Genomic DNA, 72,089 nt, shown 5'->3' on the forward strand with positions numbered 1-72,089 from the left:
TAAAAATAAATTTAAAAAAAGAACTAATGCTCTTATAATGACACCTAAAACTCTACAAAATGTGGTCGTATTTCTAGTCTGGCTTCTTCTCCAAATACTCTCCTGTTTGCTCAGTTTCCTCCATGCTGGACTCTATGAGGCACACTCCCACCTGGAGTCTTTGCACTGGTTCTTTCTCTCACCTGAAGCCTTTCTCCTGACATCAGGGGGGCACCTCCCTCAGCTTTGCAAGACTCTGCTCAAATGCCACCTTTCTAATAAAGCCTACCCGCAGCCCCCTCTAATCCTGCCGCACTCCGCCACTCTGAAGTTTTGAGCCTTTTATCCTGCTCTCCATTTTTCCTTCTTTCTTAGCATTCAATCACTTCTAACAAATATACAATTAAGTAGTTTGTTTTTTGTTTATTTTCTTTCCCCCTCTGCTAGGATGTGAGTTCCCCCAAGATAGGGAACTTTGTCTTTGTTACTCATTGTCATATCCCAAGCAGTCTAAACAGTGCCAGACTTATAATAGGTGCTCAATAAACACTTTATTGGATTAAACTGAATATCTTGAAGCTCTGGAGATAATATGCTTCCTCATGCAGAAAACATGTCATTGATGAAATTCTCCAAACTTTGACTGTACACTCACTAAGTGCTAGGCGTGGATAACCTAGACATGATCCCCATCCTAAAAAAGGTCCCAGGCTACTGTGGACACAGGTACAGTCACAGACAATTACAGGCCAGAGAGATGGCACCCTGACACAAGTATGCGCATTGGCTGTAGGGTTGCAGAGAAGGGGATGTCTGTATATGAGTGGTCAGGAAGATGTTAAGTGAGGAGACAACACTAAAGCTGACTTTTCACATAGAAATGGACCTACCATGATGATTAAGGGAAGGACATTGGACTGGACTTTGTGCACATGAAATCTATCGCATGTGAGTTATAGAAATGAGAGTCAGGTGGATATTGATCTTCAACAGTCCTTTAGGATCAACTCATGGTAAATTATTTTCCTCAGTTTATCTTCTGCCTCCCCTCATTTCCCCCTAAAAGTATAGACTATAAATAAATAGTCAGACTGTAGAACTTCGTGTATCTCTCCCTCAGTAATGAAAAGGGACTTTGGGAATCTGTTTAGGTTTATAATTTTCCCCTTCTCTATTGGGTTTTGTACTTTTGGTCAGGATCATAATTCAATTGCTATATGTATTTCTCATTTAAAATATCCATTGATTATATGTTTACAAAGCTTTTTGTTTCCAATTAAAACAAAACTCTGTCCTTATTCTTTCCACTTGATTCACCCATCTATTCAACAATTTTTAAGTGCCTGCTATGTACAGGCATTGTGCTAGATGTCAGGGAGGAGACCAGAAGCATTTTCCCTTCCCTTAAGAAGACTTTAATAGCAGGATAGGCAAATGTGAAGAAAAGAGAAAGAACACCGAAGCCTCACATGTTGTGTGAGAGAAGGATTTAGGGCAATGATCACAGACTGCAGGTCAGATGTAGCCCACCCAAGTGTTTGTTTGGTTCAACAGTGTTGTGTTTTTTTTTTTCTTTCTTAAAACAAAACAAAACCTGAATTGCTTTTCACAAATTAATCTTGATTTCTGGCTGGTCTTAAAAGAAAAATCAGATCTGGCAATTCCAAGCCAGAGCTTCAAAAGGCAACAGAAGGCCAGAGTTCAGGCAGGGCCAGCTCCTTCAGAGGGAGTGGTGAAATGAAGGAGGGAGGGAGAGAAGCAGATTGCCCTTGAGAATGTGGTTGGGCTGGGAATGGGGGAAGAGATGCAGATTTTTAAAAATGGAGGTCATGTTTTGTCTGTGGTCCAGTGAACTATGTATAAACCTATATGAACTCTAACACTGCCATGACAATGTTTAACAAATGTCTGTGAGATGACTAAGAACATAATCAAAGAATTTTATCCTATAAGAGATTATTTCATAGGTCATTTTACAAATGAAGAAGCAGGAGTCTGGAGAGGCTGAGTCATTTACCTGTAGTGGTTCCCAGATTGTATCAAAGGCTGGAGGAAACAGAGGGGAAGTGCAGCATGGAACGGATGGAGGGCATCTGCTGTTTTACCTATCCAGCATCCACTTCTCCTCTCTCTGGATATGGGACCCTTATTTTGCTTGGGGAGCCACCATTTCTCCTATTCCATGTGATGCTGGTGGAACTGAGTCTACCTGGCTTCTGGAATGGCATGTGACTCAAGCCTGGCCAGCCACACTGGAGTTGCTGAGAAAAAGGTGCAGTTTTTCCACAGGGGACTGTTGAGAAGAAAAGATGCAGTTCTGAATGATGCTATGAGTACCCAACCTGTGATAGCTTCTTTGGTGGCTGAGATGATAAAGAATCTGCCTGCAATGCAGGAGACCTGGGTTCGATCCCTGAGTCAGAAAGATCCCCTGGAGGAGGAAAAGGCAACCCCCTCCAGTATCCTTGCCTGGAGAATCTCATGGATGGAGGAGCCTGATGGACTTCAGTCCATGGGGTCGCAAAGCGTTTGTCACGACTGAGTAACTAACATTTTGAGATAGCATGATACAATGAAAAGATGATAAGCTATATTTCCTGGATAAATTGATTCACTATTCTAAACCTTAGTTACCACATCTGTAAATGGGAATAACCATTTCCTTACCTCAAAGGGCTGCGAAGAAAGAATGCATGTAAAATGTCTGGCACACAGTAGGAGCTCATTAGTGTTGGCATCTTTTCTTTTCCTTCCGAATAATGTCAGATGGATGTAACACTACTGTAATTAAAGTGGAAGAAGTGCATTGGCAGACTTTCCTTACAACATATTGGGAACAGCTTTTTCAGTAGCTACCTTATGTGATTTCAGGGAATTGGGGAGGGAAAATAAAATAAAATGCAGCCTGCTTTCCTGGAATAATTCAAGTCATATCTAATGCTTGCCAAGTGTAGCCTATAATTCTATGTCTGCATTCATCTATTATCTCACCTCTATTTAGATAAAGTGGTTTTCCTTCCCACTAACTGCCCATTTTATTTTTTAAATGGGAGCTCTTTTGAATCCATGGCAATCATTTAGCTGACAGTTTGGATCATAATGTAATAATAACATTAGTGAGCAGTTGTATGACACTTCCCGCTTTTAAAGCACTTTACAAATCTGAGCTAATTAGCATGGATATTAACATGCCAGCTTTTTTTGTGGATTAATATTGCCATTATACTCTGCTTTTTCAATAAAAAATGCAGTGATCTTTTTTCACCAGAAATGAGGGAAAAGGAAATGAATAAGCTGTCTCTCCAATGGACTCAAACACAATGTAGCAGAGATATGAGGCAGACACTTCATTGACTGAAAGTTCAGGAGGATTTACAGGTATGGTACCTCTTGCTAATTCTATTTTAGGATCAACAAAGGGAATAGAGTGTATTAATGGGCAACATAAAATTTGTAAACCCAAGACAGGTTTCCGGCCTTCAGAATACACTTTCTACTCATTTCTAGGCCTAAATACCTAAAAGAAGAACCTGATTGTGATTTATTCTTAAACCAAATGAGGAAAATATCAATTCACATAATATTGAAAAATACCCTATTCTTTCTGTTGTAATAAATGGGAATGTAACAAAGTAAGTGTAGAATGAGAAAGACTTGGCTTGGAATCCCAGCTCTGGTACTCAGCTATGTAACTGTATAGGAATCTTGGTTTCCTCACCTCTAAAATGAAAGTGATCATACTTATTTTGCAGGATTCCTATGAGGTCTAAAAAAGATCCTGCCTTACACACTCTTAGGGGTATAATAGGTTGTCATGTTAGCTTTGGTTCACTCTCTGTCTGTAACTCATCTTCCTCCCTTGCCCCATTTAAAATTACTTTGACATTCATTCAGTTTATAGGAAAGCAGAGAGTCATGATAAATTAAAATGTTCTTTCCTATATTCATGTTACATATTTTTAAACAAGTAATTAAATTTTAAAGGGACCAGGAATAAATATGAGTTCATTTTAATAGGAAAAATCTAAACATGATTATTTGAAAGCTTGTCTTTTAACATACTATGAAAATGTAGAGATATCTCAGTTAAATTTGGTCATTTCATCCTATGCTCTTTTCTCTCTCTTTCTCCCTCTCTCTTTTTTTTTTTTGGCCATGCTGTGAAGCCTCTAGGATGTTAATTCCCTGACCAGGGATCAAACCTAGACCCTCTGCAGTGGAAGAGCAGAGTCCTAACCACTGGACCACCAGGGTATTCCCCCAGAGTATGTTCTTTGTATGAAATTAGTAAAAAGTGATGCAAAGAGGTGTGACAGTGGGAAGGTTGCTTGGGACAGTTTTACCTGTCAAGGCTTCCTTGAGCCAACTTCAATGTCTGACTTATCTTCTCAATGTGCAGAGTGGTCAGACCCGAGAAGCTGACTCACACTACTAGGAAAGGCTTGCAAGATTGATGTGGCTACCAGTCTGGTAATTGTTCCTTCCATTGAGCAATTTATAGACTGCTGCTGCTGCTGCTGCTAAGTCACTTCAGTCGTGTCCAACTCTGTGAGACCCCATAGATGGCAGCCCACCAGGCTCCCTCGTCCCTGGGATTCTCCAGGCAAGAACGCTGGAGTGGGTTGCCATTGCCTTCTCCAATGCATCAAAGTGAAAAGTTAAAGTGAAGCCGCTCAGTCATGTCCAACCCTCAGCGACCCCATGGACTGCAGCCTTCCAGGCTCCGTCCATGGGGTTTTCCAGGCAAAAGTACTGGAGTGGGGTGCCATTGCCTTCTCCTGCACGTCTATAAATCTCACATCAGCATAATCAATCCAATTTCTTGTTTCTGTGTGAAGATCATTCACAAAATCTGATGGTTGCTATCTGAGAGGAGAGTTAAGTATGTTTTCAATGTAATGGTTTTGTACTATTAGTCATGACCTTGTGTGACCATTTACTCAACAGAAAATAAATGCCTGTACACCTTTTCTTATTTTAGGGTTTATGCTATACAACCTTAATATGCAACAATGATGAAATATTCAAGTGATATTATATCACTTTATATAATAACTTCACAATAATATACAGACAGATTTCATTCTATTGCACGTTGCAGGCATTTTGTATTTTTTACAAATTGAGGGTTTGTGTCAAGGCTGTGTCAAGCAAATCTATCTGTACCATTTTTCCAATAACATTTGCTCACTTCATTTCTCTCTGTCACATTTTGATAATTCTCACAATATTTCAAACTTTTCAGTATTATTATATATTTATTATAGTGATCTGTGATCAGTGATTTTTGATGTTACTATTGTAATAGGGTTTTTTTTTGTATTTTTAAAATTATGTATTTTTAGACATAAAGCTATTGCACACTTAATAGGCTACCATATGGTATAAACATAACTTATGTGCACTGGAAAACCAAAATATTTGTGTACTTGCTTCATGTAATATTCTCTTTATTGTGGTGGTCTGGTATAGAACATACAGTATCTTTGAGGTATGCCTGCATTTGTATCCCTCCCTTTTGAGACTTTATATTATTGTTCTCATATATTTCACTCATATATATGCTATTAATCTTGCATAACATTGTAATTACTTTTGTTTAAACAGTCAATTCTCTTTTAAAGAGATATAAATACTGATAGGAAGAGACTGAAGGGACAAAAGGGGCAATTAAATAGTTAATCCCACTAGGGGATTATAAGTAGAAAAATACAGGAGATCCCTGTAAGTTAATAATTACTCAAGAAAGCAGATTTGTCTAACCATAAAACCAAGCAGGCTTGCATAACAACAAAACCTTGCAACAGAAGCACAGGACATGCCCCCAAACTATAAAACAACGGTTGCATGAGACCCACATACTGTCCAGTGAGCTCAGTACATTAATGATCCCTAGAACATGCTCTCCACACACATAAAAAACAGTAATTTGTGGACCTAGCTTGACCACAAAGGGACAAGAAAACTCCCCTTTTCAACCCGGAGGAGGAGCTGATGATGAAAACATTCAGTTCAGCTCAGTCACTCAGTCATGTCCAACTCTTTGTGACCCCATGGACTGCAGCACACCAGGCCTCACTGTTCATCACCAACTCCCGAAGTTTACTCATCTTATCCTCTGTCATCTCCTTCTCCTCCCGCCTTCAATCTTTCCTGCATCAGGGTCTTTTCAAATGAGTCAGTTCTTCACATCAGGTGGCCAAAGTATTGGAGTTTAAGCTTCAACATCAGTCCTTCCAATGAATGTTCTGGGTTGATATCCTTTAGCATGGACTGGTTGAATCTACTTGCAGTCCAAGGGACTCTCAAGAGTCTTCTCCAATACCATAGTTCAAAAGCATCAATTCGATGCTCAGCTTTCTTTATAGTCCAACTCTCACCTCCATACATGACTACTGGAAAAACCATAGCCTTGACTAGATGGACCTTTGTTGACAAAGTAATGTCTCTGCTTTTTAATATGTTGTCTAAGTTGGTCATAACTTTTCTTCCAAGGAGTAAGCATCTTTTAATTTCATGGCTGCAGTCACCATCTGCAATGATTTTGGAGCACCCCAAAAAAGAAAGATAAAGAAAGTCGAGAAAGACAAAGAAGGTCCCCTGCCTCTCTTTACCTTTTCTTTGATGGCAAAACTGTAGCCCAGTAGGTTCTCAGAGTGTGGCATTTCTAGCCACCCGTGTGTAAGGTCACAAGCCTCCTGTTCTAGGAAATCACTTTTTATCTACCACTTTGCTCTCACTGAATTCTTCTCTGTGCTGAGACATGAAGACTATGGTATCAGAGCTCTTCAGAGACCCCTGAAATGACACTTAATGGTTTCATACTAAGAAAAAAATCTTATGCATTTACCATGTCATTACCATTCCCTGTACTCTTCCTTCTTTTACGTGGATTCAGATTTCCATCTATCATTTCTTTCTGCCATAGCATTTCATTTCTTTATATCATTTCTTTCTTTAACATTTTTTGTAGTAGATAGGTTGATGATATGTTCTCTCAGATTTTGTATCTCGAAAAGGCTTAACATTGCCTTCATTTTTGAAAGATATTTATACTAGATATACAGTTCTCTAAGTTGCCTTTCTCCTTTCAGTAATTTTAAAATGTTGGCTTACTGTCTTCCTGCTTCCATTGTTTCTGACAAGAAATTTATTGTCATTCTTATGTTTTTTCCTTTGTAGGGAATGTGCCTTTATTGTCTGAAAAGTTTGCTTTTCTATCACTGGTTTTGAGCAATTTGATTACAGTGGGCCTTAGTATAGTTTCTTTATGTTTTCTAACACCTAGAATTCTTTGATTTTCTTGGATATGTGAGTTTTATAGTTTTCCTGAAATTTGGAAAATTTTTCCTTTTTTTCCTTCAAATACTTTTCCTGATCCCTACCATCCATTTTTCAGAGCTCCCAACTGAGCATGACGTTATCCTATAGCTCATTGACTTTTCTGCTTATTTAAAAGTGTTTCCATTTCTCTGTATGTTTCATTTTGGATAGTTCTTTGATTATATGCTCAAGTTCACTAATCCTTTATTTTGCAATGTCAAATTGTTACCTGTTTGATATCTAGTAGACTGAAATTGAAGAAAATGGTATGACCTAAATCAAATCCCTTATGACTATACAGTGAACGTGAGAAATAGGTTTAAGGTACTAGATCTGATAGAGTACCTGATGAACTATGGATGGAGGTTCGTGACATTGTACAGGAGACAGGGATTAAGACCATCCCCAAGAAAAAGAAATGCAAAAAAGCAAAATGGCTGTCTGAGGAGGCCTTACAAATAGCTGTGGAAAGAAGAAAAGCAAAAAGCAAAGGAGAAAAGGAAAGATATAAGCATCTGAATGCAGAGTTCCAAAGAATAGCAAGGAGAGATAAGAAAGCCTTCCTCAGCGATCAATGCAAAGAAGTAGAGGAAAACAACAGAATGGGAAAGACTAGAGATCGCTTCAAGAAAATTAGAGATACCAAGGGAACATTTCATGCAAAGATGGGCTCAATAAAGGACAGAAATGCTATGGACCTAACAGAAGCAGAAGATATTAAGAAGAGGTGGCAAGAATACACAGAAGAACTGTACAAAAAAGATCTTCACAACCAAGATAATCACGATGGTGTGATCACTGACCTAGAGCCAGACATCCTGGAATATGAAGTCAAGTGGGCCCTAGAAAGCATCACTACGAATAAAGCTAGTGGAGGTGATAGAATTCCAGTTGAGCTATTTCAAATCCTGAAAGATGACGCTGTGAAAGTGCTGCACTCAATATGCCAGCAAATTGAAAAACTCAGCAGTGGCCACAGGACTGGAAAAGGTCAGTTTTCATTCCAATCCCAAAGAAAGGCAATGCCAAAGAATGCTCAAACTACCACACAATTGCACTCATCTCAACACTAGTAAAGTAATGCTCAAAATTCTCCAAGCCAGGCTTCAGCAATACGTGAACCATGAACTTCCAAATGTTTAAGCTGGTTTTAGAAAAGGCAGAGGAACCAGAGATCAAATTGCTAACATCTGCTGAATCATGGAAAAAGCAAGAGAGTTCCAGAAAAACATCTATTTCTGCTTTATTGACTATGCCAAAGCCTTTGACTGTGTGGATCACAATAAACTGTGGAAAGTTCTGAAAGAGATGGGAATACCAGACCACTGGACCTGCCTCTTGAGAAACATATAGGCAGGTCAGGAAGCAACAGTTAGAACTGGACATGGAACAACAGACTGGTTCCAAATTGGGAAAGGAGTACGTCAAGGCTGTATATTGCACCTGCTTATTTAACTTATATGCAGAGTACATTATGAGAAACACTGGGCTGAGGAAGCACACGCTGGAATCAAGATTGCTGGGAGAAATATCAATAACCTCAGATATGCAAATGACACCACCCTTATAGCAGAAAGTGAAGAACTACTAAAGAGCCTCTTGATGAAAGTGAAAGAGGAGAGTGAAAAAGTTGGCTTAAAGCTCAACATTCAGAAAATGAAGATCATGGCATCTGGTCCCATCACTTCATGGGAAATAGATGGGGAAACAGTGGAAACAGCGGCTGACTTTATTTTTCTGGGCTCCATAATCACTGCAGATGGTGATTGCAGCCATGAAATTAAAAGATGCTTACTCCTTGGAAGGAAACTTATGACCAACCTAGACAGCATATTAAAAAGCAGAGACATTAATTTTCCAACAAAGGTCCATCTAGTCAAGGCTATGGTTTTTCCAGTAGTCATGTATGGAGGTGAGAGTTGGACTATAAAGAAAGCTGAGCGTCGAATTGATGCCTTTGAACTGTGGTGTTGGAGAAGACTCTTGAGAATCCCTTGGACTGCAAGTAGATTCAACCAGTCCATGCTAAAGGATAACAACCCAGAATATTCATTGGAAGGACTGATGTTGAAGCTTAAACTCCAATACTTTGGCCACCTGATGCAAAGAGCTGACTCATTTGAAAAGACCCTGATGCTGAGAAAGATTGAGGGCAGGAGGAGAAGGGGACCACAGAGGATGAGATGGTTGGAGGCCATCACCAACTTGATGACATGGGTTTGGGTGAGCTCCGGGAGTTGGTGATGGACAGGGAAGCCTGGCATGCTGCGATTCATGGGGTCACAAAGAGTCGGACACAACTGAGGGACTGAACTGAATTAAACTGAGTGTGTGTATGCCAACCTCCTAATTTATCCCTCCCCCACCACTCTGATTTGGTAACCATAGTTTGTTTTCTGAGTTTGTCTTTTTCTGTTTTTTAAATAGATTCATTTATATCTTTTTTTAAAATTCCACATATAAGTGATATCATATGATATTTGTCTTTGTCTGTCTTATTTAGTTTTGTATTCTTATAAGTACTCTTGAGCTTTTTTGTCGGGGGGAAGGAAGATATAGTTAAATTTACCAGAAACAGTTTCATCCTTTCAGATCCTGTCTTTATGCTCTGTGTGAGTATCAATTTCTTCTAATTTTTTCCCATTGGTTCTTTCTCCACATTAGCACAGTGTCTTCTATTTTGTACTTCCTAGACCCTAGAACAATACTTTCAAATTTTAACTAATCAATATCTTCAAAAATGTGGTATAGGAGAGTATTTATTCTGGGATAAGTGCCTCCCCCTGTGATCCTAGAAGGCTGGAGAATGTATTAATAGAACTTATCACATCATCTTGAAATTGCATGTTTGATAGATTTTATGAGAGCAATGAATGAATCCAACTTGTTCAATGCCATTTCTCTGAGTACAGTAGGAATGTAACTATTTGTGAATTCTGAAGTTTTTATTCTAGTTTCAAATGGGTGAGAAAATGGGTCTTTAAACAAGTTGCAGAGTTTTGTTTTGTTTTGTTTTGTTTGCAGAACTCTAGAACAAAGAATTTTAAATAATAGACTGGGCCTCAGGAATCCACTGAGGTTATATGTGGGGTTATAGCTGTATCTTTGCAGGTGCATGCATGAGTGCTAAGTTGCTTCAATTGTGTCTGACTTTTTGCGACCCTATGGACTGTAGCCTGCCAGGCTCCTCCTCTTTAAATGGGATTCTCCAGGCAAGAATATTGGAGTGGGTTGCCATGCCCTTCTCCAGGGGACCTTCTGGTCACATGGACCAAAGTCATGTCTCCTGCAGCTCCTGACTTGCAGGTGGATTCTTGGGGGTTGGGCTAAAGCTTCACAGAGCCTGTTTCACATAAGTCAGCAAAGCAGGAGCATAGCATGGGTTATGTGCGGGGAGGCTTCAGGCTAGTCCCCCTATTTAGGAGGCCTTTACATCTAGAGGCCTTGGGGCATATTTGAGTTCTGTGCAGGACGTCCTTTCCTTCTTTCCACATATATTTTAATACCTACTGATGGTGGCACTGGGCCAGAAAGCCTTCAGTTCCTTGTTGCAAGAGATGCTGTTCTCATGGTGTTCTGTGTCATGGTCTAGTGTCATTTGATACCACAGGTATCCAAGGTTCCCATCTGGCCTGCTATGTAAAGATCAATAAAAGGCATCTATATTCTTTTGATTATCTGGGTATGACCATCTTTCTATCTTACTGCAAATCACATCCAACAAATACCTCAGAATGCCTACTCTGTTACAAGCATCCCAGCTACCACTAGAACTGGTCATTGGATAAGTCCTTTGGCAACAGGTAAAGCATCCTCACATGCAGATGACACCACCCTTATGGCAGAAAGCGAAGAGGAACTAAAGAACCTCTTGATGAAGGTGGAAGAGGAGAGTGGAAAAAGCTGGCCTAAAACTCAACATTCAAAAAACGAAGATCATGGCATCCGGTTCCATCACTTCATAGCAAATAGAGGGGGACATAATGGAAACAGTGACAGACTTTATTTTCTTGGGCTCCAAAATCACTGCAGATGGTGATGGCAGCCATGAAGTTAAAAGACGCTTGCTCTTTGGAAGAAAAGCCATGACAAATCTAGACAGCACATTAAAAAGCAGAGACATTACTTTTCTGACAAAGGTCCATCTAGTCAAAGGCGTGGTTTTTCCAGTAGTCATGTATGGATGTGAGAGTTGGACATAGAAGGCTGAACACCGAAAAATTCATGCTTTTGAACTGTGGTATTGGAGAAGACTCTTGAGAGTCCCTTGGACTGCAAGGAGATCAATCAATCCTAAAGGAAATCAACCCTGAATATTCATTGGAAGGACTGATGCTGAAGTTGAAGCTCCAATACTTTGGCCACCTGAGGTGAAGAGTCAGCTCATTAGAAAAGACCCTGACGATGGGAAAGATTGAAGGCAGGAGGAGAAGGGGACAACAGAGGACGAGATGGTTGGATGCATCACTGACTCAATGGACATGAGTTTGTGCAAGCTCCAGGATGTGGTGAAGGACAGGGAAGCCTGGCATGCAAAAGTCCATGAGGTCGCAAAGAGTTGGACATGTCTGAGCGACTGAACAACAACCACAAAGCATCTGCAGGTTGACCTAAGGATGGGGCACTATACAGTTTCTGAGCACTGGACACCGGATCTTCCTCTTTGATAAACTTTCCCTCCATCTTCTGCCATCACATTCATCATACAGCTCATCTATGGCTTGAGCATAAACAAAAATGAGATGGAAAAAACTCACAACAGTGTCGGAAGAGGACTCATTCCATGAATTGATTGACTCATTCATCAGTATAATATTTACCGAGCACCTACTGTGTGTCAGACACTTTGTTGAATGATGATAGTAAAAGGGCTAGTGAAAAGACTAGCAGATACAGTGCTTGTCCTTAGTGAATTCATCAACCAACAGTGGAGGCAGACAAGTGAATGAACAGCTACAATAATGGAAGTGATAGACGCCAAGAGAGAATAGTACATAAGGCCAATATCTAATTTCTTGAGAAACCATAAATTCTTTGAAAGAAATGGCATTTGTCTTTCACAGTTCCCAACTACATGATGTGTAGAGGGTAAGCACTCAGTAAAGAGTCAAAAGGCCTAGATTCTGGTCCCAGCTGTCTTTGACCAGCTATCTATCCTGTCCGTTAGTTATTTCAGTTTTTGGAGCCTCAGTTTCCTCATCTGTAGAACTGTGACTGATAATATCAGTCCTGATTAACTCACTGTGTAATTGTGAAGATCAATGGTCATGAGAATGATAATTAATTGTAAAGCTCTCTACAAAATAAAATATGTAACCATGGTATACCCTTAATTTTTTTTGATAAAACAAGTGTTCAGCACTTCAATAAGTACTGAATAATTCCTTTAAAAAGAAAAAAAGCAAAGGAAAGAAAACCAGCAGGTAAGGATCACTGTTGCCACCTTCACAGTTCAAAGTAGGTCTAATTTTATATTTTCAGCACTCTAGATAAAAATTTTAGCTCCTCCCTGGTGGCTCAGACGGTAAAGATCCCGTGGAGGAGGACATGGCAACCCACTCCAGTATTCTTGCCTGTGGCCCACCAGGCTCCTCTGTCCATGGGGTCGCAGAGTCGGACGTAACTGAGGGACTAAGCAGCAGCAGATTATTATTATTATCCCCATTTTACAAATCAGAGAAGTGAGGCGCCAAAGAATTTATGCAAGAGCACAATCTCTTCAAAACCCAAGCCTGGGCTGCTTGCCAAGGCTTTTGCTGAAGCTTAGTCTTTATGTTGTGCCTGAGTATTTCGGGTGACCCCATGGACTGCAGCCTGCCAGTTTCCTCTGTCTACGGGATTTCTCAGCAAGAATTCTGAAGTGGGTTGCCATTTCCTACTCCAGAGGATCCAATGTAGAGATCGAACTGGCCTATCGCAACCGGATTCTTTAGCACTGAGCTGCTCCTCAACAAAAGCCAAAATGATCGAACCCCAGAACTGCTTAACACCTTTTCTCTCAAACTCCGCTTCCCCAGCCTGGAAGGAGCTGGCCGAGGCGTCGACTCCACCCTATGACGTACATGGCCCCGCCTTCAGGCCCTCCACCTCTCGCGGGATCTCTCGGGAGGACGGCTGGGGTCAGGTCCCATCATGGCGGCTGAAGAGGCGGATGTGGATATCGAAGGGGACATAGTGCCAGCGGCGGCACAGTCTGGGTGAGCGATAGAGACTGGGCTTGCAGAGACGAGGAGGGACACGGCCGTGAGGAGTTACCTCTAAAGCCCGCGGTTCCGGCAAGGGCCGGGGGAGTGGAAAACTATCCGCTGGGCCAGGGTCTCCTGCCGGCCTGAGGCGCGCCTCGCCCATCCCGTCTGTTGGCTCCTCCTGAACCCAGAGGGCGGGTACCATAGACTAGCGTGGGACAGCCCTTTTACCGGGATCCTGTGAGGGCGCTGACCGCGCCTAGCACATTGCATACTCTTAAGCAATTAGATTGCTTCTTCCCTTACTGCCACCCCAGAACACGCCTCCTTGCCACCGCCCCAAAAATAATTAGAACAGGGGCGGTCCCTGGACAGAACCGAGCTTAGGAATTCTTGTTCCCTCGCTTGCAGGCCGTGTGACCTTGGGCATGTCGTTTTATCTCTACTAGCCTCTGGTTTCCTCTTCCACGTAGGGATAGTTGTGAAAAACTTCCCGACAGGCAGCGTGATCTAAAAGAAAGGGGTGGGACTTAAGAGTTTGACAGCTGTGTATTGACCCAGCTAGTTACTAGCAGTGTGACTTTGGACCTCAGACAACGCATGTGTAAGCTGACTACCACGTTATGTACCTCATAGGGTTATTGTGAAGATCAAATGAAATGATTTGGGGATGTGCTCTAGTATAAGAGAGGTGCTCTGGAAGTGTTGTGTTCTTTACCTTCCCACCACGGATAGTATTTTGAGGACCCAGAGAGAGGTCACCATTTGGTACCAGTTCCTGCAGAGCAGGCCAGTGTGACTTTTAAAAAGCAGCCTCCAGCTTGAGATATCTAGCTGTTTGACTCCTTGCTTGCAGAGAAAGAAATTGATACATGAGGTTTTAAAGATGTGCTTTCAGAATTGTCTTTTAGTAATAGAAGAGGCTTAGACTGGTCAGGATCAGAAGACCTCAGTTCTCAACTCAGCCAGCTGTGTTGCTTATAACTATGAACAAATTCAGTAGAAATCTCTACACTGAGCCAGGTAAAATTGTGAGGCTTAGACCATTTTTGACCTATAAAATAGCAATTTCACATGATCCAACCTAATAATAGCACCTTTGTAAATTGTGAAGAAGAGTACCAACCCTGCCCATGAGGGACTGAAACAGAGCCGTTTAAAGTTTTCCTGAACTTAAAACACTATAAAAATGAGAAGTAACTAAGTCTCCTTCAAATGTTTAGGCAAAACAGTACAAGTCTATACAAATGAACAGAAAGCCTTTGATAATCTTTCACATTTGTGTAGATCAAGTTAATCTTGACCGAGTGCTTTTGCATGCATGGTTTGATTTACTTTCCACAATAAGTGTATGAAATAAGTGTGAGGGATTCTTATCTGAAGTTCAAGAGAGATGAGCTGCCTTTGGAAACTCTAAAGATTATCTGAGAGCACTGACTCTTCCCCTTTTTCCATGGGTTTTTCTTTATTTTTATGATTGTGTTTTATTTCTCTTTTTCTTTCCTTTCTCTTATTATTCTGTTTGAGCCCAAAGTCTACTGGTGGCACTTATAGTCACATTAGTCTCATGAAACCAGTAACCGGTTGTTGGTTCCTGATGGTCATCGTCATTGTCTCACACAATTCTGTAGAGCATCATGAACATTACAGTCTAGTGACAGTTGTTCCCTAGTGTTGGTACTCTAATCAGGTGGAATTTGGTGTGAGTAAACACTTAGGTCCCCCTCTGAATTGTTCAGTTATAGCTGATCATGACATCTTGAGGATTAATTGAAAACACACTTTTAAGTCCTTGCTAAGTGCTGGTTACCAAGGTTAGAAGATGCATTGAAATGTTTTGTTTTCCTTCTACCATTCTTTCTTATCCTCTGTTTCTTATACTTGTTCTTTAAATCACAGTATTTCCAAGGAATTTTTGTCATAAGACTTCTTACTAACCATACAGTCCATCTCTCAAGGCTTAAATTTCTGTTAAGTTGGGCCATATGAAATTTTCCCAATGTTCCACCAATTTTGACCCACACAAATGACAGTTAATCTTAAATTCCATCTAATAACAGGCTGATATTGCCCAAATCTGTCACCAACTCAAATCTCTCTCATGATCTTCAGATCCATTTATCCATTTTCCTGAATCTATTTGCCCTTGGGTGAGCCACAAGCTCCTCAGTCTCACTTTATAGAAACTTTCCTTACCCAACCTGCCTCTTCAAGTTCCCTAGTTCAATAAGTGGCACCATCCACCCACTCATGCAGGGAAGAGACCTAGATTTTAACCTTTTTCCTTTCCTCTCTCGTATCAGAGAGTCTGTTGATTCTGAGTATTCTCTCAGATGTGTTCACTTCTTCCTATTCACATTGCTTGTGCTTTAGGTCTAAGGTACTGTCACTTCTCTCTAGTATCTGTGTAATCACTCCCTCTTAACTGCTTCCTGTCTCTTTGACCCTCTTCTAGTCTTTTCTGAAGTTAGAGTAGTCTTTTCTTATATCCAGATCTGATGATGGTACTCCCAACTCCCTAGAGACCTGTCTGATCCATACCCCACCTACCTGTTCATTCAATCATTCAACAAATATTGATTATCATTTATATGCCTAGCTCTGGGTTTATAGCACTCATCCAAACTAAGTCCTTGCTCTTATGGAACTCACATTCTTATTGGATGAGACAGAAAATAAACTTTATATTATAGCAGTTTCTAAGAGGTATAGCAGTTTCTAAGAAGTATAGACTGGGAAAAGTCACTAACTAGGAAACTTTTATAACTTCAAAACATATAGAAGCAAATTTTAAATTATATCACAGATTGGGCCTCCTCATATGAAGTGAACAGTGTGACTTTCAGTTCAGTTCAGTCGCTCAGTCGAGTCTGACTCTTTGTGACCCCATGGACTGTAGCACCCCAGGATTCCCTGTCACCAACTCCTGGAGCTTACTCAAACTCATGTCCATCGAGTCAATAACGCCATCCAACCGTCTCATCCTCTGTCATCCCCTTCTCCTCCTGCCTTCAATCTTTCCCAGCAACAGGGTCTTTTCCAATGAGTCACCTCTTCGCATCAGGTGGCCAGAGTATTGGAGTTTTGGCTTCAGCATCCGTCCTTCCAATGAATATTCAGGACTGATTGCTTTAGGATGGACTGGTTGGATCTCCTTGCAGTGCAAGGGACTCTCAAGAGTTTTCTCCAATACCGCAGTTCAAAAGCATCAATTCTTCGGCGCTCCGCTTTCTTCATAGTCCAACTCTCACACCCATACATGACTACTGGAAAAATCATAGCTTTGACTAGATGGACCTTTGTTGGCAAAGTAATGTCTCTGCTTTTTAATATGCTGTCTAGGTTGGTCATAGCTTTTCTTCCAAGGAGCAAGCGTCTTTTAATTTCATGGCTGGAGTCACAATCTGCAGTGATTTTGGAGCCCCCCAAAATTAATCTCTCACTGTTCCCATTGTTTCCCCATTTAACAGTGGAAGTAACTATGACTCTCTTAAGTGTGACTTTAGAGAGTTCTAATTAGTTAAAAGGCTGAGAATTAACAAAGTTGAATCCCTCATGGACATAGAAAAGCCCCCAGATAACTCAAGTTAATTTTTGTTATGTGAGTTAAAACATCAGATTTCTTAGATCTCTTCACTGTACTGTCCTCCTTCAAGTATTTTCTTTTGTTTCTTCTATTTTGTCTTATGTTTTCTTCCATTTTGAGAGTGGTACTATTAATGGATGGCTTTTATGCTTTAGATATAACCAAAAGAGTCATAATGTTGAACTCCTGTATAGATGTGTGTATTCATCAAAAGAAATCTGAAGCGTTGGTTCATAGCCACAGAATATGTTGTGTGTGGTTGCTGTTTGGAGGTAGTTTTTTCCTCATGGAGTTGTTTATTCTTGGGAAACAGAGGAGTAAACAAACTTGATATTTGGCAGTTGAAATAGGATGGAGAAAGGAACTAAATATTTGTTTAACATATGAAACCTGTCAGTCACTGTGCTGTGTAAATTATATTCATTAAGTGGTATAATTTCACTTTCATACCTATTTTCCCAATTATTACAGAAGTGATGAAAATACAGCATCTGTTTTACAAGATCATTATCTTGATTCATCATGGAGAACTGAGAATGGTCTTATTGTAAGTATTTTATGGAAATATCAGGTATATTAAACTATTACTCAGTGCCCAGAGTATCTCTCTTTTTTTTTTTAACTTGGTGCTAGTTCTCAGTGGTCACAGACGTAATATAGTGAAACCTTTTTCTTAACTTAAAAATAGATGGTATTCTTTTTTCTTTTGACTGAAAAAATGGACTTCTGGGAAACAACTTTGTTGCCAGCTAGATTTAGGTACAAATTGGTGCTCTACCACTTATCAGATTTAGGAACTGCAGTTTCTTCATCTAAAATATGGGGATTGTTACGTGGTTCACTTCTTCATTTAACAGTTATTTATCGAGTACTTGGGCTTCCCTGGTGACTCAGTAAAGAACCCCCTGCCATTGTAGAAGATGTGGGTTCGATCCCTCAGCAGGAAGAGGAGGAAATGGTGACCCACTCCAGTATTCTTGCTTGGGAAAGCCTATGGACAGAGGAGCCCGGTGGGCTGCAGTCCATGGGTTCACAAAAGAGTCACATACAACTTAGTGACTGAACAACAGCTATTGAGTACTTACTATGTGCCACACACCAGGCCAGGTTTTGGGGAATACAACCATAATCAAGACAGATATGGTGAGGGAAACTGAGAAGGTGACATTTAAGTTAAAAATAGGAGTAGGAGTGTGAAGAGTAGAGGAAAAATACTATATGCAGAAAGAACAGCAGCACGAAGGCTGTTGTTGAAATCCAGTATCTAGAATATAGTAGGGAAAGGGGAGAGGTGACAGCTGTGACAGGTTGGGGAGGCAAATGATGGCCCTGCCACACCAGCAGGAGGCAGGGAGAAAATGAGAAAGACTAGTTAGGAAACGTTTCTAGGGACCTAAGCACGATTTGGTGATGGCTTGGCCTCAGGTTGTGGCAGAATTTGACAGATTTGAATTATGTTTTGGTGGTAGAAATGCTTGTTACATTGGGTTTGGGGATTGAGGGAAAAGGAAAGAATCCAGGATGATTCCTGGGTTTCAGGTTGGAACAGCTTGGTGACTAGTAATGCTGCTTAGAAAATTGGGAGGGCAGGAGAGAAACTGGTGAAGGTTATGCTTTGGTAAATTTTGTTTTGAATATGTAAAGTTTAAGAAGCCAATTAGGTATCCAAGTGGAAATTTTGAGCGGGTAGTTAGTTATAACAGTCTAAATAGAGCTTGGAAAAGAGACTTGGCTGCAAATGTTTACGTTTTAAGAGTTAAAAAGAAGTATGCAGAGATTGTGGCTTAAAAGGAAAAAAGGAATTGTGGTGAGTTTTGGAAATATTAATAGGTGAGGTATCTAGCAAAATCTTAATAGTATCTTAATAGATGCTCATACAGGATAACCATTATTACTTTATCATGACTAGGAGCCAGAGCCTAGGAATCTAAGGCTCAAGTCTCTTCTTTCCCGCTTGAAGCGTTAGTGAGTGCTGCTATGAATGCATCTGTGAAGTAGTGATGCCTGTCTCAGCATTATCATGGGAGTCCAGAGATATGTCTGTGTGCTCAGTAAATGGTAGCTTTATTATTTGTAATCATATTATTGTGTATTTTCATTTAACAAAACAGTAGTTGGTTTCAAAAAGCAGTAAATAAAAAAAATTATTCTTCCTTTTTTTTTAATAGCCTTGGACTCTGGATAGCACCATCAGTGAAGAGAACAGAGCTGTCATTGAGAAAATGTTGTTGGAAGAAGAGTATCCTTTATTGACTATGAGGAAAGTAAAGATTTCAGGGTTAAAAATCCATTAATGCAAAACTTACAAAAGAGACCACCGTTAGTTGCTGGATATAATGCTAGTATATAATGTTACCTACCTATTCTGTTTTACCACTAAGTCTGAGATCTGACCCAATACTTCTGAGTTTCTGTTGTCAACCAACTCTTTTAATTACCTTAATATGGAACAGAAATTATAGAGTTTTTGTTGTTGTTGTTGTTGTTTTGTTTTTATTTTGTTATCTTTTTGCCATGCCACATGGCATGTGGGATCTTAGTTCCCAGACCAGGGATTGAACCTATTCCCCCTTTAGGGGAAGTGTGAAGTCCTAACCATGGACCAGCAGGGAGTTCCCTATAGAGTGTTTTAAATCAGCTAGAATCCTTAGTTTAAGTCCAAATTTTCTAGTCCAGACCTCCATTTTCAGTTGTATGAGATATTAATTCGTCCAAAGACACAGAATTAGAATATGTAAAAGTTCTCGCTTCTTATTCTACCAATTTATAGGTGTTATTGGGAGCAATCTAAGTAAAAAGCACAAAACTATAGAATGAAGATTTTTTCCTCCCAGAAGTTGTAGGTCCTTATTCACAGTTCAGCCACTGGCTTCTTGCCCTGTTTCTTTCATCCATTTGTGATATTTGCAACTTAAATTTTGGGGAACTCATATATTTTTTTACATGTAAAATAAAAGGATTGAATAAAAAGTTTTCTGATTTGTAAAGATTATTAATGTAACTAATTAAAGTAGTGAGTGGTTTGTTTTCAACTCATCTGTGTTTCATGGATTTTTATCTCCTTTTTAAGATAGAATTTCTGTTCCTTTTACTCCCAGTTATTGCTGTGTTGTTTTCGGGGTGTCTGTGTACCTTTAATTCTCATAGGTAAACCCCTTTTAGGCTTTCTTACTCTCCAGCTGTCCCCAAACGTTACAGCTATAGCCTGGATCATCGCTTTTCAGTAGAAAATAGTGCAAGTCACATATGTCATTTACAGTTTTCTAATAGCCATGTTTAAAACAGGGAAATTAATTATAATAACATTTTATTTGACCCAGTATATTTAAAATATATTTCAATATTTAATATGCAAACATTGAGATGTTTTGCATTCTTTGGTTTATACTCTTTGAAACCCAGTGTGCATTTTATATACTTACAGTACATCTCAGTTTGTGCTAACCACATTTCAGGTATTCACTAGCTACACATGTGGCTATCGGCCAATGTCTCATTCTAGATTAATGAATATTTAGGTAGTCGGTGGTTCACTTCCAGACTTGGGAACAAAATAATGATAGTAAAAGCTATGTGAGCTCTTGGATAAACGAGGATAATGTTTTCTTCTATCCTTGTCTTCAGCACCTCATATCTGCCATGATGCCTCATGTACATGATACATAGTCAATATCTGTTAAGTGAAGAATCTAAAAGTATAACAGTATAGGCTAGGTTTAATCAGTCTGAGAGGTAGATTTGACCCAAGCGTTCGTTATATTTGTTAGGGTAGAGAGCAACCCTAAACTCTTCTCTGTTACCTTCAGAAACATGAAAGCAGATACTCCTGAATTATCCTGGATGACCAATCAGATTCATCTGTTAGTTCTCCATATGTGTTAGGAAAAAAAGATTTAAATAAAACATTGAGGATATATCTTTTCTTAGCCACTTCTAATAAGGAAGAAAGAGAAACTAGCATTTAGGTAGTTTGTGCAGATACTGTGTATGTGTGACTTCACATGTAATATTTAATCCAGACAGAAACCCTGTAAGATACAAACATTTTTGTTATTATACACCTGGAAAATTTTTTGAGAAGAATTGGTTTCACTTGAATTTTAAGTGTGACTTTCGGGATATGTGAGTGCCTACTTTATACAAATTGCATAAGAATTTATAGGACTTTATTATTGTTAAAAGTTTCTTTAATAATTATACAGGTATTACTTATCCAATAAGTCACTTCCAGGAAAATTCTGGCTTGATCAAAAGGAAGATGATAAAAAATACTTGAAGAGGTAAAATCAATTTATAATACTTTTAAAAGCCTGAATTGTATTTTTAAAAACTTCACAAACTTCCTTATTTTCTTTTTTCATGTGGTGCAGTCTGCAGAAAACAGCAAAAATCATGTATGTACTTATGTTTATACTTTAAACTGTTTTTGATTAGTTAAAAATTATGGGAAAATTAAACAAGTTATAATTGGCCTATGGAAAAATCCTCTTGACCTTTGGTTTACACAAATATAAAATCAAAATTTCTTGTACAAATGTTGGAATGTTACAAGATAATTTTATTATATTATTTATTTGTCAGAATCTTTATGGCCCTACATAGGCAATTTTATTAAACTATGGAAAAGGTGGTTTTCTAGGGGTTTGTGGGGAAATTTTTTTAAGCTGCCCTGTAATATATTATGAAATGACTTGATTTCTGTTGCCCTGTCAGTTAATTTTCAGTTGTTTCAAATAAAACTTTAATTTAAATTTGTAGTTTTTAAAAATTATCTAGAGAAGTTAAGTATTAACTGTTTTATAAACATCCTTTCCCTGTAATTGAAGAAGGTTTGATATTATTCAGTGTTTCTAAGCTTGCATGTTTATAATCCCTTAGAGGGTAGACTTGTAATTACCAAGAGTTTGAGCACTGAACAGACTTTGGCTTTTGCATTTTGCTGAACAAGCAACAACAACTAAAAAATGAAGTTAAAGGAAAGATTAATGGTTCACGTCAATCAAATTAGCTGGCTTCATCTCAATTTTATTTTTAATTTCTTAATGTCCTGCATTTCAAAAGCAATAATTACAATGTCATAGTACTTTTACCTCTTTTCCAACTTGATATTTACATAGATTTACATATAAGAATCAGATGATATTTCTAGAGCCAGTTTTATCTCTGACAAGCCTCTCAGGTTTTGGAGACATGTTAACATTTGCTACTTTGTGTCCAATCTAAGGAAGCCTATTTGTTATTTCCTTTGATGTCTTTCAGTGTTATCTTCACTCAGACCCAAGGATTATTATGTCTTTGGGGGCTCCTGTCCTGAGCTAGAGAAGTATATAAGACAGGGTAAATCTGGTCCCCCAGGTGGAGGCTGCGGCCTGCTTTTTCTTCTCTTCTTTTTAATTCTTAGACTCAAAAAGTATTAAGTTTAGCCCATGGCTATCTATAACCTTTAGCTGCATAAATATGGAATGTTCCATTTCAGAAATTTTTTTGCAATTCCTCTTTTTCCCTTCAGGGTACACACTCCTACAAAACCAGCCAGTTACTCAGTAAAGTGGACGATAGAAGAAAAAGAGCTGTTTGAACAAGGGCTGGTAAATAGAGCAATTTTTAATTTATAGTGAAATAATTCTAGAAGCAAATATTGATAGAATTATAAGGTTAAATTAATTTATAGAGACCGAAAATTTCAATTACAGTAATCACATTTATAGTTTTTCTGTAGTTAAATGATGTAGTTAGTTAGAATGATTATGTTTGTAGTGTAGTATGAGAGAATTCCTTTTAACTCGTACTTAAGTTACTAAAATATTAAAATATTGATAGATTTGACTCAATATTTTAGGTAGTTTTTCACCCCTTTTTTGGTACTAATAAAACCCAAGAAATTGTATTGTATCTTTATACGTTTTACCAACCACCTGTATTGAAAGGCAAACTTATTTTATTACCTGATCTTTTCTCTTGGGGAAAAACTTATGTATTTGGAACAGTCAGGGTGATCAGCTGAGTTTTTTTTCAATTCCGATTTTGGCATTTGTGCACACAATCTAAATATTTTAGTGGATATAGTTAAAGACCAGAAACATTCCTTTTGCATGAATGTTTCACTGAGATCTATTTAAATGTCCATAGTTGCATAATGGAAAAAAAAAATGTACACAAGTTTCTAATTATGAGAAAGTGCCTTAATATAATGAAACTTAAAATATTTGCAGGAATTTTGTTTAATTGTCTATAGTAGATTATATTTTTTTCTTTAAGGTACATATTACTCAATATTAATTAATTTTGAAATTATATATATTTATATATTATATATGTAGAATATTTATGTAATATTATGTAGGATTCATGAATGCAAATTGAAACATAGTTAACATAACTACAGAAACTATTTTGAGGGTTATATCTCCTCCTGAGATTTTTCTCCTTTACTTTTGATGCTTTTTATACTGATATTTTAGTCTGTCATGTGATTATCATTTATATAATCTAATTAACCAGTCGTATATTTAAGATTGCTGACAACTTTGGTGTTTTGTCCATTACCAAAGATCAGAATGTACACACAAATGGATTGTGAATTTTGGGGTTGTTATTGTTGCCATTGGTGGTAGTTACAGAGGCTCAGCTCCATGGTTCAGAACTCAGATGGCACCTAAAGTTGTAGAGTATTAAGTCTCCTTCTGACTCCTGTCTCAACCTTTAGTTTTCTTTGCCTGTCACCTGTTCTTGTGAAACCTTCCAGAGATAATTTGTCCCTATAAAAGCAAGTGTCTTTATTTAGGTACATATGTAGATATCTATATCTATCTGTGTGTATATAAAGAGATATTTTCCCACAAAAATACATGGAACCATTGGTTGTATTCTCAGCCTGTATAACCCATTAGTATCATTTGCTTATAATCTGAATTCTCTCAGGCTTGAGAGTAGGAAATTACATGGTACTGAATAATGGAAGATTTTTTCCTTCTTGTCCCTTTGCTCTATTTTTAAATCGGTGAATGTTTTCTTTGCTTCTCTTGTTAGTGTCCCCTCTCCAATTTTCATAGTGCCCAAGCCCCTAGAATCTTAACTAGTCACATTTATCCAGATCTTCCCTGTTTCCAAAAGTGCTCCATGCTACCAGATTACGTATTTGCCTTCATTACTCAGCTGTGTCCGACTCTTTGCCACCCTATGGACTGTAGCCAGCCAAGCTTCTCTGTCCATGGGATTTTTCAGGCAACAGTACTGGAGCAGGTTGCCGTTTCCTACTCCAGGAGCTCTTCCTGACCCAGGGATCAAATCTTCTTCTCTTGTACCTCCTGCATTGGCAAGCAGATTGTTTACCGCTGCGCCACCTTGGGAAGCCCTTAGCACATAATGCAGATAATTAAATCTTCAGGAAGTTGATCTCAGGTATTAGTTAAGAACTATCATAAGTTATTAATTTATACTTACTGATTTTCTCAGAAGTACTTTCAGTTTTAATAAATTGTCCATATGTCAGATTTTCTATTGAAAACCAGAAATAAGTATGTAAGTTAAGATTTATCATTTAGGTCAGGATAATTTATTGTCATTAGTCATGACTCTGGCATGTAAATCTGGCCCTGAGATCAACTTCTCTGAGTTGTTGTATTTTGTTTTTTTTTACTTTAAATAGTTTTAGAAAATCTAAAAAAGGATTGTTGAGCTTCTTTGGGAAATGGAGAGTATCTTGTGTTAGAGATAATGTAGGAGATTTATGTATCAAATGATAGATTTGATAATTAAAAATACTGTTTAGCTTTAAAATTATACTGCATTCATGTCTGTACTTGAAAACACACCAGAGCTCCTTCAAGTTCTCAGTTTTTCCCTTCACAGCTTCGATGTTAGTAGGTACACAGCCTTTGACAATGAAGGGAGGTGTTGGTTGGAGGTCACTTTATTTGTGATTCAATCTTTTAAGTCAGTTTACTGTGATATCTGAACAGTGTAAAAGTTTGAATATGTAATGGATGTTTTAATATGGAATTTGAGTAAGAAAATTTTTTTGAAATTAGTGTTGGAACATAGTCAATTGATTCTATAATTGGAAAGTAGAAAATACAACCCACCTCCCTTTCAATGCACTTTTTTGTTGAGTTATCCTTAATTTTGGAACATCATAATGTATAATACTAATACATACTGTAGGAGTACATAGAAGTGATGGATCTTCATTTAGGTAGCTATAAAAAGAAATTTCTAAATCATCTTGGTCTGCTTTCAGAAGTCAAGATTCAAAGAGAAGATTGTGGGCTTTGATTTTAAGAGTCTTAACTATATATGAGACTTGTGTGTTTTAGAAAACAAAAATAGATCATTTTAGTTTTTTTTTAATATGGCAGTAATTTGGAATGTTAATTAAGCTAATCAAAAACCATTTCTTTTCCATTTTGATAACACAGGCTAAATTTGGCCGAAGGTGGACCAAAATTGCAAAGCTAATTGAAAGTCGCACTGTTTTACAAGTGAAGAGTTATGCGAGACAGTACTTTAAAAATAAGGTAAGCAGGATATAAATATCCTAGTGATCGTATTTAAAATAAATAAAATTAATAAGCTTAAATAGTTCTTTAATTCAGGCATGCTTGCATACATGCTAAGTCTCTTCAGTCATGTCCAACTCTTTGTGACCCTATAAACTGTAGTCCGCCAGGCTCCTCTCTCTGTGGGGATTCTCCAGGCAAGAATACTGGAGTGGGTTCCTCCAGGGGATCTTCCCAACCCAGGGATTGAAGCCATGTTTCTTACATCTCCTGCGTTGGCAGGAGAGTTCTTTTCCACTGGTGCCACCTGGCATTAAAGTCTTAATGTTCAGAGTGTTTATAGTGAAAATATTTTATACCCATAAAGTACCCTATAAATGTTTGTCTTCAAAAATCTCAAAGCATATCTTCAGTGTATTGAGTATTGCTGTTAAATTGGTATTATTATGTTACTCCACTTAATTTCATGCAGTTAAATAGGGCAAATTATTAGTTGCTCAAAAACATCCTATAAAGCAAATAGTATATCAAAGAGAAAACCTTAGAGGTCATTGCTTCCTGGAAAATTTTTTTCCTTTTTAAATATTTGCATTAAACTTTTAAGAATTATTAGAGCTTAGGGGCCAAAAATGCTAACATGATTCTAAAATCTTTTTAATAGCAATGAAACTTGTACAATTATTGTGAAGAACTGTCTGAAAACTCTAATAAATTGCAGTGTTCAAAAATGTACAGTTATGGTCTAGTTCCTTAGTCTTGAAAGTAATTTGTGTTGTATTCAACCATGTAGTTCTGATATTTAGAATTTTTCTAATATATTCTGCTTGAGTACTGGAAGCATAATTATATAGAATTTGAAAGTGTCTTAAGTGAAATTTGGTGCTTTCTTTTCATGTAAATTGGGCTGACCCTTGAACAAAACAGGCTTGAACTGAGCTGATCCACTTATATGGGGATTTTTTTCAATAGTCAGTAACACAGCACTGCACAGTCCACTGAGGTGCAATTGCAGATGTGGAACTGCAGATGCTAAGGAACCGCAGAAAGGGAAGGCCAGCTTTAAGTTATATGCAGATTTTCAGCTGTATGGAGGGTTGGTGCTCCTAACCCCCTGTTGTTCAAGGGTTTACCCTGTGTACAAGACTTACCTAATTTAGTGTCATTTGGTCATAGGAAGTAAGTAATGGAATGAATTCATTGTAAATCAATCAGTCTGCTCCCTCTTTTAATCATCAAAAGCATTTTCCAGACAGCCTACTAAGGTCAAGGTATTACGAGGCAGAATAAGCCTCATTTAGTTATTCTTACCCATGCTTCTCAGGCTGGTGTGTGCAGGACTTCTTGCAATGTCAGTTTTACGCAGAGGCTTGAGATGAAAGGGTACATTTTAATATTAAAAAAAATATTAATATATAATGAAATACAGTGCAAAATTTTGTCAGAAATTTTAAGCTAAAAACGAGAGACTTCAAATAAATAGATTGTTAAAGGCCATTTCAAGCTAAATGTCCAAATTTCATTTTCCCTCCTGCTGCCCTTTCCTTTTCCTCTACATAGTAAGCCAGTTAACTACAATGCAGTATTCTCGGAGTCTGTTGTGATAAAGGATCTATATATAATCTCTTTTCAGGAGCTGTTATGTCTTGGATATGTCAGTCATTTGCAAGATTTTTCAAAATTATATGTAACAAAGATTTTATTTTAAATCATATATACTCGTTAGCATTCATTTTCTTTTCCTATTGCATTACAACATATTTATGTTTATAACAGCAGATATGATAGTTTCATGTCTTAAATTATAAGCTCTATAATATTATAGCTACATTAAATGAACGTGCAAAAGCCAGTTTGTTTCTCTTGTCTTTATATTTAAATGAAAGATGATTTTAATTTACTCAGTAAATATATGTGAGATAGACTCCTTTAACTAAAAGGAGTTTTTAGCATTATAAAAAATGATCTGCTGAGCTATCAGATATTCTGAGAAATAAGCCTTCACAATATCTTAAAAATACCTTGTATGATGGTTTTTGGTTAATTCTCTATGGTTGATCTGAGCCAGATTCCCATTTTAAGCTTCGTACTGAAAATTAAATAGTAGGTCATAATTATTTGATTAATAAAAGTCACCAGACCATGAATGAGTCAAATATACTTATGGAAATTTGAAGTGATGATCTTTTACATTTAAAATGTAGTTGTAAACCCTTCAGAAAAAGCACAGTAAAGAAATACCATTGACATGTACTCAGTTTAATAACTTTGTATCTTATTTTTGTGTGTGTGCCAATGATTGCATTTTTAAAATGTTAATATTATGGAGATTTTGTCTTGATTTTTAATAAGGTAAAATTAGATGGTCCAGAAAAGGAAACACCAAATCAGAAGAATAGCAGTGGCTTCCAGATGAAAAATGAAGATGAAGGGACAAAGGCATGGACACCATCAGGTTTAAGGGGACGTGCTGATCCCAACCTGAATGCTGTGAAAATTGAAAAGTTATCCGATGATGAAGAAGTAGACATCACAGATGAGACTGATGAGTTGACTTCTCAAGTTCCCCAAAAGGATCTTAGCAGTGTTCTCTTGTTAGACATCTCTAATAATAAAAGACCTGAAACCATTAAAGCAGTAGTTTCTGACAGCCAAGAAGATCCCATTTCTAAATCTTCCAAGGAGTATCTTCAGAATATAAAGCAAGGTGAGATGGAAGCACTTTCAAGCTCAGGAATTAGACTTTGGACTGAAAATTACAATACCAGTGACCAAAAATTAGTTGAATTAAATGATCAGAAATGTGATAAGCTGATGAAGAACTGTGATAAACATCATGGGAATGGAATAACAGATGATGCCAGACAGTTGCCTTCTCCAGAGCCTTGTGAAGTTCAGAAAGACTTGAGTGATAATGAATTGCTTTTTCATTCCTCCTGCCAAATGGAGGAGGAGAGCCAAGAGGAAGAAGAGCTTAAGCCACCAGAACAAGAAATAGAAGTGGATAGAAATATCATTCAAGAAGAAGAAAAACAAGCAATTCCTGAGTTTTTTGAGGGGCGCCAAGCTAAAACACCAGAACGCTATTTGAAAATTAGAAATTATATTTTGGATCAGTGGTAAGGAAAAATTGTATTTTAGATGCTATTTTAAAGCTTATGCTACTCTAAAGTATGTATGTGTGCCTATGCAGAATTTAGTGTTTTACAGTCCTAGTGTTCCAGAGAGCTTTAACATATTAATACATTTCAGTAGGCAAGACTTGGTTTCTCATAGTGAAACAGTTTGAAAGTTTTGGAAAGTGTTGTCATGTATAGCTGTCTTAACCCATCTGTCTGCTACTTTATTAGAGTTTGTGGTCCTAAAAGGAAAGGGATAAATCATTACCTCAAAAAGCAGTTTTGTAGGACAATGTTAGGAAGATATAGAAAACACTACTGAACTGGAAGAGGGGAAGAATGTCTATCTTAGTTTATGGTGTACTTTGAAGTACAAAGAGAAAACTTTGGTGACAAGGATAGTATCATTTAATGTGGCTTGATTTCAGAAGCTATTCTAAAAATCTGCCTTAAGTGCTTTTGACTTTGAACTTGTGACATAATGTGTTAATAACTCCTTTATCAGAATATAGGAATTTTTTTATATAGTCAGTTTATCCTCTAAATTGTCAGTACCTTTTATTTGAATTACTTAGTGAGGGATGGGGAACAAGCCAAAAAACTTCCCACCTTATTAGCTTAAGTGCTGTGAAAGTGATTTGCATTTTTCGTAATAGTTTAATTAAGACATCATCAAATATTCATGATTGTTACTGCTTCAGGAGCTATAAAATTGTGTAGAGCCATTTTTACAGAGGGCTTCTGTTCTGACCTAGGAAGATTATCAAAGGAAAAAACCAGGCTTGTTAAATCAGTAACTTTCATTTTACCCACATAATATTAAGCATTTTGACATCTAAAGAAAGCCCTATTCAAAAAGAAAAAAAATTTTTTTTTTCTCGCTCTTAACTCTTGGTTATTTTGCAAATGATTGAGGTTGGGAAAATGCTAAGTGAGGGTGGTATCAAAGTAAAAGAATACCTATAAGGAACTACTTCTGACATTTACATAGTGTTTTATTGTTTACAGAGAGCTTTTCTCTATCTGATTGCTCCGAACAATCCTGTAACCTAGGCAGGTGGTATTTTCTCTCTTTGATAGAATGAGCTTGAGGTCACGAGAGGTTTAGGGAGCTGCCTTGGATTATACAGACCAGTTGTTGACAAATGAAGGACTTCAATACAAGTCTCAACTCTGTAAATCACTCTTTCCATTATTCTACATTGCCTAGTTCACACTTAAAACACAAATTAAATTAAATCTCCCTTGGTATCTAATTTTGTTTTTGGAAATAAGAGCATGAATGGCCAAATTGAAGTACTTCAAAATAATGACTAAATCAAAAGTGTCTATGTAAATTATCAAAGACAATTTAATGTTACTTTAATCAAATTTCATTTGTTACTTTGAATTTTAGATTTACAGGCAGAATAATTTATATGGGTAGCATAAATTATATGGCAATAGTTTCCTAATATCATAGCCTTAGTTCATAAAACCAGTTAAATATTGCTGTTTCAGTATGATGATTTAGCCGAACAGTATGAAAGCAAAAAGAAATGTTTTGAACAGGAACTCAAACCTATTCTCTTCAGAAATAGAACAGAGTATTTAGAGACTGGAGGCGGTGTTAAAAAAAAATGGAAGAGTTCAAGTTTTAAAGATAAAAAAAACCCTGCTAGATTTGTTTGTAGCTAGAAGATCCTTTCCATAAAAGCACATGCAGTTGACTCCCTGTTTAGGGGGCTATTTTATTAAAATAGTAACCAGTATCATTGAATATGTACTAAATGCCCCACATTGTATTTATCTCTAGTCCTCTTTGACAGCCTTGTCCTCATTTTACAGATGAGAGAAATGAGGTTGAGAGAGGGAACAGAGCTGGTTCCAGGTCACATTAGGTGGAGGCGATTCCAGAGAATGCAGTCTTGAACCGTTACTTTCACACTTACCACTCTGGGCCTTGACTGACTTTTCACACTGCCTTGAATGCTTTTCCCCACTGGATTTTGGTGAATCTTACTTCCTCTTCTTTTTCAGTTCTGCTCAAGGGAGATTAGACGCCTTCTTTCTCTACCCTGTCTACAATAGCTTACATATCTCCTCCCTCTCATTCTCTTACCCTGTATTTTATATATCTTATAGAACTTTTTACCACTGAAAATACTATATTTTATTTGTGTTTTGTCTCCCCTCTCCCCACCCCAATGATAAATATAGGCTCCATGTTCATTGTTAATTGTTTTGTTCCTCCTGCTTAGAACATTGCTTGGAATACAGAGACAGATTGAAAGAATGAGTCATCATTATATCATAAACAGATATTTCTAGAGGCCTTACCATTTGTTCAGTGCTATACTAATACTAAGCTCTTTGTTTAAAGCCTTCTGATTTGTGTAATCTTTAATTAGACCAATACAGTTTATAGTTTCATAGTTTTTTGGTAGCTGGGTATACCCTGCCCATTCCAGCTGTCCTGCCTTCATTTGTGTAGTGTGTGTACTTTCCACGCAAGCGACACTGAAATCCCACTGTTTTAATGGAACTTCTGATATCCTCCCACATCCCAGATTATCAATACTTTTTACCCTCACTGACCTTCAGAATTTATGATTTTAAATTTGGTTTCTGGTTAGGTCTTCCCTGAACACCCTGTCTAAAATAGTCTGTGCCTCTCTGCCCTGCTGTATCCCCTTATCCTTCTTACTCTGTCTTCCTAATGCTATTGCTACCTGACAATACACTATTTATTCATTCATTTATTGACTTACTAGAATGTAAGGTTTGAAACTTCAGGAACTTCAGATTCATCTCTGTATCTGTGCCTAGAACAGTGCCTGATATGTAGGACACAAAATATATATTTGTAGTATAAAGATTAAGGAATTCCTATGTTATGTAATATATCTGAACACTCAGTTTATAAAGTCTGTGTTTGAATCCTGTCACTTCCTTAACAAAGTGCTTTAATTTCTCTTACCTTGTTTCTTCATCTCAAAAGTAAGAATAATAAAATCTACTTTGTAAAATTGTATATAACCCTTAGTGTGGCATCTGTTATAAGTACTCAGTAATTGTTTGCTACTCTTACTAAGTTCCACTACTAAGACTTAATGTTATACCATCTAGCGTGGTATGTTAAGTATATTTAGTTGTCGTTGTTCAGTCGCTCAGTCATGTCCAACTCTTTGCAACCCCGTGGACTGCAGCATGCTAGGCTTCCCTGTCCTTCACCATCTCCCAGAGCTTGCTCAAACTCAATGTCCATTGAGTCGGTCATGCCATCCACCCATCTCGTCCTTTGTCCCCTTCTCCTGCCTTCAATCTTTCCCAGCATCAGTGAGAAAAGTGAAAGTGAAAAATCACTCAGTCGAATCCAACTCTTTGTGACTCCATGGACTGTATACTGTATACAGGCCAGGATACTGGAGTGGGTAGCCTTTCTCTTCTCCAGGGGATCTTCCCAACCCAGGGATCGAACCCAGGTCTCCTGCATTGCAGGCAGATTCTTTACCAGCTGAGCCACAAGGGAAGCCCAAGAATACTGGAGTGGTAGCCTAACCCTTCTCCAGTGGATCGTCCCAACCCAGAAATCAAACCAGGGTCTCATGCATTGCAGGCGGATTCTTTACCAACTGAGCTATCAGGGAAGCCCTCCCAGCATCAGGGTCTTTTCTAATAAGTCACCTCTTCATATCAGGTGACCAAAGTATTTAGTAATTGTTTTATTTTGTAAACCTCTTCTTTCTTTCAGTCTTTGGGTGTTTCTTGATTCTTTAGCATGTAATATAGTATCTGTTTTCCACTGAGAGCACTTAATGTTACTGGCATAATGATTAAAACTAATGTATAACTTTTAAGCATTTATAAGGTAGCTTGTAATTAAAAGATGCTGTCCAGCAAAGTTAAAGTAGATGAACCTAAGCAATGTATTAAAAATTGGAATGTCTAATACTAAGCATTTTCAACATATTATGAATGTGCCCTTTTTATTCAAAGACTGAGGCTTGCATTTGGGTCTGTAGATAAATATGCTTCTAACTTCAAAGTTCTGGGATCTATGGAGTTTAATGTTGGGAAAGAAATGATACTTATAAAAGTCACACTGTACTTGTTAATGAGTGTATCATTAAAAAATATTTCATTTCAGAAAAAAGTACACTTGGGTATTATGTATTAGCATTGTATTTACTACACATTTACATATTGAGAAGGGGGTACATTTAAAAAATATTTCAAGTATTAAAAGTTTCCCCCAGAAGTCTTCTTTTATGTTTTTATTTATCCAAAATAATTGTACTTCCGTCTCTTAGGGAGATATGCAAACCGAAATACTTAAATAAGACCTCAGTACGTCCTGGCCTGAAGAACTGTGGGGATGTTAATTGTATTGGACGGATTCATACATACCTCGAGTTGATAGGAGCAATCAATTTTGGATGTGGTAAAAATAAAAACCCAACAACATCTTTTAATCAACGTTTTTTATCCTTACAGCACCCATTAATTTCTTTGATAGTCAGAATTCAAGGAGATTTAGTATTGATAGAGAAAGGTGATTGATACAGAAAGGTGCTCTAATGTTATAGAATAAATGTATTGATATTTTGTTTTAAAACAGATTTCTATTGGTAAACTATATTTCCTTTTAACCTGCAGTCAAAATTGGTGCTTTTAAAGGAAAAAATATTAAGTAGTAGAAATGATTTAAGGATGCAGTTCTTTATCAAGTAAACGTAAATTTTATGAAAAGTCCAATCAAGGCCCATTTAATTTGGAAATACTGTATTAATGCTAGACATATTATCTAGCAGTATTTAAATAAAATAATTTATGAGCCTTTATACTTAAATGTAATAAAAGTGCCAAAATATTTTTTGTGGTAGAAAGTTTCTTTCACCCTGGTTTTTCTCAAATGTAAAGTCATGCATATTTTTAATGTATTCTGCCCTTTTATTGAATTAACATGACATAATTTTGAAGAAAGATAATAGTTATAATAGTTGGAAAGTGATAAGTTAATTAGAATGATGTAATCCATGGTTTGAGTGGAGTATATTCTGTGTTCTGTGTCTATGAAAAGATAACCAGAAAACTTCCTACCAGAGATTATTTCATTTCATGTAGAGATAGATAGAATTTAGTCTTCCCTGGGATCTATCCTTCATTTTAGTGTCTTTTCTTGCCCAAAGCAAGGTACCAAGAATGGCTTTATAGGAAAACTAAGATGCCATAGCCACGCAAAGAAAAGTGAAATCATGTTTACTGTATTAGAATACCAAAATTAGCAAAGTGGGCTTAGCACTCATTTAATCAGAAATTAAACAAATGAGCCATTTCCTAAATGTTTCATTTTATTGAGATTTCCTTATGAAAACAGCATTACTTTCATGTGAGAACTACCAGGTAGCGCATCAGATGTGTATTGTGGAATAAGATAGAAACACTGATACATAAAAAAAAAAAACTTAGAAATTGGCTTATAATTGTAGATATGTCTTCCTATTGGACAAATAATTCTACAAAATAATAGATTGTTTTGTTTTTTTCTGGATTCCAATAGAACAGGCTGTATATAACAGGCCACAACCAGTTGACAAAGTACGAATCAGAGACAGAAAAGACACAGTAGAAGCATACCAGCTTGCCCAGCGCCTGCAGTCTATGGTAAGCTGCCCCGTGGCTCACTGAATGATGGGTGTTCTTTGCTCTGTTGAGTAGGCTGTGCCTACTTCTCTTCACCTGTTTAACAAATGGCTATCTAGTAGAAGAAGATGCTTTCTTTCACCCAAGCCATTCACTTTTCTCTTTCCATTCAGTTTAATGTTAATTTATAGGCAAAAAACAAACCCCCCGAATCTAAAAATCATTCACAAACTTTACACAGAAGCATGATGTTTTGCTTACAGTGGTCTTAGACTGCTTCATTTTGATATCCATATCTAACATATCTTTTAAAAACCAAACATTTAAGCTCTTTTTTGTTTCCATTTTCTTTTTGTTTGTTTAAAAATTCTTGCCATAAGATTTAGCTTTTTTGAGAGCTGTTCAAAATATTTTAGTCTTTTTTAATTCTTGAGGTTAATGAGTTTTACAAGCTTCCATAGTTTTACATGGCTCAGTGGTAAAGAACTCGCCTGCCATTGCAGGAGCCGTGGATTCAATGCCTAGATCAGGAAGATCCCCTGAAGAAGGAAATGGCAACCCACTCCAGCATTCTTGCCTGGGAAATCCCATGGACAGAGAAGCCTGGTGGGCTGCAGTCTGTGAGGTTGCAGAAAAGTCAGACATGACTGAGCAACTAAATAGCAACGAGTTTTACAGTGTTTTACAATGCATGCATCTTATTTTAAAAATAGGTGATCCAGCAAGTCTCCCAAAAGGCAGAGTCATGCTGTGGTCTTGTTGGCTTTTACTAATTGTTGCTGTTGATTAGTTGGTAAGTCGTCTCTGAGTCTTCTGTGATCCAGTGGACTCTAACCCACCAGGCTTCTCTGTGGGATTTCCCAGGCAGGAATACTGGAGTGGGTTGCCATTTCCTTCTCCAGGGCTTTACTAATAAAATAGGTGAAATTGGTAATGGGTAAGGTAAATAGAAAAGAATAGAAAATGAAAGAGCAGGTTTTTTTCCTCGGAGTATTTAGGCTATAAAACATGTCTACCCTTGTTTTTTTGTTTTTCTTTTTAAGGAGAGAATGTTTTCATGTGCAGTTGCTGGAGTTGGTGCTAGTCATACATATTCATAAGTCTGAGATACAATTATTTTGCTTCTAGTTTTCCTTATTATACCTCTGGCTGTGTGCTGTTTCTAGTTTTCTACCATGAAGTCATTTTGGTGGTGGTTCTTCTTGGCCCTAAAAAATACTCTTTTCCTACAGTTGTAACTCCCATATGGTGAAAGGAAATGAAAATTAAAGGAGAAATCAGAATAAAATTTCAAAGATCATTACTTACTTATTTTTGAGCCAAATGCTAACTATTGAACATAAATTAATAAAATATAGTCAGGCATTGCCAATCAGGGATGACAGTAATTTAATGGAGAAATTGATGTTTAGGAAATTATCATTTTGGTTTTATATATTAATGTGCTGTGATTTCTCCAAGCTAATCTTGTTACCTTTTGCTTTATTTTTAATTTCATAACAGCGCACAAGGAGACGCAGAGTCCGAGACCCTTGGGGAAATTGGTGTGATGCAAGAGATTTGGAAGGGCAGACATTTGAGGTAACTTTGATCCTTTCAGATGACTCAGAAGTAACAATTGTTTTGTCAGTATACATTTATGTATCTTTAATGTCACATATATTATACTTGTTTTATATGTCTGCATGTATAGATCTCTTTCCTGTGTTAATTTATTTGTCTAAAAGTCATCAATAAACAACAAAGAAAAAGATATTGAGGATGCAGTTAACTAGAAGTTCGACTGATTTTCAGAACTGTAATTATCTGTCCCAATATTCTGGTCTTTAGCTCCAGAATATCTGTCAGTGTGCCAGGGAGTTGTGCCCTGTTCATTTCAGTAAACAGTTCTTGAATGATGTTCTGATATACCAATATAAATGTTGTTCTGAGCATTAGACATAAATTGAATTACAAATATTGAAGTATTATTTCTACTAACAAAAATTACGGTTCTATAAAGAAACATAGGCAGTGAATTAAGTATACACATGCATGCACACACACACACACACCTTCTATGACTATATAATCTGTTTGTGAACAACCAGTGCTGTTAAATGGGAAGAATGTATGTGTACTACTGGCTTTGTTACATTGGGTAACTGTATCGAATCTCAGGGTTTTATTTATAATCCCCTCAAAGGTTGAATTAAATGAAATAAAATGTATGAAGGTCCTAATACTCGGCACTCAGTAAGTCTTGCATATACCAGATATTCAGTAAATGTTAGTTCTCTTCTTTCTCTCTTCCCCATTCCCTGCCCCCAGCCTCACACCTGAGCATTATTCTAGGCACAGCAATTAGTGACACATGGTCCCTGCCTTGAAGGAATTTACATTACTAGTAGGAAAGATAACACCTTTGGTGAGTTCCATCAAATTGATTCCAAGAAATAAAAGACTGACCTAACAGGTATAATCAGGGTAGGTTTCACAGAAGATGTGATGTTTCATCTGTGACTTAAAGGATGAGCAAGAGAATCTCACAATGTGGAAATGTAGATGAGGGACTCTCGGCTGAGAGACATATAAATAAAGGTACAGACATGTACCAGACATGGGAAAATACCAGGTATAGTCTGGAAAAGGTGTGTAGTTCATATGGGCTGGAGTATAAGACTGATACGTGAGTGTGTGCTTAGTCGCTTCAGTCGTGTCTGACTTTGCGACCCCATGGACTGTAGCCTACCAGGCTCCTCTGTCCATGGGTTGCCATGACCTGCTCCAGGGATCTTCCCAACCCAGGGATCAAACCCATGACTCTCATCTCCTGCATTGGTGGGCGGGTTCTGTACCACTAGTGCGACCTGGGAAACCCAATAAGACTGGTAGTAGAGTTATTTTATTTTATATTTATGTAGGATTTACTACGTTAGACACTACTGTCAGTATTTCACAAACATTAATTCATTTAGTCTTCACAGTAACATCGTAGCATTGTTATTATTATTGTTCCCATTTTAAAGATGAGGAAAACAAACACAGAAAGCTTCAATGACTTGGCCAGAGTCACCCAGCTAGTCTGAGGCAGAGCCAGGCATTGTCTCTGCGGAATCTGTGCATGGTAGCTTTATGCTGTGATGTCTCTAGTAATTCTCCCTTCAGTGGTTGATGGATGCTTTGATCAAATGGTGGGGTTTTTTTTTTAGCATCTCTCTGCTGAGGAGTTGGCAAGAAGAAGAGAAGAGGAAAAATGCAAACTTAGTAAACCTTCAAAAGTACCAAGACCAACAAAAAGGTATAATGTGACATTATGCAAGTGTGATTCTGTTAATAATCATAAATGATTAGAAAATGTATAGAAGGAATATCTGATGTTGTAGCATTGTTGTTCACTTATTAAGTTTAAAAATACTGCTGAAAGTTAAATTTTTTTTTATTTCACTGATTGTTAATTTGGGAGACCGTAAGCAAAAGTTTTAATTTGTTCGTGTTCAATAAACATAGGATCCAATATATGTTGTGAGGGCCTTGTTTATGACAGGTGGTTATTTAACTCCTTAGACATTACAAACCAGTAACCTCATGAAATGACTAGTTCCCTCTTTGCTTGGTGCTGAATGTTAGTGAGGCTCTCTTTTTTTTTTTTTTAATAATATAAAATATTTAGCTTGTAACATTAAGGGTCACTGTATAAATTAAATGCCTTGATTTTCTAGACCCTCACTTCCTGCAGATGACCCATGAAATAGACTGTAGTTTTGTCAAGTGTCCCTTTTAAAACAAGATATCCAGGAACACCTCTTGGTTATTTTCAGTGGAAAGAGCCCTAACACTAAGCAGTTAGATGTTCCTGGGTAAGTTACATAATGCTTTTATAAGCCTTAGGTCCTCATTTATAAAATAATAACTTTAACAGCACTGTTAGCTGTTTTAAGCATATCATATATATTAACTCATTTAATCCTCATAACAACCCTATGAGGTAGTTAATATAATCATTCCCATTTTATAAATGAGGAGACTGAGAGGCACAAAGAGGTTATATAACTTGGCCATGCTTGTTAATGGTGGTGGTGTCATTTAACCCAGGCATTAAGGCTTAAGAATCCGTGCTCCTAATCATTACATTATATATCACCTCTCTAAAAATTAAAGTCAAACTTTAGAATTGTTGTGAGAATAAATTAAATGAGATAAGCTACAGTCATCCATAAACTAGGACTCCTCATCTCATGTCCAGACATTTGATTTTCTGAATCTAAGTGTGAAACATACTGTAATTTTCCAGTCATTCTTCCAGGTAGGATCTTTTTGAATCCAGATCCACTTTTTTCATATTAGTCCTCGTAGCTTTGAATCATCAACATTTCAATAAGCTTGCCTTTTCCACCATTGGTCACTGATTAAAATGTTAAACTGAAATAATGTGAACCTCAGACATCATTGTTGAATCAGCTATGTATTACCACAATTAACCCAGTTAACCCACTCTTCATCTTATGCAGAAGAATAATCATAGCAGATGTCTTGCTTACATTTAATAACTATATTTGAGTCTTTAAGAGTCTGCTAGTTTCTAGCATATCTGCTATCAAAAGTGAAATTTAGGTGTATCTATCATGACTTATATTTTCATGAGCCCATTATTCTTAGTCACCTCTTCACTTGCTAAAGGCTTGCAAAGCAGTTGTTAAATAACCCTTTCTAGAATTTTCCTCTGCTGCTTTTTTGGTGTTTTGAAAACAGGCCCAGTAATTGCCTATTCCTAGTCCTCCAGTAATTTTCCATTCTCTACAGTGCCTCAAAAAGTGTTGATGGTGGTTTCACATGATGGTTCTTCAAAGTGCTCTGGGATGTAAATGCTTTGTTTCTATTTCCTTAACTCTCTTGACTTTTTTTTTTTTTTTTCCATTTTATTTGCGTTGATTAAGCACTTTCTAATTTGAACATCTTCCTCACTCAGCAAACCGTTTTTAAATGCCTACTGTTCTCAGTGTTTGGAATACAGTATTCAGCAAAACAAAGTGTCTCATCTCCTAGCGCTAAGTCTCTGGTAGAATAGGAACTAAATAGTTCTGCTCTTTCCCAGTTAACATGAACATATTCCTTGTTTATTTGCTTTCTCTGGATGTAGCCTAACAGTTTTTATTTTTCTCAAACCTCAATTCTTTATTGGTCAAAGCCTTTCTAATATTTCTCTCATATTTATACATGTTTTTGTGTCTAGCTTTGGCTAGGTGGCCCTCTTTCCATCTTTTATACTTCATTTTAAAAGATGAGTCTACCATAGAACTTTGTATATACATTAATTTCTTTAACAGAATTGTTTGTCATTTATTCATTCAGCAAAGATTTACTGAGTGCTTCCTTTATCCTGAACACATTGTACTGACAGAGATGTTTCTGAGAAACGTCTATCTTGAACTTCCTTTCCTATCTTATGTCAGAGTTAGGTTTCCATTGAAACCTGCTTTCAGTGTAGGACACGTCTGGCCATTTATAATGTTCTCTTTGGGTGTTGAAAGAAATTAAGACAACAAAATTACTTTCTCAAAGGTCCTATTGTTTCTCAAATTTTTAGTCAAGTCCAAAAGAACTGTGCTTCTTTCCAAAGGGTTATATCATAAATTCTCCTAGTTTATTGTTTTTCCACTTGGACAGAATTTAGGTTTAGATTATTGATGTACATTTTCAAATTTGTGAATAAATTATGTTATTGAAATTATATTAGGAATGATTTTCTTTTCTTTTTCCTTTTCCAGCTCATTTGATCCCTTCCAACTGATACCTTGTAATTTTTTCAGTGAAGAAAAGCAGGTATTATTCATTCATCACAGAATGACCATAAATAATACCCTCCTCTCTGGCATGAAATATTCTTTATCTATGTATGCAAGGCATGTGTATATGAAAGGTTGGATAAGGCAGGGTACACTAAGGGTCAGATGAGTGATACACACGGAAAATGAGAAAGAATTTCTCCATGCTAGGGCTTTGAATTATACATATATTTCTTTAAAAGTCTGATTTGTGCTGAGCCTTGGTTGGTAGTGAGAACTTAGTGTGATAGATAAAGGAGAAAAGGGTGGACATTCCAGTTAGAAAGAATAAAATCTCTATTTTTATGCTCCCCCATTTTTTTTTTTTTATATTTCAGGAGCCATTTCAGGTGAAAGTAGCTTCAGAAGCACTTTTAATAATGGATTTGGTAAGGATATTATATTGTGTTTACTTAGTTATTCTGATTTCCATTCTTGTGTATTTTTATTGCAGGCATAAGAGAGAGTATGGAAGACGTGTATTTTGGATCTTAACTATCCTCTTTTACAAGGAATCTAAAAATAAGTCTTTTCTTTTGGAGAAAAGCCAAACAATTGCATGTTTCCATATTTTAGAGAAAATAAATTAATGTGAGTTTTTGCAGACTGTTTCTCATCATTAACCCTATTTTAATTTCCTAGTATCCTTGTCTGCTGCCTTCTAGATAACTGCAACAAAGCACAACTCTTAAAATTTGGAGGCTCCTTGTTTTGCACTAAACTACTGAGATCTCCAATAGTTGTGTGTGTGTTCATGGTATTTTTCTATAGGAGGACCCAGAGTGGTTTTACTTTGTATCCTTATGATACCTTTCCTGTGTAGGGAGAGCAAAACAATATCTTCATTTTGCAAATGTAAAAAAAATGGCATCTTGGAGTGTTTAAATGTTTGGTTCAGTTTCTTAGCCAGCAGTAAAGATAGGTCTTAAATCCGAAGTCTGTGTATGCTGAGCCTAGCATCTGGTTCCTCTCCTGTGTTAATTCGTTTTAGAAAAGTATAATTATCATACTTGTAAATGACTCTCCTATGATAAGTGAGATTTGTTCTGGTATTTTGGCAGATGGATTTGGTTTGTATGTTTGGACTAAATCTATCTTGTATTTCTTTTAGCATGCTCATGTTTCTATGGCAGAAGTGATTGGTCTGTTAGGAGGAAGATATTCAGAAGCTGATAAAATAGTTGAGGTAAGTTTTCTCTTAAAATCTTAAAAATTATTTAGTCTTGCTGCTATACCAAGTGTTTTTATAGATTTCAGTGGATATAATTAACATAAACTTTATGATATAAATGAGAATATGCGAATGTAGAAAGTTATTTTTTCCCTGGGACTTCCCTGGTGATCCAGTGGTTAAGAATCTGACTTGCCATGCAGGGGATGCAGGTTTGATCCCCGGCCTGGAAACTGAGATCCCGCATGCTGCGGGGCAACTAAGCCTATGCTCTGCGTCATGCACAGCCATGAAAGAGCCTGTATGCCACAGCTAAGACCCGATGCAGCCAAATAAGTAAATATTTTTTTTAAAAGGAGAAACAAAGTTATGTGTTCCTGGAGGTTTCTGAACATTCCATGTATTGAACACCTGTTTTCCTTATCCACTGAGAAGGAGGGAACATTGCCAGGCCTTGGTTCCATATTGCCTTCACCAGTAAAAGCTTCAACTCCTAAAAGGTCACCTTATGATTGAAACTCGGTATGCATCATTTGCTAGAAATTTCCATAAATGATAGGGGTCATTCAATGACTTTTTACAAACATTAATATGGGCTGACCAACACTTCACTTGTCTGAATAGAAAAACAGATTTTGAGTTCCTAGCATATGGTCACACTTTTGGAGAGTACTTCATTTGCACGTTAAAGGCTGCCTGTGATAGAGACAAATAAAAGACTTGGCTTTAAAAAGTTTCTGTTCCTGTGTATGAATTCTGTGTAGAATTAACAGGATTTCAGTATAATCATTTAAGGATTAATCCTTTATAGGTCTGTGCAGCAGAACCATGTAACAGTCTGAGTACAGGACTGCAGTGTGAGATGGATCCTGTCTCACAGACACAAGCCTCGGAAACCTTGGCTGTCAGGGGCTATAGTGTTATTGGATGGTATCATTCTCACCCTGCCTTTGACCCTAATCCATCCTTACGAGATATTGACACTCAAGCCAAATACCAGGTGTGTTTATAGGTCTTTGTGTATATAGTCTGTAAATAATTGCACATTCTCTCCCCTCTCATTGTTTTCTATTAATTAAATATGCTTAGAAATAACATTTCTAGCAAAGTAATTACAAGAGTAATATATGTATATTGTTTAATACAGGCAAGCCATTACAGTACGGTGATAATTCTTCCCAGAGCCTTTAAAAATGATGGGCTGACTAGGACAGAGACTGGGTACAACTGAAATAATTGGAAATATCATGTATTTTGCATCTCTGGAAAAAAGTTTTGTTTTATTCTGCAGTTTTATGTTTGATATCTGGATGTTTTCACTATTGGCAACTGATTGTAACTTATTACCATATTGGTAAAGATTACAGCTGAAGGGTAGTGAATAAAATTTGTAAATGTATTCATGGAAAATGTAGATTATGTAGGCCAGGTGATCTTTTCAGGTTGGGTTGGACATATTTTGGCCTGAAGAGTTTAGGGTATGGAATAAATTTAATCTAGTTGCTGTTTGGAAGTGAAGTTTCTAACACACCTTTGCATTCCCTTTTCCTCTATTAGGTGTATAAAATGTTGGTATGGTTAAATACTGACTTTTAAGTTTATGTAGTTGAACTAATTTTACTTTTTTTTTTTTAATTGTAGAGTTACTTCTCCAGAGGCGGTGCAAAGTTCATTGGGATGATTGTTAGTCCTTATAATCGAAATAATCCTTTACCTTATTCTCAGATTACCTGCCTGGTTATAAGTGATGAAATTAGCCCAGATGGCTCTTATCGTAAGTTTTCAACAAAAACAGTTCTACTTTTTCTTTCATTTTTTTGAATCTTACAAATCACAGAATTTATACCTAGGCAGAGCAATTTGATGGAAAAGTCTGTGTCCTCAACTAGGGAGTCACTGTTCGCATACCATGTAGTACAGCCACCCTCTTTCCTTTTATGATTTCCTCCTACAGTGAAGCCCCCACTGTTACCACGGCCACTGGGCGAAAACATTACAATGCAGTGATAACTTACAGCCAGCTAGTGTGTACATGAGGTCCTGGAGACACTGCAGGAAGCAGAACAGGCAAAACCTCTTCTGTTTTCTTGAACATTTTTTGGTAAATGCAGTTTCACTTTCTCTGCAATGGCATTCAAATGAATAAAAAGATAAAAAGAACAGTGACCACCCTACCACATGCTCTCCATGACCTCCCAGCTTAGGCTCAACGGTACTTATTTTTATATCTATCTCAAGAAAGAATTTGGGTTGGTTTAGCCCATCATGACTCAGTTCCTTTGGGACTTATGTCCCCTGCTGTTCCAATCAGCTCTAGCTGGATAGGGAATTAGACTAAGAAAAGTAGGGATGTTTAAGATGGGAATGCAGATAGAAGTGAAAGATTAGAGGAAACAGCTAACATCTCTAGGATATTTTCTTTTCATCCTAATACCACTGCTCTATGGTATTAGGTATTAGGTATAGACTGACTCTACTGTCTCTGGATGCTGTCACTCTACATTATATTCTTTTCATTAGCTCATGAGCCCCTTGAACGTAGATACTATATTGTACTCATTTATTCTACTCTCAGTTTCTAGCCCAGCGCATGGTGTAATGTAGATTTAACAAATTAATTTCTTCATTCTTAATGATGTCACTCGGATGCCCTGTCTGTGGTGAAGACCCCAGCACCACTACCCTCCATCTCATTTACTGTTAGTTTCTGTTCTTTGTGCACCTGCAACATTTGTTTCCTGCCTTCATGGTTATTTTCATCTTTTAATATAATTTATTTAGCATGTCTCACTAAACTGTGAGCCCCAAAGAGCAGGAACTACATCTTTGTATCTCCTGTAGCACCTAATCAGTTGCCTTACATGTAAGAAGTGGTCAGTGCTCTATATAGTTTTATTGAATGAGCAGTAGTGACATTAACTTTTCCAAAATGCCCATTTTGAGCATATCACGCACACATACATATATATATGTGTGTGTGTGTATGTATCATTCTTTACCCCAGTATAATTTTACAAAAAGTTACAAAAGGAAGAGTCACAGTAAAATTGTTCTCAGTTTAAATCTGTCTTAATATCACATACTGCTAGATTTTGTGAGTGAACCTCTACTGTGCTGTTTATACATTCACCTGTGGCTATATATGATGGCTTAAATTAATTAGAATTAAATGAAATGTAAAATTTAGTTCGTAGAATCCTACTTCTGGTCAAAATGAAGTAACAAGGACCTGTCTGATACAACCGAAAAACAGGACAAAAGAAAACAATGGTATTTATAACATCAAGCAGTGAAGGATATGATTGTTCAGAGATGGGAAGCATAAAAGCGAGCCTAAGTTACCCTGGCTTATTAACTTTAAAAGAACTTCCAGGTATGGCACAAGGAGGAGAAACCCACCCAGAATTTAGCTGACTCTGAGTTGACATGATGGAGATAAGACCAAGGAGACCAGGGCAACTAAATTTGCAGGACAGAGTACCAGAGAGCAGAATGCCACTTGGAGAAACTCCAGAGATGTATAGAAGGTTCAGATTTAGTGTTTAGCAAGATATAGACCAATGCTTGTGTGTGAAGAAACTACCCCAAATGAGAAGGAATCACCCAAAAGATGAGCAGGCCCAGTGCTGGAGGCTCACGTAAGCTCCTGTCAGACAGCACACAAGTGTCCATGTGAACAGCACTGCAGAAAGTTCTCTTGAGTAGAGCTGCCTCTTCCGTTGTTAACACTGCTTATTAGGTCTTAATCCTTGGTCCTTTGCTCCTCTTGGAAACCTTCTGGTTCAAGAATTAATTAAAATTTCTCACAAGCCATGTGATACCTTGTATTACAGTACTTTGAACTGGGTGCTTGACATATTTATTTGTGTGTTCATTTATTCATTAATTTATGTCTGATGGCTAATCATTTCTCTACTTGTAATAGGCAGGAAATATACTTAGTGATTAGTTTTATTCTGACACTTAAGTGGATAAAAATAATCAGTGCATATATGTGTAATTGAATCATTTTGCTGTATACTTGAAAATAGCATATTATCAATTAATTATACCTCAATTTTAAAAAATAATAAGCCTATCAAAAGTAATCAGTACAAAAGGAAATTTTTACTGGTTTAGTACCTTTTTTTAACTTATAAAATACTCATTACCAAATAGAGATGTATAATATGTGTGTGTGTGTGTGTGTGTGTGTGTGTATTTTCTTTTTTATGAGCACAGACTGCAAATGCATTTATTTATTTACTTCTATTTTGGTCTCATTTTTTACTTCCATTAAGAATAGGAGTTGCTTACCTGGACTCAGATCCCAGCTCTGACATGCTTTTGTTATTTTACCTAGGGCAGGTTACTTAATATCGCTCATTCTTTGCCACATCTGTAAAATGAAAAAAAATGATTACCTTGCTTATGGGGCATTGTAGAGACTGTCAGTAATGCATATAAGTGCTTAGTAAATGATAGGTCTAAAGTAGGTAGTTACAATTATAGCTATAGCCTGTGCTTGGTAATCAAAACATATCAAGTAAATGATTGTTATCACAAAAGGAGTTTGTGTAGTAGCTTATGTATTATAATGTGTCACTCAAGTTCTTGGAGGGGGAAAACAAAATGGAAGAGAATTGAGAAATGAAAAAAATCAGCTATCATCATGCTGTTTGTTCCCTTCTCTCCTTCCATACACCTGAAAAAAAATGGGGAGAAAAAGCCTTTTTAGAGCATATTGACAAATTATGTTTGCATTGTATGGAAGTATAGTTATGATTCTTTTTTTTCCCCTAGTACCTTCTGATTTGCTGGCATTTTATTTACTTGAAAAGCTTTATGATGGCAAAAATGCAAGTTGAGAGGCAGTATGATGTAAAGGTTAAGAACATAATCTTGAGCCAAACTGCCTGACTTGAAATCCTGGCTCTCTCTCTTGCTAGTTATGTATGAATAAGTCCAAGAGCAGATTATTTAATATAGCCTTTCTGTGGCTCAGTGTCATAAAAAAAGAAAAGGGAATAATACTGGTTGCTAGTTCATGTGGTGTTAGCGTTAGTCGCTCAGTCATGTCCGACTCTTTGCAATCCCATTGACTGTAGCTCCTCTGTCCATGGATTCTCCAGACAAGAATACCGGAGTGGGTTGCCATTCCCTTCTCCAAGCTAGTTCATGTAAGTGGCCTTTATTGTTGTTATTCAGTCGCTAAGTCAAGTCTGGCTCTTTGTGACCCTGTGGACTGTAGCACACCAGGCTCCTCTGTCCTCCATTGTCTCTCAGAGTTTGCTCAGATTCCTGTCCATTGAGTCAGTAATGCTATCTAACCTTCTCATACTCTGCCACCCCTTCTCCTATTGCCTTCAGTCCTTCCCAGCATCAGGGTCTTTTCCAGTGAGTCAGTTCTTCGCATCAGGTGGCCGAAGTATTGGAGCTTCAGCTTCAGCTCAGTCCTTCCAATGAATATTCAGGACTTCCTTTACTGGTTGGATTTCTTTAACTGGTTGGGTCTCCTTGCAGTCCAAGGGACTCTCAAGAGTCTCTTCCAACACCACAATTCGAAAGCATCAGTTCTGTGGTGCTCAACCTTCTTTATGGTCCAGCTCTCATTTCCATACATGACTACTGGAAAAACCATAGCTTTGACTAGACGGACCTTTTTTGGCAAAGTGATGTCTCTATTTTTGAATACGCTGTCTAGGTTTGTCATAGCTTTCCTTGCAAGGAGCAGGCATCTTCTGATTTCATGGCTGCAGTCACCATCTGTAGTGATCTGGGAGCCCAAGAAAAGGAAATCTGTTACTGCTTTCACTTTTCCCTCTTCTACTTGCCATGATTTTCGTTTGAATGTCAAGTTTAAATCCAGGTTTTTCACTCTCCTCTTTCACCTTCATCAAGAGGCTCTTTAGTCCCTCTTCACTTTCTGCCATTAGTATGGTATCATCTGCATTTCTGAGGTTGTTGAAATTTCTCCCAGCAGTCTTGATTCCAGCTTGTGATTTATCCTGCCCAGCATTTCGCATGATGTACTCTGCATATAAGTAAAATAAGCAGGGTGACAGTATTCAGCCTTGTCATACTCCTTTTCCAGTTTGTAACCAGTCCATTGTTCCATGTCCAGTTTTAACTGTCCCTTCTTGACCCACGTAAAAGTGTCTCTGGAGTCAGGTACCGGTGGTCTGGTACTCCCATCTCTTTAAGAATTTTCCACAATTTGTTGTGATCCACACAGTCAAAGACTTTAGTGTAGTCATTGAAGCAGATGTTTTTCTGAAACTCCCTTGCTTTCTCCATGATCCAGTGCATGTTGGCAATTTGATCTCTCGTTCTCTGCCTCTTGAAACCCAGTTTATATATCTGGAAGTTCTCGGTTTCTGTACTGCTAAAGTCTAGCTTGAAGGATTTTGAGCATAACCTTGCTAGCATGTGAAATGGGCACAATTGTACAGTTGTTTAGACATTCTTTGGCATTGCCTTTCTTTGGGATTGGAATGAAAACTGACCTTTTCTAGTCCTGTAGCTACTGCTGTGTAAGTGGCCTTACATCCATACAAAATCCATACAAAAGTCCCCTCTAGGGACTTTTCTGGTGGTCCACTGGCTAGGACTCCATGCTCCCAATGGAGGGGGCTCAGTTCCAACCCCTCCTCAGGGAACTGTATCCTGGATGCCATAGCTAAGACCCCGTACAGCCAAATTAATTAATTAAAGAAAAATACTTTTATATAAAGCCTGGCACATAGTAAGCATTATACCAGTGTCACTATTATTGTATTGGCCTTTGGTAATGAATCACCTGAGCTTTTTAAATATACCACAAATATAACTACATGGGGATTTTGAAGGATATATGAGAAATTACTAAGTAGGCTCATCTTTTGGTATTTTTGCCTTTCTAACTTATGTAAGTGATATCTACCCTTTGGACTTGTTTCCTCCAGAGTTTATGTGACTCAAGTGATGTTACTGCCTCTCCAGAATTAAATCTAGTCCCTCCCTGCCTAGTCTTACGTCAGCACACAGAGGGAGGTGGAATGAATGTAGGCTTAGAAGTCAGACAAGACTGCTGGAGTGTGAAATCCAAGCTCTTCGCTTTACTAGTGGAAACAGCTTGTTCAACCCGTCTCAGCCTCAGTTTTATGTGTTAAATAGGAATAATGCTACCTATCTTATAGCACTGTGTTGATAATCTGTGTTTTAAAAAAAGTCATTGGGATGGAACATAGCTTGGTTTGCCTAAATCAATCCCTGTTTAAGCCTATGGTTCTGGCAAGTACATCTAAGTGCCCACTTTCAATCCAGAAGCCTCTTGCTTTGGATGATGATTTATATGATCATCTTACCTGTCACAGTTCTTTGCATAGAATTGTCATGCAAATGGCACTGTTCCTTTTCTTTATTAATTGCTTGGCATTAATAGGCTTAATGGACCAAGTTCAACCAGGCAATGCATAATTAATGAATGCCTCCTATGTTTAAAGTGCTGCTTAGCTGGTCTGCCAAGTTGCAATTGTGAAAACAGTGATGGGAATTGTAAGTAATTAAAAGGAGATTGGAGATTCAAGAAATAGTTGGTAAAAATGTGCTTCTTTATGCTGTTCTAGGTTTACCTTATAAATTTGAAGTACAACAGATGTTAGAAGAACCTCGTTGGGAGTTAGTGTTTGAAAAGACAAGATGGATAATAGAAAAATACAGGCTATCCCGGAGGTATGTGCTGTGGTTTGAGAGGGTTGCACATCTGCAGTGTTCTCATTAAACTATGTTTTAGGGAAAACCCAAGTTAAATATAAAATTGTGATGTATGGCATCAGTGATAGTTTATTACAAAACTAATGTGTTTATAGTATTTGTTTCATTGGTTTGTTTTCATATTTCTTCCAACAGCAGTGTCCCCATGGATAAAATCTTTCGCCGAGATTCTGACCTGACTTGTTTGCAGAAAGTAAGCTTCCTTCAGTTTAATTGGTTTCATTGTTCATAGAGTCTAAAGCTGTTCATCTTGATGTGTTTTCCCATGATGCCTGATGCTTTGTGGATACATTTTCTGTGTGTTTCTTTTATTGCTTTTTCCTTTCTAAATTTAATTTCTAGGAGATAATTAGTAATGTGTTTTGTTGCCCAGCTTGCATATAGAAATAATATTGTTTTAGAACAAAATTTGTCAATGTTGGCTGATTACTATTGTACACAATGGAGAGCATTTTTCTTATTTAATTAAATTCAAAAGCACCATGTTCCCATTTAGCTTTAACAATTGATCATTTTTAAAAGTGGTAGTATAAATCTGACAAATTTAAATGGTCATTTTACTTAACTTCTGGTAGAAAATAAGAGTCTTGAATTATTTTATTTCATTTCTAGTTTTGTTTCTATGAGTGTATTGAGAGATTGGCAAGATTGGCCTTTCTTTTTTTCTTTTAGTAACAGTTTGGAAATAGAAAATTTTAACTTACTAAGTTTCTTCTTTAATATTTTTTACCCCCTCCTATTGTAGTCACTTTCTTTTTGTTCTATTGGAATATTAATATACACATTTCCCAGGAACTAGACTCTGGCATCCTATATTTGAAATGGTAGAATCTTGTATTTTAATGTACATAGATTTTTATCCCATAGGATTCTTTGCTTTGTAAATAAAACTACTTAAAGCAAATCCACAAGTTCGTAGAAAGCATGATACATACAGTCTCAAGATTATCTCTTTATATAAAATCAGAACTAACCTAAGCATTCCTCAACAATGGTTTCCTATACTTCAGCTGTACGATTATTAAACACAAATTTATCCTCAACCTCCTCAACCTCCTAGGAGAGTGTTTCTAATTTAAGCACTAGAATTTTTCTAAGTTAAGCACTATAAAATAGATTTGCAAAGGGATAAAATGATAGTAATGCAAACTCTCTTCTTGTACTTTTCTGTATTTCAATATAAAACTTTTCTTTTCAACTAGCTTTTGGAGTGTCTGAGGAAAACTCTGAGCAAAGTGACCAATTGCTTCATTGCTGAAGAATTCTTGACTCAAATAGAAAATTTATTCCTTTCCAGTTACCAAAGCAATCCAGAGAATGGAGTGGCTGAAGAGAACTGTACTGTGGGGCAAAAGGAATTGTTAATGTAATTATCTTAAAGTAAGATATTTTAATCTTGACACGGTAGATCCTACTTTGAGAGTTATAACCTTGAAATTATTGTTTAACTGTGGTACAGCTTTGACTTTTTTGCTAGTTCATGAAATCCAAACTTCACCACATACACCATCTGGCAAGAAAGAGAGCTGGACTTGTTTTCATATGTGGTACTCAGAGTGTTGTGTGAAGTGGGGTCGGCCTGCAGGTGCAGTCTTCCACGGCCAGTCAGGGCGTGAACTGGAGGGTGGCCTCCCTGCTGTCTTCAGGTTGATGAATGGATTGTGTCTCGAATTTTTGCTTCCCCTGAACTAGTCATTCCAGTTTTGCTGTCTCGTGTCTCATTAGGAGCACCTCTGTTCTCTTCATGTGTTTTTTTGAGGCTTGTTTATGGTTGCAGATGAGATGCGGGTGGGTGGTCACTGAAATAATGAACATGGTTGAGAACTGCTGGTTTAATGAATCTAACAGCATGCTATGCGAGGCCAGGGGAGGCCTGGAGAAGAGACCTAAAGGAGAGAATCAAATGACCAGCTGTTTAATTACAGATATTTGCTTCCATTTTACTTTATAACTGCACTGCTATAGGATGTGCCATTTTATCAGCTGTAGCATTTTGTCAGGCTTTGAGATACATAATATAAGGAGCTTCAGCTATAGGTGCCACTTAACTAGTGTTTGTGATAAAACTCAGTTAACTAGAACACAGGTAATCATAACAAACTAGATTTTTTATTTTTCCTCTTCCTACCTGCTATGAGGAGAAAGAGGCAAATTACAATAAAGCTTAAATAAATCAGATTTGATTTTAAAAACAAAAAATCCTTCCAGGACATATTATGTATTGAGCCCAGTTCTGTATACTTGCTGAATCCAGAACAGGGGTCAGTGGACCTTTTGTGTAAAGGGGAAGTTAATAACTTAGGCTTGGCAGACTGCATACCATCTCTGTCGATCATTCTTCTTTATATTTTTTAACAGCTCTTTCAAAATGTAAAACCATTTTTAATTCATGAGCCCCATAAAAGACAGGTTGCTGGCTGTTGTCTTCCAAACCCTGCTCCAGAGGATTGCAAATATTTAGAATTTATTTTCAAGTGCATGAGCCTGAGCCACTGAAAGGTCTTGCATCATCTTCATCAGTTCTATTGCATCTAATCTGTGTATGATCTGTAATTAATATCCAAGGAAAATAAGTCAGTGTTGGAAGGAGCAGTGAGCCAGTTTTAGATGATCTGGGTCTTGACTCAGTCTTGTGAATTGGGGGAATATAGTCTACCTTCTCTGGGCCTAAATTCATGTTTAACTGAGGTCTACATTATCTTCCCTGTGTCCTACGAGGTCTAAAATCTTGTAATTCACTCTAATCGTTGGACTTATTCACCTGGAGGTTATATTTTGAGATGGTACAGTCCCAAAGTTAATTTTAAGTGTTTTTTAAGGAAAGTGGCAGTATTTTCCGTTTTTCTACATTCATTTAGGATAAACAGTGAAACATAACTTACAAAGCAGTTACTGTGGGGACCAGGGATATTAGAACTGTAGACCAAAAATAGGAAACCTGAGTTCTTACCCGAATTCTCTTACCAGCTTTGTTATGTGACAATCACATAACCTTCTGTATGTCAGGCTCCTCACCTGTAATTCAAGGGCAGAAAGTATGCTTCTGTAAAAGGTAGTGGTTCATTCCTTTGTACTCTTCCTTCTGACATGTTTTCTTCATTATACCTCAGGAACAGACCCTAGAAAGTGGTATTAATTAGCTTTCTTAATTGACATTTCCCTGTTATATTGATGGATTGGGGTTGGAAGATAGTGAAAATTAAGAATTCTGTTCTCAGTCTGGGTCTTCTGCCTGCTTGTGGGTTACTACATTTAGTAACCTAAGCCATACTATGAGGAGCTCAAACATGGTACTGTTCAGAGTTTAGTGCTTTTGGAGCATAGTTTTTTTAAGTAATACTTCCTGACTTTTTTTTTTGATAATAGAGTACATTTATCCTTTTAGAAGATAATTTTTAAAAAACAGAAACCATATTTAACATTGTAGTATAAACCTTTCATTTTTTTTAACATCATGTAATTTTGAATACAGTCTGTGATATTTTCCTCCCCTCCTCCCTCATTCATTCCTTTATATTTTTCTTATGATAGTCTTAAAACATTTTTGCAGCTCTTGGTGCCCACATTCCTATCACTGCCAACCTTGGCCTGCTGAGGGCAGTAGGAATCAAGCCTTGAGAAGCACGGGAAGTCTCGGACTGAGTGGCAGTGTGGGAGTTTAAGAGGCAGGGTCTCAGAGGGAAGCCTACCTCTAGCAATGTTTACAGAGTGGAGATAGGACCTGAAAACATCAGAGTCTCTTCGTCCTGATTTGGTCCTTACTTTTGTGCAATGACAATAAAATAAGGAGCTTCGTTTTGTTTTATTTTTTTTCTTTTTCCAGCTTGCCTACTGGAAATTGACATTATGATTACTTCACTAGTATTAGCTCTCTTTTAGTCTCATCCCAAAGTAATATTCAAAAAAAGAAAAATCAGTGGAATAAGATTCGCAAGACCAGAGGCTGCCCCTGGGTCATTTCAGCCTTGGCCCATCGGCCCTCAGTGCTGCACTGTAGCTTCCGTGGGCCTTAGACACTTTGGCCTTTTTGACCCTCTTCTTCCACAGAAAAACTACTAAAAATCAATGTTACAACTGCATTTGTATAAAATGAATTTAATATTGTATATGCATACATCCTCCCATCTGAAAGTGTTTTTTGTGTTATAAATTTAAAAGAAATTAAAACATTTGGGAGGGCCTCTAAATGTATTATAAACATGAGACCTGGTGCCTAATAGCTCAGTTGGCCCTGCCTATATTCTGTTACCCCTCCCCTATAAACTGACCTCACAAACCCTAGCGGAGCTTTGCCACACAGCCAAAAACACTGCAGTTCCTGTGGCTTTAGATCCATAGACATGAGCTTTGGTCTTGACTGACTCCACCAACATTCAGGACTTAGTTGGAACCATTCATCCCCCAAAGAAAGATGGGCTGAAGTGGCTAATTTTAGTTTTCAGGTGGATATTTTGTTCTGACTCTTATTACGAGTCACGGCTCCTGCCACCCTTTCTTCCTGCATTTCCCTCAAGCTCTTTTTTCATCCCCACTCCCTCAGTTGTCACCTGTCGGTGTGTAGCTATGAGATCCGCCATTGTCACGTGTTGAAAGCAAGGCCTGGAGAATGGAGTTGAACAGAAGCATTCTTGTTTGCCAGAAGCTGACTAAAGCTGCCCCAGCCTTCTCTCCGTAACTTTCCTCCCCCCCAGGAGTGGGGCAAGGGCTGTGACGCACAGGTTGTTTGGGCAGCGAGGAGACTGTGGGCTCGGCATGCCACCCTGAGTGGGCCTCCTGCTCTTCAGTTCACCTTCTTCCTGTTTATCTTGCTGGGTCCTCATGAGCTGAGCTGGAGAACCTGGAGAAGCCAGTACAGGCAGGAGGCCCTAGGACTGATGCTCTGTCGCGTCCCTACACAACCCGGAAGGTAGCTACCGTCTCAGGACCCCAGCTGGTGTTACCTATACTCTTCTCTACCCAGAGCCAGAGGCTCAATCTAGAGTCACACATTATGACATTTAGGAAAACTTACTTCACACAAGCACAAAGATAAAAAGACATACATTTGTGTCATCATCTGTTCCATCAGAGGTAATACAGCATTTAACAAAGAAATGTGATCATTTCCAGTTTACAGTAGTTTAATAGCTTTCTTACAAATTAGTATCATATTTTGCAATATTTCCAGAAAACCACTGTGGAGAATAATGTAATATGCTTTAGCATAATTCCTTACCTTTTCTTAAAGGTTTTTTCATTTAACCTGTAATTTGGGCTTTCTGGTATTTTCTAAATCTTTTCTTTTAAGCTTCCTTAAATCCTTTCTAGAGCAAGGCAAAGAGTAAGTATGTTATCCCAGCTAAGTCAGGAAAAAGTCAAATATCCCAGAGAAGCTGTGATTATGCCAGGGGCTCTATACCAAACTAAATTTGAGAAGGTAAAATTAATTCATGATATGTGGGTTGTTTTATTCCTTTGACTATATTTATGAATATATTCATAAGAACTCTTAATTTCTGCCAAAAAAAAAAAAAAAATGCCTGATCTGCCATCTTTGAGGTTTCCTGGAGTACTCTCTTAGGAATTAAGAAACATGTTAACTGTGATCTTACAGTTTGTATTCCTGTTTCATAGGTTACCACAGAACATTTGTTTCAGATGAATCATAAAATAATATTTAGATTCTAGCATGAATTAAATAGATGGGTCAAATATATCTTTAAATTTGTGGATCTAATGTGTGAATTGTGTATTATGTACAAGTTTACCATGATTATTGATAAGCCTGTTGCTGTTGTTTTCCCCAAATGTTATTAATATCAGTGTTTATGGAATTTCTTTTATTAGTTTGAATCTTGGAATGTTCTGTACTAAAATATAATTTAAACCATTTTGTACAATTAAATATGATGCCATGTTGTGTATATCTGTATTAAAGAATATTGTAAATATTAATGTTTGTACAATTATGAAAGCTTTTCCTCAAAATAAGTGAATTCTCCTCCTTGTACTTAAATTGTGACATAAAATAACTGGTTTTAAACTTTGGGGTTTTATCTTATAAGAATTTAAGGGAAACATTCTAAAGATTCTATATAAATAAAATTTTGAAAATAAAGTGGTGAATCATTTGGTCTCTGTCTAAATTATTAGCAGCATACACACTGATTACAAACAATGCCCCCATTAATTCAGCAAATATTTGCTGAGCATTTTAGGGACACAAAGGTGAATAAGGTCTTGGTTCCTTTCCACAAGAATCCTACTCCCTAATCCTACTACCTGATAAATGAGAAGCATATAGAACTGACATGGGTAGGTAAGACACTAAGATAAAAACAGGAACTGATTATAAATGCCTGTAAGACTGCAAGGGTAAGAGGTGTGTAGATAGATAAATGAGAATTCTTTAGAATGTAAGCAGTGAGATTGATTGCCGGAAAGATTACCTTTAAACCTTAATGATATTTGGGGACGATGTTCCAGATAGAAGATATTTCAGAGATAAGTGACCTTGGAGCATAGACATGGAGGTAAAGAACGAGCGAGTTAGAGAATGATGAGTCTTGGGTTTAAGAGAAAAGTCTCATGTGGAATTAACTCATTAACTAGTCCTTAACTTCCCAGTTCTTACTTTCTGCAAAACCTATCAATTTGAAAAACTGAACAACAGGGTCAGACTTGTGTATATTCAGTACATATAGATCTTCACTGTCTGTCCTTTTATTGAGGACTTCTTTGCATTTAGCACATAAACATCTACTCATTCTTTGCAAACAGTGCGTAGCACTCTATAGTACAAATTTGCCATTATCAGCTTTGAACTGATGAACTTCAGATGATCCATTTTTCTATGAAAAGTTATTTTTGTTTGCACACTTCTAAAACTTCTCTGAATAGGTTCCTAGATACTTATGCTAGATGAAGATCTGTGTATAAATATAAATAGATTTATATTTTGTTAGTAATAGAAAATTTTCCATTTCTACAAGTGAATTTTTCTCTCAGTAGTACAGTTCATTATCTTGTTTACAGAACCAATTTGAATTCAGGCTCCTAAATGAAAATAATTTAGGTGGCGAAGTATAATCTTAGGAGTTCTAATTCCATGAGGCATTTATTTCATCGGACGTTCATTCCTGTGTACAGCTGTTATGGATTCCTGCTCATCAAGCATTTGCTATAATTTTGATTGGCCAGCATCACAGTCTGTGTGTGGCTCCAGACCAGGATTGTCCACAGACCTATTTGTACTATAATAATGGTTTTTCTCACTGTTGCTGATGTGTTTCTACATCACTGATTCCCAATTATCTTCCCATAGAATGCTAGGTTAAAAGAAAATAGTATTTGCAGCAGCTGCTGCTGCTAAGTCACTTCAGCTGTGTCAGACTATGCGACCCCATAGACGGCAGCCCACCAGGCTCCCCTGTCCCTGGGATTCTCCAGGCAAGAACACTGGAGTGGGTTGCCATTTCCTTCTCCAATGCATGAAAACGAAAAGTGAAAGTGAAGTCGCTCAGTCGTGTCCGACTCTTAGCGACCCCATGGACTGCAGCCCACCAGGCTCCTCCGTCCATGGGATTTTCCAGGCAAGAGTACTGGAGTGGGGTGCTATTGCCTTCTAGTATTTGCAGAGTTATAGCTAAATTTAAAAACCTGCTTTTGTCTTCTGTATTTTTTCTGCTATCAAAAACAAGCTTTACCAGTTAATAACTCTAATACTTGTTACCAGGCATAATCAAGGATTCCTTGCCCACCTTCCTCCATTAACAAGTTAACCTCAAAATGTGGAATTGGATAGTTCTGAAAGCAAGTTAACTGCTTAGATTATTTTACCCAGATTAGTGATTACTGAACTTAATCTTGTGTTTCAAAACATCTGTTAGATAGAACTCAACAGTAATTATGGTATCTTTAACCATCAATAGGCTTCCCTGGTGGCTCAGATGGTAAAGAATCTGCCTGCAATGTGGGAGACTGGGGTTCGATCCCTGGGTTGAGAAGATCCCCTAGAGAAGGAAATGGCAACCCACTCTAGTCCTCTTGCCTGGAAACGTCTATGGACAGAGGCTACAGTCCATGGGGTCGCAAAGACTGAGCTTGGAACCATCAGTAACTAGGAGATTATCCACATCAGGCTCCCTTTGTGTAGCAAAATACTTTAAAGGAAATCTTGAACAGAATTATCTTCCTAATCACAAAAAATGAGTGGACTAATCTTCCCTGCCTCTCCTCAAACACACACCCTCCCCTAGAGAGAGTTTCCTTTTGTGCAAAATCAAATTGGATTGTAACACCATAGAGTTGGAGGGTATGTTAGGAAAATTAAGCTAGCTGTTGTAACACCCTCCCCCCTAGTTTTCAATGTCTTAACAGTAGGTTTATTTCTCACACTGCAGGTTCTCTGCCTGGCTCCCCTGGGCAGCTCCCCTCCCATGGGTAATTTGGGTAACCAGATTCTTTCACATGTGGCTCTGTCCTGTGACTCTAAGTAGCCCAGGTGTCTTCCATTTGGGGATAAGTGGATAAGAAAGAGAATCAGACACGATAATTTACCTTGGCTTGGAGTATACACATCATTTTTGATTTCAGTTTTTTGATAAGAACTAGTCATATGGTCCCACCCTGACACCAAGAGGGGCTGCTCAGTAGAGTCCTGACTATGCAGCTGCTTCCCAAAATTCGACACTGTGGAAGGAGAACACAAAACTTCGTTAGTGACTCGCCATTTCTGTTACACATGGCTAGGGTTGGTTTTTTTTAAAACATTATGAATCCATCTTCAAATGGGCTTTAAATTACCATGCCAGAGCCCTAATATTAAAGTAGAGGGCATTACCTGGTGGTCCAATGGTTAGGGTTCTGGGCTTCCACTGCAAGGACCGTGGGTTTGATCCCCAGTCAGGCAACTATGATCCCACAAGCTGTGTGACATGGCCCAAAAATAGAGAGGGAGGAAGGAAGGAAGAAAAGAAATGGATGACTTACCCCCCTCAAATCAAAGAGTCTTAAAAGTTAGAAAGGACCTTGGAAATGTTTGGGCTTAGATTCCTATCTTCTAATATGAATAAACCAAAGTTCACAGAAATGAAGCAACCTGTCCAGTCACATAGGTCAAGTTTGTAGCAAGGTTATTTCTAGAAAAACTCCAATTTTGCTATTGCACCATCCTTTTGAGTGATTCCAAATTATTTTTAATTTCACAGCAAAAAGTACTACTTTGAATATTTTACGTGCAATTCAAATGTTAAATATAATTTATGTTTTACTTTAAAATATAATTTTGTCTTTTAGAACTGCCAGGTCTAATAAATTCCCAGAATGTGAATTTTATGGAAAAGTTGACTAAAGAATTACTATTAGAAGTGATATAATTAATGGCACTTTATTGGCTTTATGTAAGATTAGCTTTATTAACTTTATCTAAGATTAAAGAACACCAAATTTTGTGCTTGCTTATTTGCTTATAAGCTATTTGCCTATAATCCACAAAGCTACATTTGTTCGATCATTTTAATGAAAATGTTAACATATAAAGCCACTAGAGGGCGCTCCATCACAGTCTATGAACTCGAAGATCTCGGTCCTGTAGTGTTGATTGGCTTTGCAAAGTCAGGGAAAGTTGCACATCTGGCTAAACTTACAAACACTGTAAAACATTCACTTGTCTAGTACCTTGGGCCTGTGTGATCTTGGGGTGAGTGTCCTTGTTTCTTGGTATCTCTAGGTAGCCATTTTCATTTTTGAAGTTTTCATTTTGAAGGGATTACAGTAACAGCATGCATCCTTCTAAATGCTGTACATATAATATCACATTTATTCCCCACAACATCCCTGCAAGAAGTTTTATTATTCCCATTTTAAACTTTAGGGAATTCTCTGGTGGTCCAGTGGTTAGATGGAGAAGGAAATGGTGACCCACTCCAGTATTCTTGCCTGAAAAATCCCATGGACAGAGGAGCCTGGTGGGCTACTACAGTCTATGGGGTCACAAAGAGTCGGACATGACTGAGCACACATGCATGCCAGTGGTTACGACTTGGCGCTTTCACGGTCAAAGGCCTGGGTTCAATCCCTGGGCAGGGAACTAAAATCCCACAAGCTGCATAGCACAGCCAAAAATAAACAAACAATAAACTTAGCTTTAGAATGTTTAAGTAACTTATGCAAGGTCTTGCAGTAAGAAGTAGCAAAAACAGAATTCAAACTGCTCAAAATCAGCTCACCAAACTATCATGTTACTGGTTTCCAAGCTGCAAGAAACCTAAAAAACAATTTGGTTCTTAATGAAGAACTGAATTTAGTTCTTTAGTTTTAGATGAGAGAAATAGTACCCGAAGATGAGGAGTGACTTGTTCAAGTCACAGATTCAGTCAAGGCCAGACTGAGAAATCAAGGTCTTCCCATTTTCAGGGTTCCTGGATCACATTGCATGGGAATCCCTATCTTCTCTAGGGCAGTCAAAGAAATCCTGTGCTCACAGACGCTGCACCATGCTGCACCCTAACATGGCAGATGAAGTCATTGGATTATACATAGAATTGTCTGTTGCCTAGACAATAGGGCTTCCCAGGTGGCTAAAGAATCCGCCTGCAATACAGGAGTCTCGAGTTTGATCCCTGGGTTGAGAAGCTCCCCTGGAGAAGGAAAAAGAAACCCCCTCCAGTATTCTTGCCTAGAGAATCCTATGGACAGAGGAGCCTGGCAGGCTATAGTCCATGGGGTCGCAAAAGACACGACTTAGCAGCTAAACAACAACCTAGACGAAAGAAATGGCCTCACAGATAGAAATCTGCTCAAGCGTGGTTCCCTGTCTTTCCTATTGCAGCCAAGTCTGGAAGAAGCAAATTCATAAAAATACCTTGCATTTTCAAAAGTAATTAATCTCTCTGCCTCTAATAGGTCCCCCTACCTCCTCCACACTCCAGAAGGATTTTCTTTTTTATGAAGCACGAATCTGAAGCATGTCCTTTCTCTGCTGAAAATTCCCCAATGGCTTACCAAGCTTTCTGCACCAAGTCCAGCTCAGAAGACCCTTATCCATCTCACCTCTTAGCAGTCCTCCTGCCCTTCCAGTCCAACACACACACACACACACACACACACTTGCACTCTTTGCTCTAGTCACATGGAACTATTGGATAAATCCATACACGCACCAGCTTCCCCTGCAGCCTGCCCATGCTGCTCCCCCTGCATGGGACACCTGCCCCTGGTCCCACTGTTGTCTTACTTCTGTGAAAACTTCAAACTCAGACACCACTCCTGCCTAGACTCCTGTTCTTCACTCTTCTACTCTTCCCTCCAGAGTGGGCTGATCCCACTCCCTGAGCCCCTCTGACATCCTGTTCTTACCCAGGCACGCTGAATCTCACTTGTCTCTCTACTTTTCTGCCACCTTCGCTGGCCTGTGAGCTTCTGAATAGCACGGACCTTAACTTTTAAAACATTTTATCCCCAGTGCCTATTATGATGCCTAACACGGATTAACAAGGCACTGAGTGGCAGTCTGATGAATGAATAAATGAGTGAATGAATAAAAGAAAACAGAAAGCAAAAGAGGAAGGCAGATCTCTTGGTCGGGGGTGGAGGGGGAATCAGTTCTTTTAACTCAGATACCAGCTGTTTTTGTTTCCCACTATAGGAGGGGAAAGAACAGGCAGGGCTGTTTGTTCTGAAAAATGAGCCCCAGAATGGGGTTGGGGGTGGGGTGGGGGGAGGAGCTGAGGGCCCGGGAGAAGCAGCATGTCTTCATTAGCCTAAGTGGCTGAGAGCTTCTGGAGACAAGAATCAACTGATTAGCGAGGGCCGCTTGCTCCAGAAGACGTATCCTCCTGAAATTTCCTCAGAAACACAAAGACGGGTGAGATTATAATGCTATAAACATAATTGCATTTTCTAATCAAAAGTGCAACAGAACTCGGGTAATTATGAGCCTTCAGTAACGTAACCATTTTACATGCTGGGTATTTTCATCACTGAGAGCTGCTGGAGTGGGGTCGGGGGAGGTGGGATGGTGCTCGAGCATTTTGATCCATTGCTCTGTGTTCTTTTCTGAGGCATCTCCATGGAGGAAACAGCTCGCAGTGGAAGAGCAAGCAATGAGGTAGCAGCCATTTCAAGATGACAGCAGCGCCTGGGTAACTTGAGGCCAGGCAGTGAAGTGGGCTCCATGTTCTGGGGGCAACTGGTGTTTCTCTGTTGGGCAAATGGGGACCATCAGGACGTCATCTCAGGCCGTCTGAGTGGAGCAGGAGGGGCAGCGCCAGCTAACAGCCACGCCCTTTCTCCGCCCTGACGCAACTGCACTGTCTTCTCAGCCAGGGACTCAGCACAGCCCTGGCAACAAATGGAGGGTGGAGTGTGCTCTGGACATACCCAGAGCGGACTGATCTCTCCTCTGCTGGAGAGAGAAGAGCGACAACAAAACCCAGAAAAACAAAAACACAAACCAGGCCTTTGTGGAACTGGAGGGCTCTTTTTATGGCTGTAGAAGGAAAAGAAAAGCATCCTGCTGAACTTTGCTGGTGGTCCAGTGGTTACGACTCCATGCTGCCATTGCAGGGGGCATCGGTTCGATCCCTGGTCTGGCAACTAAGAGTCCATGTGCTGGGTGGTGTGGCCAAAAGATCTTTTAAAAAGAAGAAGGAAAGGATCCTGCCAAGCCCAACTCCTCTCCCCAAAGTTTAGGTATGCAACAGCACTTCCTTCTGGCCCTCAGACGCAGGACCCAGCTGTGAGTCTTGCAAGGTTCCTCATAGCAGGCATTTTTTTTTTGGTTTTGCAGATAGGCAGGGCCACATGGAGGGAGCCCTGTAATTCCAATGAGATTTCTCTGTAAAACAGAGCACAGTCAGAGAAAGCCAGAAGGTACTGGGGCAGCAGTGACGTGGTGATAAGAGAAGACCGTGCCATGTGGGGTGACGTGATGGCTCCACGCAGTTGGTACACACAGTATGTAGGGCCATGACCCAAGATATGGAAACGGGGTCATGCCTTGAGGTTGTCAGGTGCCGTCCTAGAGAGAAGTGTATATGTGATCCTCATGAGAAAAGATTCAGGTCGTCAACAGTCACCATCTTCAAATCCCAAAATGAAAGGGTTCCACTAAGTCAGTAGTGTTCAGGCTTTTTTTTTTTAGGTGGAGATCTTAAAATTTTAAGGCTTTCCAGGTTACTCAGACCCCACTCCAGTACTCTTGCCTGGAAAATCCCATGGACGGAGGAGCCTGGTGAGCTGCAGTCCATGGGGTCGCTAAGAGTCGGACATGACTGAGCGACTTCACTTTCACTTTTCACTTTCATGCATTGGAGAAGGAAATGGCAACCCGCTCCAGTGTTCTTGCCTGCAGAATCCCAGGGACAGGGGAGCCTGGTGGGCTGCTGTCTATGGGGTCGCACAGAGTCGGACATGACTGAAGCGACTTAGCAGCAGCAGCAGCAGCCAATGCAGGAGATACAGGTTCGATCCCCAAGTCAGGAAGATCCTCTGGAGAATGAAACAGCAACCCACTCCAGTATTCTTGCCTGAAGAATTCCATGGACAGAGGAGCCTGGCAGGCTACAGTCCATGGGGTCACAAAGGTGGACACGACTGAGGCAGTGAGCACACGCACATTGTAAAGCTTACATAAAAACCAAGCTCTTGTGACAGATGATAAAACAAGTATTATGCATAAAACAGATAACAGCTCAAAAGTAGAAATAATCAATTGGCCATCAACTGGAAAATGGATAAACAAAATGTGGTCAATCCATACAATGAAATGATATTCAGCCATAAAAAGGAACAAGATACCAATAGACAGTAAAACAGAGATAAGCCTTGAGAACATTGTGTTCAGTGGAAGAAGCCCGTCACATTCATGCATGTGAAATGTCCAGAAAAGGTCAATAACAGAAAGAGAAAGTAGATTGATGGTTGCTAGGGGCTCCAGGGAGGAAGGAATGGGGAGTAGCTGTAATGGATACAGGGTTTCTTTCTGGAGTAATGAAAATGTTCTGGAATTAGGTGGTGATGATGATGATGATGGTTGAACAACCCTGTGAATTTACTAAGAACCACTGAATGTACTAAAACCGTTACTTTAAAATGGTGAATTGTATGGTATGTGAATTTTTGTCTCAAAGCCAAAATAAAACAAAAACCAGATAAAACAGGACTTGATGTGGGAGGAGGAGGACAGCCTGTAGCCTTCACAGCTGCTTTGACCATTTTGTGTCTCTGCCCATCTTCCATCTAGAGCTTTCTAGCCTGGCTTTCAGCGCCCTGGGGAGCGAAGTAGGGGGAAAAGTGGAACTTGTAAAATTGAGAAAGTAAACTTTCACTTAATTTTCCTGTTTTCCCCCCAATCCAAAAAAGTTCTGCTTTCCTAGTCTGCTTTCTCCAGATGCCAAACAGGCAGTGACCTAGTAGGGTTGGGGAGGGTCAGTTGCCCACTGAGGAGGGAGCAGGAAAGCACCAAGGAGTAACTCTTCTTAAATTGCTTGTTTTTTGTTTTTTTTAAGCTGGAGTGGATTGCCATTTCCTCCTCCAGGGGATCTTCCTGACCCAGGGAACGAATCCCTGTCTCCTGCATCTCCTGCGTCTCCTGCATCTTTACCACTGAGCCACCTGGGAAGCCCCCTTAAACTGCTTCTTGAACTTCTCTGGTACTACCTCCCTTCTCTGCTTACCAGTCCTCACCCTTTTAGCCCCAGCTCCATCCCCAATTCCAGCTGCCCTGAATGCTGCAGATTCCTGACCCTTGAGGGGTTAGAGAAGTTCTATAGGTAGATGGGTTACTTCTTGCCTTTCTCTGACTTTCCCTGGTCTGCTGAGTCAGGCCTGTCCTGTTTCTCTTCTACGTCACACCCGTCAGTACAAACCAACCACCGCAGCTTTGCTGTGTTTTTCTGATGTTCCAGGAGAGATCAGAGGTTAACTGTGCATAGTCAGTCTTTCATCTTTAACCCAGAGTTAAAGCCATGGCTTTCCATATTTCTTAAATTCCCTTCAATTAGCACACAATTTTATAGTTGAGAAAAGAGAGAGAAGGAGAAAGGTGAACATTTTGGAGGTCGATTTGAAAGCACTTGGAAACTGCAAACAGATTTGAAAGTGAGGCAGGAGTCCAGAGAGACGGGAGGGCAGAAGTGCCATTGGCAGAGATGTGGAGTGAGATTCCAGAAGCAGGTTCGATGTGATGAGTCAGTTATGTTTCTCTGTTCTTCAGGGAGGGATCCAATTTTGAGCTATGACCACAGGACACATGGGGAAAGACCAGCTTTCCAGAATGAGCACTTGGGTGCGCAGTGTCACCAGGGTCTGACCCAGTGCCCCAGCTGCCCTTGACCTTGGAAGTTGGAGCCATGTGACACCCTATAACCCTGAACCCAGGCTCATCCCTTCCCTATATTCTGGAACTATCTAACTCTAGTGGGGGTGGGTGAGACACAGGCATCCTGGGCTCTGGAGCGTTTAGCATCCAGGAAGCCCAACCACAAATTCCCCTCCAACTCATACCTCAACTCTAATAACCATCCAGTGGAAAAGGCTCCAGCTTACAGCCCAGTTCTAGCACCAGCCTACCCAAACATACTTCCAAATCCATATGATCTGGGCCTGCTACCAAGGCCTAAAATGAAAGCCAGAACACACACTCCGTAGCGAGATCCTTGTTAACCTGCGGTCAGTTGTGTTTGACACACCCTTTGATGATTCTCAAGACCTCCTACCCAGCTCCCATCCAGAACCAAATGCTGCTTCACCCAGGCACGTTCATGATCAGTAAGGCAGTTAAAGCAGCCAACATCATCTTCACCCCTGGAGCCTTGAGGTCAAGACTCAGGAGTAAGAGAAAGAAGCAAGTCTCATCTCAGTCAGCTGCTCCAGGCTTACCCTCAAGTGGATCTCAACCCCTGGGCTAAGTCCAGACCTGGCCTGTCTTTCCAGAGCTTTCTGGAGCACTTAAAAGCTTCATGATGAAAAGAAGCTCATTATTAGAGAAATGCAAATCAAAACAACAATGAGGTATCACCTCACACTGGTCAGAATGGTCATCAGCAAAAAATCTACAAACAATAAATGCTAGAGAGGGTGTGGAGAAAAGGGAACCCTCCTACACTGTTGATGAAAATGCAAATTGATACAACTCTGCAGAGCAGTGTGAAGGTTCCTTAAAATCTAAAAATAAAACTACCATAAGACACAGCAATCCCACTGCTGGTCACATACCCTGAGAAAACCATCACTGAAAAAGACACACATATCCCCAATGTTCATTGCAGCACTATTTACAATAGCCAGGACATGGAAGCAACGTGGATGTTCACTGACTGATGAGTGAATGAATGAAGAAGTTGTGATACATATATAGAATGGAATATTACTCCATCATAAGAAGGAAAGAATTTGAGTCAGTTCTAGTGAGGTAGATGAAGCTAGAGCCTGTTATACACAGTGAAGTGAATCAGAAAGAGAAAAACAAATATCATGTATTAACGCATGTATATGGGATCTAGAAAACTGGTACTGATGAACCTATTTGCAGGGCAGGAAGAGAGGTGCAGACGTAGAGAGAAGGGACTTAGGGACACAAGGGGGAGTGGGAGGGTGGGACGAGTTGAGAGAGTGGCACTGACATGTATACACTACCATGTGAGAAGTAGATGGCCAGTGGGAAGCCGCCCCACAGCACACGAGGCTCAGCTCAGTGCTCCGTGAGGGCCTAGAGGGGTGGGCTGGGGCTGTATGAGGAAGGCTCAAGGGGGGGACTTGGGTACACGCAGCTGATTCACGATGCAGTACAGCAGCAACTGACACAACATAGCAAAGCAATTATATTGCAATTAAAAAAAAAAAAAACAGATTCAATAGATAAAAAAAAAAAAAGAAAAAAAAGCCTCACAATTTCTTCCCGAAGACAATAGATACATTTTCCTGTTCCCCAGTTCAGACCTGGAAAGGTCCCATCTAGAGCCTGCTCAGCCAGTTTTGCAATGTAAATTCAGGGGAAGGACTACACGGGAACCATAATAATAAGATTGCATTTTCTATTGTAATCGGATCTTGCTGGTTCTCCACTCGTAATTACAATAAGTGCTTTTTAAATGGTTAAAGCCAGTGAGGGGTCAGGGAGTCCTGGGATCAAGTGGAAGAAACAGACAAGATATATAAAAAAGACATCTTCCTGGCTGTTGTTATTTTTGTGGCAGTGTACAGGTTTAAATCCATGCCATCACTCACTAGGTGTGGTACTTTGGACAATTATTCTGCATCTCAGTCACCCATACTGCCTGACTCATATGGTTGTTGCAAGGAAGAAATGAATTAATACATGCAAAACACTTAGAACAATTCCTAGGATGAGGCAGGCAGGAGCTCCATAAATATTGGTGATCATCATTATTGATTTTATCATTCATATTATGATTATAAATGATGTTGGTATTATTTAAATACAATTATTTCTTTATTGTGTGTGCTAAGTCACTTCAGTCACGTCTGTCTCTGCAACCCCATGGACTATAGCCCACCTGTCTCCTCTGTCCATAGGATTCTCCAGGCAAGAATACCGGAGTGAGTTGCCATGCCCTCCTCCAGGGCATCTTCTTGATCTAGGGATTAAACTTGCCTCTTTTATGTCTCCTGCAGTGGCAGGTGGCTTCTTGACCACTAGTGCCACCATTGTGAAAGTGAAATCACTCAGTCGTGTCCGACTCTCTGTGACCCCGTGGACTGTAGCCTTCCAGGCTCCTCAATGCATGGAATTTTCCAGGCAAGAGTAACTGAGGTGGGTTGCCATTTCCTTCTCCAGGGGATCTTCCCAACCCAGGGATTGAACCCGGGTCTCCCGCATTGCAGGCAGATGCCTTACTGTTTGAGCCACCAGGGAAGCCCACCATTACTATTATTTAAATCACTCAGGTTTCAGTGTGGGAAACAGAAACCACTGTAGGTGTTTTATGCAAGAGGGAATTTAACACAGGAAATTAGATGCTTACAAAACCACTGGAAAAGAGCTGAAGGTGTGGGCTACAGTCAAGGCCTCCCCTGGAGCCTGCTGGAATTAAAATCCCACCACCTCTGCTTCCATTGTCTCTGAGTGCTGGGAGGTCATGTCAGTCACCACCCAGAGGATAGGACCCTGGTGAAGGAGTCCGTCAGCAACCGACGGACAGACAGATGGTAGATGCACAGAAAACTCTCATCTCCACACTTGGAGCAAAAACATCCCAAAGACGCAGGAAGATGGCTTTCCCCTCACATCTACCTGCCAGGTCTCCTGAAAGAACATCCAAACAACAGGACCCAATTAGCATGTGGAGCTCTAAGGGTCTGGAAGTGAGGTTGTTTGTTTTCCAATTGTTCCAATGAGAGGGAACAGGAACAGAGGTAGGGAGAGACATCCAGGCAGGCAGCCAAATGAGAAGAACGTCCTAAGCCGAAGGCACCCCTCTGTCCAGAAAGTGGGCCTCACCTGAAGGGGGAGGCCATTCCTAGCATCCGTCCATCAAACCAGATGGGGAGGGAGTCCTGCGGCAGTCCAGGGGTTAAGACTCCCCACTTCCACTGTAGCGGGGACGGGTTTGATCCCTGGTTGGGGCACTGAGATCCCACATGCCATGCAGCATGGCCAAAATTAAAAAAAAAAAAAAATTAAAAGGGAACCCTCTTACACTGTTGGTGGGAATGCAAACTAGTACAGCCACTATGGAGAACAGTGTGGAGATTCCTTAAAAAATTGGAGATAGAACTTCCATATGACCCAGCAATCCCACTGCTGGGCATACATACCGAGGAAATCAGAATTGAAAGAGATCTATGTACCCCAATGTTCATTCGAGCAGTGTTTACAATAGCTAGATGGCCATTGGCAGATAAATGGATAAGAAATATTCCATTGTGTACATATACACAATGGAATATTACTCAGCAATTAAAAAGAATGCATTTGAATCAGTTCTAATGAGGTGGATGAAACTGGAGCCTATTATACAGGGTGAAGTAAGTCAGAAAGAAAACCACCAATACAGTATATTAATGGATGAAAGTGAAAGTGAAGTCGCTCAGTTGTGTCCAACTCTTTGCAACCCCATGGACTGTAGCCCACCAGGCTCTTCCATCCATGGGATTCTCCAGGCAAGAGTACTGGAGTGGGGTGCCATTGCCTTCTCCAGGGGATCTGCCTGACCCAGGGATCAAACCCAGGTCCCCCACATTGTAGGCAGACATTTTACCATCTGAGCCACCAGGGAAGTCCTATTAATGCATATTTATGGAATTTAAAAAGATGGTAATGATGACCCTATATATGAGACAGCAAAAGAGACACAGATGTAAAGAACAGATTTTGGACTCTTTGGGAGAAGACGAGGGTGCAATGATTTGAGAGAATAGCATTGAAACATGTACATTCAGTTCAGTTCAGTTCAGTTGCTCAGTTGTGTCCGACTCTTTGCGACCCCATGAATCGCAGCATGCCAGGCCTCCCTGTCCATCACCAACTCCCGGAGTTCACTCAGACTCACGTCCATTGAGCCGGTGATGCCATCCAGCCATCTCATCCTCTGTCGTCCCCTTCTCCTCCTGCCCCCAATCCCTCCCAGCATCAGAGTCTTTTCCAATGAGTCAACTCTTTGCATGAGGTGGCCAAAGTACTGGAGTTTCAGCTTTAGCATCATTCCTTCCAAAGAAATCCCAGGGCTGATCTCCTTCAGAATGGACTGGTTGGATCTCCTTGCAGTCCAAGGGACTCTCAAGAGTCTTCTCCAACACCACAGTTCAAAAGCATCAATTCTTCGGCGCTCAGCTTTCTTCACAGTCCAACTCTCACATCCATACGTGATCACTGGAAAAACCATAGCCTTGACTAGATGGACTTTGTTGGCAAAGTAATGTCTCTGCTTTCCAATATACTATCTAGGTTGGTCATAACTTTCCTTCCAAGGAGTAAGCGTCTTTTAATTTCATGGCTGTAGTCACCATCTGCAGTGATTTTGGAGCCCCCCAAAATAATATGTTAAATAGATCACCAGTCCAGGTTTGATGCATAAAACAGGGTGCTCAGGGCTGGTGCACTGGGATGACCCTGAGGGATGGGATGGGGAGGGAGGTGGGAGGGGGGTTCAGGATGGGGAACACATGTACACCTGTGGCTGATTCATGTCAATGTATGGCAAAAACCACCACAATATTGTAAAGTAATTAGCCTCCAATTAAAATAAATAAATTAATTTTTAAAAAGACACATACATTAAAAAACAAAACAGATGAGGACAGAGAAAGCATGTAGGTATGAACAGAGAGGGTCTCAGTCTCCTGGCCTTTACCATGAAGTTGGGTCTGTCATGAGTAGAAATATTATCACCCAAGAAAACACAGGAGAATGTTCTTGGAACACTTGCCTTTCAGGCAAAGCACAAAATTCAGAAACCACAAGAAAAAAGACTGACCTATTCAACCAAAGAAAAAAACCTAAAATAGAAAGACAAGTGAAAGTTTTAGGGGAAATATTTACAATTCAAATAATCAGTTAATATCCACACTATATCAAGAGCTCCCATAAGACAATAGGATTCAAAAATTTGGCTGGAGCAGGTCACCGAAAAGCTTTTCATAGGCTGGTGGGTTGTGTAGGCTGTGTCCTCTGTCAAGAGTGTCTTTTCCCCTACCCACCTGGAAGAATCTCTATTAATATTCAGACACTAATAATACCCCCTCTCCTTGACTTATTACCTGACTTCCCCTCTGAGGTGGATACCATGGTGCACAGCCAGATTCCCTTCAGAATGGGGGCATCGTCATCCTCAGCTACAAGATAGCTGAGTCTTGTACAGGAATTGCTCTTGGCGAAAAGAAGTTGCCCTCCCAAGTCCACATCACTTGCCTGGGGGCAGCCTGTATCCAAGTTGGTGGATACAAGAGTACACATATCCAGAGCCCTTGGACAGCCAAGACAAGCGGTAGAGCCATGTGAGCTCCAGAGATGCCCACAGGGAAAGCTAAGGCTTCTGTTCCTATTTCTGTGTCCAGCCAACTCTGCCTCACTCACCCCTCACAAGTATTGGCCCAGAGAGCACTTCCCAATAAATCTCTTGCACACAAATCTAAGAGTATTGGGATGTTTTCCTGGGAATCTGAACTATGACAATCTCCTACTGATGGCTTATGGATTTTTCCATAGTGATACGTGTTGATTTACTTTAATCCATCTTAATGGGATTTTATTTTACAAACATACCACGGTTTAATTATTCTTCTCTTCTTATGGATATGTAGTTCATTTCCATTTTTTTGCTGTACATGCAGTGCTTTAATATCGTTTTACATATCTCCATGATCACTTGCAAGTGTCTCTGAGATGCACACCTGGAGAAGTGGAGCTGTAAAATCAGAGATATATGAAGTTCCAAGTTATCACCAAGTTCTCTGCAAAGTTGTAATATCCACTGACACTCCTACCAGCCTTGCATCAGAGCTCCTACGTCTCCACACCTACCCAGGTGTTGTCAGACTTTTACATGGTTGCCAGTCAAATGTGAGGGAAAGGGCATTTCATTGTTGCTTGAATTATAATTTCCTTGTGACTAGTGAGCTGGAGCATCTTTCTGCGGAGGGTGGTGGCATATTCCTCTCTAGGAATTACTTGTTCATACCTTTGACCTGTTTTCATATGAAGTTGTTTGGTTTTCTTACTGATTCTTTAAGAGTTGTTGAATACTTAGGCTAAATAGGGACCATTTGTTGGTCAAATGCATGACAAAGTTACCTCCTTCTCTAGATTCTCCATTAATTTCTTAGGCCTTTTCACATATATAATTTTTTCCAATCCAAACTGCTCTTCTGCACTCCAGGCCCTGTTCCAGACATCTGGCATGACCCACAAGCCTTCCAAACATCCTGTCTCCAGAAAGGAACTCACTGATCTCCCATTCCGCATTGATCCAAATCAGGACCTGCTCATCCTCCAGAATTGCCCATCTCAGTTCATGGCACCACCACCTACCTAGTCAGCTAGGCAGAAACTTGCATGGCAGGCTGCACTCCTCTCCCTCCTTCCCACATACCTTCTGTCTATCTAGTTTCCTTTCAATGCCATATCTCTCAGATCCTCTTCTCCAAACCTCTTCTTGCTGTGTTAAGTCAGGCCCTCATCACATCTCCTGGGCTAATGTGTTAGCATGGGTGCTATTTCAACCTCCTGTCTTCTCAATCAGACTCCTACCCTGTCCCAGCTATAGTTCTCCTCCCTTCTAGACTACACACTGGTCTCTATACACACCAGTTTAATGGTATCCCTGTTCTCCTTTAAACCATTCAATGTCTCATTATTATAAGGACACATTCTAAATTCCTTTAGCTTATCTTGACTCCTATTTTCAACTCTGCTCTCCTAACTTGCAGGCTTGATCCCAATCTTACTCAGCTATTCGTGGCTCACTAATGTGCCCCATCTCTCAAGATTCCATTCTTATTGCTATTTTGTTCTTTATGCCTGAAATGTTGTTCCTGCTTTTTCTACCTGATTTAGCATCATCTTCTCCACCAAGTTTCACCTGTTTTCCCTGGTCCCAACACAGGACCAAGACCCATAGCACATTTGACTGAGTTCCAGTGTTTACTACTCAGATATGAATTGTGGTTTTGTCTCTTTTCCACTAGAGGGTTTGTTCCTTGGTGGTTGAAATTGCTCACCCCCATCTCTAGGGTCTAGTAGAGTGGTTGGGTAGATGGGTGGATGGAGGGATGGATGAATAGGTCCCCTGTTCAAGATGGCATAGTCAGCAGATAAAATAATAAAGCCCAAACCAAATCTTTTCATATTCTTACTTCTGTACTGCCTATCTTTAAAACCTGTTCATCAATTTCCCAGTTTTCCCAAATTACCCCTTCCATTACAGGCTGCTGCAAATGACGATGACATGCCCTGAGAGCTCCAGTTGTTCAGACGAAGGGCTCTGTGCCCAGTGAGTACAAGGTGATAATTTGTCCAATGGGCTTCTGATGTACTGGACTGAATGTTGAAGAACCAGCTAATGAAACCTACATTGTAATTAGGCAAAATATTCCTGCAGCAGGTTGGAGAGATAATTACTGCCTAATT

General features: G+C 38.9%; 1 protein-coding gene and 1 non-coding gene across 3 annotated transcripts; one reads left to right on the forward strand and one right to left on the reverse strand.

The window, feature by feature from the left end:
• Nucleotides 1–4,160: 4,160 nt before the first annotated feature.
• Nucleotides 4,161–4,233, reverse strand: TRNAG-UCC (transfer RNA glycine (anticodon UCC)). Its single transcript has one exon. It is a non-coding gene; the product is annotated as a tRNA-Gly (tRNA).
• Nucleotides 4,234–13,411: 9,178 nt separating this feature from the next.
• MYSM1 (Myb like, SWIRM and MPN domains 1) lies at nucleotides 13,412–55,134 on the forward strand. 2 transcript variants are annotated; one of them, NM_001192408.1, is made up of 20 exons: nucleotides 13,412–13,499; nucleotides 17,545–17,620; nucleotides 19,242–19,312; nucleotides 21,276–21,353; nucleotides 21,444–21,467; nucleotides 22,583–22,661; nucleotides 25,491–25,589; nucleotides 27,921–28,687; nucleotides 32,980–33,110; nucleotides 34,230–34,333; nucleotides 35,816–35,893; nucleotides 37,504–37,592; nucleotides 40,060–40,114; nucleotides 40,455–40,505; nucleotides 41,228–41,302; nucleotides 42,099–42,287; nucleotides 42,929–43,061; nucleotides 48,874–48,979; nucleotides 49,157–49,214; nucleotides 50,224–55,126. In NM_001192408.1, exons 1-20 carry the CDS (start codon nucleotides 13,435–13,437, stop codon nucleotides 50,389–50,391), a joined length of 2,496 nt encoding a protein of 831 aa, NP_001179337.1. In that variant the 5' UTR covers nucleotides 13,412–13,434; the 3' UTR covers nucleotides 50,392–55,126. The 2 variants fall into 2 exon arrangements, with proteins under 2 accessions (NP_001179337.1, XP_005204608.1); XM_005204551.5 differs by lacking the exon at nucleotides 21,444–21,467 and having other exon boundaries at nucleotides 13,419–13,499; nucleotides 50,224–55,134.
• Nucleotides 55,135–72,089: the final 16,955 nt, after the last annotated feature.

Source organism: Bos taurus, chromosome 3 (assembly GCF_002263795.3).
Source record: "Bos taurus isolate L1 Dominette 01449 registration number 42190680 breed Hereford chromosome 3, ARS-UCD2.0, whole genome shotgun sequence".
In the NCBI taxonomy this organism is placed as follows: domain Eukaryota; kingdom Metazoa; phylum Chordata; class Mammalia; order Artiodactyla; family Bovidae; genus Bos; species Bos taurus.

What these genes read in the sequence shown, in the direction of transcription:
- MYSM1 (NM_001192408.1), top strand. Translation starts at nt 13,435, where the DNA reads ATGGCGGCTGAAGAGGCGGATGTGGATATCGAAGGGGACATAGTGCCA. An exon ending in CAGAAAACAGCAAAAATCAT is followed by an intron (nt 21,468 to 22,582) that starts GTATGTACTTAT and finishes TTTTCCCTTCAG; the next exon opens with GGTACACACTCCTACAAAAC. An exon ending in GACAGTACTTTAAAAATAAG is followed by an intron (nt 25,590 to 27,920) that starts GTAAGCAGGATA and finishes ATTTTTAATAAG; the next exon opens with GTAAAATTAGATGGTCCAGA.